We start from the raw sequence: 63,909 nt of genomic DNA, 5'->3' as shown, positions 1-63,909 counted from the left end.
TTGCGCGACGCACAACACAGTTTGTCGTCGCTCAATGTTGGCAGTCCGCCAAAATTTGGGATTTAGGGTTTAGCAGGAGAGATTGAAACCTTGCGCGACGCATGACAGTTTATTTCGTCACGCAATGTTGCCAATCCGCCAGAATTTGGGACTTATAGTTTAGCGGGAGAGATTGAAAACTTGCGCGACGCATGACATTGTATTTCATCGCGCAATGTTGCCAAACCGCCAGAATTTGGGACGTAGGGTTTAGCGGGAGAGATTGAAAACTTGCGCGACGCATGACATTGTATTTCGTCGCTCAATGTTGCCAATCCGCCAGAATTTGGGACTTAGGGTTTAGCGGGAGAGATTGAAAACTTGCGCGACGCATGACATTGTATTTCGTCGAGCAATGTTGCCAACGCCAGAATTTGGGACTTAGGGTTTAGCGGGAGAGATTGAAACTTTGCGCGACGCATGTACTATGTATTTCGTCTCGCAAAGTTGCCAGTCCACCAGAATTTGGGGCTTAGTGTTTAGCGGGCGAGAACTTGCGCGACGCATACGTGGAGCGTCGCGCAAAAACTCACAAAAAATTATCACTAAGTGTCCAAGGAGGAAGAGGGTGAAAGGTGAAAGGTCTGGCTGATATTGCGCGACAAAGAGAATTGATTTTGTCGCGCAAGACTGTTCCCTGCAGGCTATGTGCGACCAAATAAACTTTGTCGCGCACTGTTGTAATAACGGCAACATTTTCGATTTTATTGTGGAGAGATTGCGCGACAAATATGAGAAACGTCGCTCAAGTCAGCTTTCTGTAAACGTGAAAAAATTTGTGACTAAGTGTTGAAGGAGGAAGGGGGTGAAAGGGCTTGCTGTGATTGCGCGACGACGAATCCTTTGTTCATCGCGCAAGACCGTTCTCTGCAGGCTTTGTGCGACCAAAGACACCTATTCGTCGCGCAAGCCCTATACACTAAACCCTAAACCCTAAACCGCCGAAACTAGTTTTCATGATCCAACCGGCAAACTTGTTTTTTTATACTTCGAGATCGTATATGCCGAAAATCGAAAAAAACAAACATTAAGAGATCAAGTAACGGGACGAAACTTGTCGACGGTTCTAAATGAAAAGTCATGATTTAACGGTTATTTTAGCTCTGATTTGTATGATTTTTTACAGCTACTTTTCTTTACCCTATATGAATACAATTACTGAATTTGATCTTCAATTTCAGATGTTTACACTAGGGTGATACGACATAATCTTATGTTATATTTAACGAAAGTATAAGTAAACTATTCATTGTTGGTGAATATATGGTTTTGATGGCAAACGCATTCTACGAAAGTAGTTTCAGCAATCCAGCCATCAAACTTGTTTGTTTGTACTTCGAGATCTTAGACCCCAAAAAGCGGAAAAATAAAACATTCAGAGATCAAGTAACGGGACAAAACTTTTGAACGGTTATAAATGAAAACTCATGATTTAACGGTTATTTTAACTCCGATTTTGATGAATTTTTACACCTACACTCCATGACCCTATATGAATACAATGAACTAACTCGATCGTCAATTTCAAATATATATGTGTATATATAATATATTATAAAATAATATATATTTGCGCGACGAAAGTATGCTTTTCGTGGCGCAAACTTTCATCGCGTGACGGATGACACTTTGTCGCGCAATGTTTTAACTTTACGCGACTAGTGTATTATGGGTCGCGCAAACTTTGCACGACGAGGTTTACTTTGTCGCGCAAGGGTTTTCAGTTTTGAAAAATGTTTGTTGTCAATAATTTTCAAACTTTGTATAAAAATGTTTGGATATATTTATTTATCAATGTTTTATAACAAATTTTGTATCATTTTCATTTTGTAAATGTGTTTTGTCAAAAAAAAATTAAAATTTATTATTAAAAGGGTTTGGATATATTGATTTACCAATGTTTTATAACTAAATTTATTTGAATAATGTTTTAGTTGTCCACATATATAAGGTTTGGATATAACAACTACATATATTCAAACATTTGTATTACACAAAGTCTGTACACTAGCATAATAAAATTACAAAAAATTTAATTATTCATCATCTGAACTATAATAACTTTCGTTATCGTCGCTATCATCACTTTCGGTCTCCCAATCCTCCTCCTCCTCGTCTACTATAACTACATCATCTTCGCTGCTCATGCCCACTGCAACATCGAATCTTGGAAGATCCCCAAGGTCAATTGTAATTGACTGAATCGGTATTTCAATTGAAGACACTCCTTGGATTTGAAACGGTTCTTGTATAACATGTGTATCTCGAAGTGTTTCCGCATCATTTTCCATTGATGATTCTAAACATTGGTCAGCCACATTGTCGACGTCGTTGTCAGTTGGGTCTAGTTCTGGTATAGCATACACGTTCCTATGATCCATCTTCTGAACAACTTTCCAACTGCTCCCGGCTTTATGGTCATCTAGATACACAATTTAGAAGCATACCCATCAGGAAACTTTACAGACGATACAAACTTTAGAAACTCTTTTTTGTCATTCGGTTTCATAGAGAAGAATGCAAGATCCCTTCTAGCTTTATCACTGTCCCTGTTCATCCATAAACCCCTTCGTATGCCCATTCTTTCCAAATCAAGACGGGCTTTGATTGTGTCCTTTGTCTTGCCCTCGATATCTAGAATCGTGCCCACCAATATGTCAAATACATTTTTCTCAACATGCATCACATCTAGATTGTGCCTCAATTTGAGTTTCGACCAATATGGGAGCTCAAAAAGCATAGGCTTGTGAGTCCAGTTCATATGTGTAGAAGGTCTGGTCCGACTAACTGTTTTTCCGAACAGAGCAAAATCCAAACGGTTAAGCTGTTCCAAGATCTCATCACCGGACCATTCTCTAGGTCTGAGGCGACGCTCTGTGTTCCCGTCGAACTCTTTATCTTTTTTCCGCCACTCGTGGTCCCATGGCAACCATCTCCGATGACCAAGGTAACAAACTTTTCCCGCGTGGCAACCAGAAGTTACATCTTCCTTGCATACAGGACATGCCATATAACCCTTTGTGCTCCACCCAGAAACCATTGCATATGCTGGAAAATCATTCACAGTCCACATAACTGCTGCCCGCAAAGTGAACATCTTCCCATTTGATTTATCGTACGTGCGAACACCGTTTGTCCATAAATCCTTCAGATCATCAACCAGCGGCCTTAAGTAAACATCGATTGAACTCCCAGGATCCTCAGTTATCAAAACAGTCATCATCATGTATTCTTTTTTCATGTATTTCCAAGGCGGCAAATTATATGGGAATACGAAAATCGGCCAAGTGCTGTGGTGTTGGTTTAGAACCCCATACGGATTGAATCCGTCAGTGGCAAGTCTCAATCTAACATTTCGGGGATCAGCAGCAAACTCGGGGAACGTTCGGTCGAACTCTTTCCATGCCTCCCCATCTGCAGGATGCCGCATCACATCATCGTCTACCCGTTTTTCCTTATGCCATCTCATGTCTGTGGCAGTATGCATCGACATATACAATCGCTGTAACCTAGGTTTCAGGGGCAGATAACACATGACTTTTGTGGGATCTTAGTCGTTCTATTCTGAGATGTCATTTTGAACCTCGACTCATTGCATATATGGCATGTATCCAACGTTTCATGCTCCTTGTAGAATAACATGCAATTATTTTTGCAAGCATGAATTTTTTCATAACCCAATCCAAGACCATTCAACACCTTCTGCGCGTGTTTATGATCTTTCGGCAAACAATTGTTCGTCGGAAGCATTCTCTTGAAAACCCCCAAAAAGTAATCGAAACACAGGTTCGACATACGATACTTTATTTTTTCGTGCATTAGCTCTACAATGGCCGTGAGAACGGAAAAGCTCTCGCACCCCAGGTATAACTCTTGGTTTGCATTTTTTAACAGTTTTTCATATTGTTCGAGCTCCGTGCTGTCTATTGGTGTTGGCATGTCATCTTCCCTTTCGTGATTGATGTTGGTCGATGCAAATGGAAAAACATCCTCTATAATATCCATGACTTGATCATTATGATCCACAATAGGTTCAACACTGTACATTCTTGTGGCATTTGAAGACGAAGCATGGTCTAATTGTTCCCCATGAGGGTTCCAAATGCTATATGTCTAAATCATTCCATTCCTTACTAAATAAAATCCAATATTTTCAATTGTCTCCTACAACGTGTTATTACACCTCCTACAAGGACATCGGATTCTAGTTGCACCCGGGTTGTGTCTACGTGCAAACTCAATAAAATCCTCGATTCCATCCAAGTATTCGTCTGAGCATCTATTCGGGTTATGTATCCACCTTCTGCTCATAATTCCTGAAACCATAATCACAACATAACAATCACAACAACTTCATACGAAGTTATAATGTCACCTTATGCCTCTGGTAAGGGCCCTATCCCATTCGGGAATGCATAGTCCTCTCACGTAACCTACGACTACATGAGATTAGATTTCGACATGGATGAATTTCGGCAGCATCTCGATACAGTTCTTGAGGTGGGCATAGGTATTAATACCTACGTACCACCTGAAGAACGTACCGAGATGACACCGAAATCTCCACAATCGAAACCTAATCCTGTAGCCGTGGATTACATGACAACACTATGCATTACCAAACTGTCCAAATAGTGGGACAATTCAAGAATTAATTGGACCACTGTCATGCTTTACGCATCCATGTACGAAATCCAACTTATCTCGAACGGGAAACTAAATGTTACTAAACATACAAATAAAAGTGTGAGATCCCACATCGACCAAACGGAGAGGGGGTGATGTGCCTTATATGGCACACCTCGCATCCTCATAGCGCGAGGCCTCTTGGGTGCGCATGAGAATGTAGTGCGGCCCAAGAACAAACCCGTGAGGGCCCAGTCGTGGGTGCCAAAGCGGACAATATCGTAGTAGGTGGAGTTGGGCCCGGTCCGCTGCGCCACTCTGAACCTATGCGAGGCCTTTTGGGAGCTCACTGGCTTTGGAGTTGTAAGAACTCCAAAGTTAAGCGAGTTGGAGGCTAGAGCAATCCCAGGATGGGTGACCACTCTGGGAAGTTGCTCTGTGAGCTCCCAGGAACAAAACCGTGCGGGCTGGTGAGAATGTAGCCAGGCCCAAAGCGGACAATATCGCGCTACGGCGGAGCCGGTCCGGGGTGTGACAGTTTGGTATCAGAGCTCTAGGTTCAATTTCCTGTGGACCCTGCACATTATGTGCATCCTTAAGTTGTGGGGATCAAAATGGGTTCCATCTCGGAATGACACTATTGCGACGTTGATGACGTCACAAAGTTCAAATTATTTCACAAGAAGAAAGACGCATAGGCCGCCAGAGCGTAAGAAGGGCTGGAACTTTACCACAGACAGTGGTTCTTCCATAAGTTCTGGAGGACTGCGAATAGAAGCCGAAGGTTTTGCATAGGGTAACACCTGTACCTATGGTACAGTTGGATGTTCCTATGACAAAGTTGTTCGTTAAGTCCGCATGGGCGGGAGGATAGGGAGTTGATCAACCTGCTTCTAGGGATCCTCCATTGCCTGAACATGTTGCTAATTTTCGACTGTGTGCCTAGCGCACCGAGTCGAAGATTCTAAGAGCACAACCTTTCTCTAGGACGAGCAACTCCCCGACATTGGATCAGGGGGTCCAAGGTCTGAGAGGTGGCGTTAGTATAATCGAAATCACAAGTGTGGGAGAGATTATGATAGCCTTAATTCTCTTTCAGAAAGAGGCTCGTGTGTGGTAGGAATACGGTGGTCAAATCCAAGGAGAAGACCCAGATGGATTGAGTAATCCTACCTATGGAGGTGGAGAGTACTTGGGGGTCTCCTCTCTTGTGAGCACGTCTGAGTAGTGATCTTTCATCAGAATCAGAAATGGATCGTGGTCGAGAGAGATCGATGATGATTACAATTCGGTAAAAGTGATCCTTTCTGACCTTTCTTTCAAAGCATCGTGTTGGCAATGCTGCCGATCGGTTCTGAAGAAAGAAGGAAAATATCAACAAGTCAAAGAACGCAGTTCCTCTTTTAGTGGGAGAGCTAAAAGAGAATCAAATCACAAGTGGAAGCGTTTAGCTTTTAGGGAAAAGCAAGGAAACCCGAGTTGTAGATGCGGGCCCAATGCTCATAAGCCTTTGAGTGACAGGTAGGAAATTTCGGGGACGAAATTTTTATAAGGGGGGTAGTCTGTAACACCCCGACCCCAAATTTAACCCTTATTTAATTATTTAATTATTTAAGGGTATTTTAGTCATATTTTTAACCGGAGAGAGTTTGGGACCGTGACTTATATTTTTGGATAGGTCGTACTGAGACGAGTCCGTAGACACGTAGTGGGCCAGTCCGCTGCGCCACTCTGACTTAGGTGAGGCCTCTTGGGAGCTCACTGGTTTTGGGTTCGTAGGAACTCCAAAGTTAAGCGAGTTGGAGGCTAGAGCAATCCCAGGATGGGTGACCACCCTGGGAAGTTGCTCTGTGAGCTCCCATGAACAAATCCGTGAGGGGGGGCGTCGGCCCAGCCCAGAGCGGACAATATCATGCTTGGTAGAGTTTGGGTAGTCCGCTGCGCCACTCTGACCTTGGTGAGGCCTTTTGGGAGCTCACTGGCGTCGGGTTCGTAGGAACTCCGAAGTTAAGCGAGTTGGAGGCTGGAGCAATCCCAGGATGGGTGACCACCCAGGGAAGTTGCTTCGTGAGCTCCCAGAAACAAAACCGTGCGGGCTGGTGAGAATGTAGCCAGGCCCAAAGCGGACAATATCGCGCTACGGCGGAGCCGGTCCGGGGTGTGACAAAAAGTACGAAATTAATTTCCATTAACTTCGTACATCACAACACATTGTGCTACGTCACACACAATTTAACAACATAATATAAATATAACTTCCCAAAAAAAATGTACACATAACAAACTAACTTTAACATTTTTAATATATAAAACGAATAAAATACCGTGTCAATCGTTCTTCACCAATCGCTAATTACAAATATCCCTAACGAGAACAAAATTAATAGCGTTAGTACGAATTTACATTAATACTTATAAAGTAATGACAAAAAATACTTACCCACTGAACGTACTGAATTTCCAGTAGAGACAGCGGCAGAGAGGTTGAGAGAGAGGCAGAAACGAAATTTTTTTCCTTTCTGCCTCTGCAATGGCAGAGTTCTAATATGAAGAAGAGGACTTTGCGCGAGGAATTTACTAATCGTCGCGAAAAACCATTTTTTCGTCTCACAAAACGAGTTTTTTTCGTCGCGTAAAAACTTGTCGACAAAAAAACTTTTGCGCGACGTAAGATGTTTGCGTCGCACAAGATTTCGTCGCGCAAATTCTTGTCCTCGTCGCCCAAAAACAAAATTCCGTCGCGTAACAATTCTTTTTCGTCGCGCAATAATGTACCGACATCTGCTTTACGCGACGAAATATGTTTTGTCGCGCAAAATAAAATATCCCCCCTCAATTATTTTGGCGCCAAATTAAAAATATCCTTCGTTTTCTTACACGACGATAAATGGTTTCGTCGAACTAAGTTGTCTTTTGCGACGAAACCTGTCGTCGCAAGAGTTTTCGCAGCCAAATCACCTCGCTTTTACGCGACGAAGTATTCCATCGTCACGCTATGTTTTCTTACGCGACGATTGCTCTCGCCGCGCAAGTATTTGGCGCCAACAGAATACCCGGGTTTTTTTCCCCCCTTTGCGTGACAAAGGTGTTTATATGTCGCGCTAAGATGTTTTGCGCTTCGAAAACTTTGGTCGCGCAAGTTTTAAATTTTTTGTGCGACGATAGGTTTTTTGCGTCGCTTTATTGCATTTTGTGCGACGAACATGTATTCGTCGCGCAAACGTTTGTCACGCAAATTGTAAGACGTAGTAGTGATTCTTGCTCATAACAATAACAGATATGTTGTCACAAGGAATCATAGTAGCCAATTCTTGTTTCTCACCGAAATCCGCTATAATTCTCATCCATACTGCTTGAGAGTTGCAATTGAAGCTGATATCATAGTTAGCTTCTGCAGTTGATAGTGCAAACTGATCTTAGCTTGTTAGAAGTCCAAGAAAATACACCAATTCCTAGTGTAAATGTATAACCAAATATGCTCTTCAAGTCATCCACACTTCTTCCCCAATAACTATCACAGAACCCTATCAATAATTTGGCTCACCATTCCTTTCATACATTATACCAAAGTCAAGTGTATCTTGAATGTATCTTAGGATGCTTTTTGGAGCTCCATAGTGAAACCAGTTGGCTTGTGCATAAATCTGGACAACAGGCTTGTAGCATACATTATATCTAGCCTAGTTGCTGTCAAATATAGGGATGGCAATGGGATGGTTCAGGGCCGGGTATGGCAATACAAAAGTCTATTATTTTCTTATTATTATTTTTTCGGCCAACTATCTAATAACATGTCATTCCACTATATGGCATGCTTACTAATCAAGAGTCTGGTTAAGCAAGAATTGGGTTAAGCATGAATCAAAGTCATGCATTCTAATTAAGTTGTTTACTAACTGTTACAAATGGGAATGAAAAAAAGAAAAAGATTTCCATTAAAATCGTTTACTATTGTCAAGAATCGGAATCATAACTAATTTCATTACCAAAATGCCCTTGTTCTAATTTTTCAAATGAATTTTTTTAATTAATAATAATGAATTTAATTTAAGATTTGTAAAAGATAATCAAATTTATAGGGTTAGATTTGTGAGGGGTATTTTTGGGTTATCAGAAAAAAATATGAGGGTAGTTTTGGTAAGAAAAATTTGATACCCTATCCCTCTTCTCCAATCCTACCTCTTCCTTCAGTAATCAAATTAATTTTATGTGGGTCCCATCTTACTATTCATTCCTAAAGTACTTTTAGTACATTGGAGTATGGTGGAATTGGAAACACTCTCATTCCTTATATTCCCATTCCCCTTTAGGGCATGTTTACGTATCAGTAATGAGTCTGGGAAGAAAGGGAATGATTTCCATTCCTGATTTCTCCTGTGTTTACTTGCAATCATGAATGAAAAAATGCTTGGGTTTTACCTCAAAATCTGTAATCACATCCCCTCAAAATTAGGAATCAGATAAACTAGGGAGAGGTAGTTGATCCAACTCCAATTTTTATTTTTCCCCTTTCTACCTTCCAAAAATACCCTTACCACTTTAAGATAATTCCAAAACATCCCAAACCATAGAAAAATAAAAACTCATACAACTTTAATATTATCAATACTATGCTTAGGTTATTATTATTTGATTTTATTCAAATATTATTTGAAATTGGTTAGTTTAGCACCACAATATGGAGGAACATGGACATAAAACAAAAACTATCGACACTTGTTATGTTCTTTCATCCAAAATGAAGAAATGAAACTTTGAAGCGTTTTGTGTTTTTTAAAAAATTCAATGGCCGTTTATTAATCACCATTGGAAAAAACAAATTTTTTCCCTTTTCACCTTGGTTGCTAGCTTCTACTTGTCTTATTATGCTTCGTATCATTCAGTCATATATGTGTTTTTCTTTCTATTACATTCCTTATATTATATACTAGTTTTTTCATCACTCGTTATATAGTATCTTATATTATTCAATTTGGGTTTCCACAAGTTATTTAAGTGAAAAATATATATTTATATGTGCAGGGAATTTAAGTAATCAAATTAATTTAGGTTCTTATCCATGAGAATTAGTAAACAATAACAATGGAATCAACTCCATCCCTATGCTGATTCTATACTATATGGTTAGTAAACAGCTTAATTAGAATGATTCTTCCCATACTAATGCCTAAATTCCTTGATTCCTTACTTCCTCCATGCTTGATAAGTAAACGACCCCTTAGTGTAAAATTGGGACTTTGATATGGTTTTATTCCGTTCTTCGTATTGGAGGTTACGTTCTCTTTTTTCTTTTTTCTTTTTTTTTCTTTTTTCTTTTTTTGGGCTTCTTCTCATTCTTCTTTGGCACCTACATACGGTAGAGATCAGAGGCATTTGGCTATTACTGAGTCTAATTAGATTCCGGGATTTAAGTGGGTGGATTTGGTGGTGGATTTGAATTTAACCCAAACCTAACCCCAATGTCATAAGCCCAAAATAAGAATGTCAAATGACTTCTAACACTAGGTATTTGAGAATATTAATCCTTTCTCTCCTAAATTTCTCTTCTCCTCTAATTTCTGTTTTTGGTTACTGAGAAAGGGAATGAAAGTTTAGGAATTGTCGAGCCAGCTAATTAAGTTGTTCTCACTTTTCTTATTTCATGTACCAATTGAAACATATTACATAACTATAATGTGATAATGTTTAGTTTTTGCTGATTGAATATAATTAACTTTATAAAAAAAAAATTTCAATTGAAATTCTTCCAAGTGTCTCCTTCAGCGGAAGTCCATGGCTATATATATAGAGTTTCCATTGAAGGATCCCTCAAATTAGCTTATTTGAGGGACAACCTTGTAGGGCCCACTCTGTACTGTATTTCACTAATCCAAACCGTCTACTTTGTAGATACTCATCAAATATCATCTCTACAAAAAATCACTTGAATCCGATATCGTTTGACCACTCAATTGAGTTATTGGAATTTTAGTACTTTCTTGAAGCACTGTATTCATTGATTTTGTAGGACATAATTGGATGTCGAAACGGTTTCCATTTTGATTTTTTTTTGTAAGGATGATCTATGAATGTGGACTTAAAAAAAGAGATATTTAGTGATATACCCATTTCTAGCACTAATATTATAAATAAACCCTACACAATTGAATTCCTATAAACAAACCCAAAAAAACCCCAAAAAATGATAGCTAGCCTTATTGAATTTAATATTGATTATTAAATTACTTTGATGCCCTATTGAGTGCTTTGGGTATTTTTATGAGATTTTGGGGTTGGGCTTGTTTTAAGAAATTGATGGCAGTTTTGTAATTTATAAGAAGTTAAAAGGTTTTTTGTTATGTTGTAAATGGGCTTTGGGTGTGTTTCTAAAGTCCATTTTATATAGGGTATTTTTATAATTTGGGCCCCCATATTGGGTATAATAGTGAATCTCCCTTAAAAAAATAGATAGTTTGGATCGTTGAAAAATAGACTATATATATCAAATAGCCACTTGAAATAATAATTAGTGATTTTAATTATTTGAAGTCTCGAAGGGTAAAACTTAAATATAGTTTTATTTTGTATTTGTATTGCATGATTATTTATTTATTTATTTATTTTTTACTAGTTTCTATCTTATATATTACATGCATTTTGAGAGGTACAAATCGTTACGTCCCCCTGACTAGGTGTATCATATTTTTTTATCATTGAAATTCACTTGTATCATCGAATTTCTTTGTAAAGTAAATTCAGTCCAGTCCATTTTGAAATCCTCATTCCATTCTCGGTTTAATTTAATAATTATTTTTCATGATATTTAAATTAAGGACCTCAAGTACAAGTCTTTCTACAAAGTACTCATGGGATTTTACATTTTTATTTACTATATCATTGTCCACAAAGTCAAACAAAATATGGTAAATATTTAGTTATGCTCATATATGCTCATATATTTATTGTTCTCCTATATAGAGGTATTTATAAAAAGAAGCACAACCCTAAATAAAATAGAAAATAAATCTAAATTACAATAGAAAATAAATCTAAATTACAATAAGAAATAAATCTCAATTATAATAGGACTAGATCAATAGGTAAGTAATCAAAATCCTAACATAGTAAGGAATCAAAATCCTAACTAAGTAAGGACTCGCCAACACTCCCCCTCAAGTTGGGGCAAAGATATTTCGCATGCCCAACTTGACAAGCGAGTCAGTAAACACCATATTCGACATTGACCAATTAATAAAGAAGACCTTGTCATAAACCATGAGTGAAACAACTAACAAACCCTAACAAATAAGGCACATAGAAGAACACATAAAAGCAAAATACATAAACCCCGTGATTCACGAGCAGTAGGTAAGGCAAAAAACAGAACTGTGTGGACATGACAATAGGTAAGCTGCAGAACACGTAACCCCCCAAGCGCACGACAATAGATAACATAGAATACAAAAAATCCTGTGAGACGACAAAGATAAGGCAGAACACGAAACCCCTTGAGCACGACGTAGTAGATAAGGCAGAACACAGCAATATCATTGGCAATTAGGCTTGGACACGATCCGGTTCGGCCCGATTTTCAAGCAAAAAATTGGAACCAAAACCGGTGCTGTTTACTGGTCTGGTCTTGTTCAATTTTAACAAAAATGCCAAAAAAAACCAAACCAACTTCGGACCAGTTTAGGTCCGGTTTGGTTTCGGTTTTTTCATGCTTTGAACTGGCTCTTTTAGCCTAACTGACATTTTGACACAAAAGCAAAGTGAATCGCCGAATCCATACAAGAAAAACCATATCTGAAAATTAAAAGATACAAAAAAAAAAAAAAAAAAAAAAACTATCTATCAAACAGATCCAATCGATGCACCAAAAGGAGAGTAAGAAACAAAAAGAGATATCAGACAAAGAGGAGAGGAGAAGAAGAGAAGAAGAAATAAAGATCTGGTGAGAAATAAAACAAAGAAATAAAAAAAAAAGGAAAAAAATAAGAGAAAGAGAGAAAGAAATAATCAATGAGAAAGAATAGAGGAAAGAAAGAATAAATGAGATGAGAGGAGATAAAAGAAAGAATCGGAGAAAGGAAGAAAGAATCGGTGAGCAAGAAGAGAGGAAAGAAATAACGAGAGAGAAAGAAGAAGCCAGAGAAAAGTGAGAGAATACAGAGAACTTAGAGAAGAGAGAGGAATAAACAAAAATGTTTTGTTTATGGGTATTGACTATTGAGACCTTAAAAAGTCTAAAAGATTTCTTAAAAAATAAAAAAGAGCTGTTGTCTTCTCTCAGCCCAAGACATCAACATCATGAATGCCCACCCAACTTGCTTTTTAATCACGTCTCTTTGCTCATGGTTTCCAAGTTGGGCATTAAAATAGTATATAAATATATAAAAATTAATTTTATTGGACCGGTTCCTCATGGTGGAAAATCGAAATCGGAACAATCTGAATCAGTTCGGTTCGAATGTGTCTCGATTTTTGAATTTTTTGGTCAACACGGTTTTTTTTGGATTTTTTGGATTTTGTTTGGTTCGGTTTTGCAGTTTTGTTGTTCCAATGCCCACCCCTATTGGCAATTACCATAGCAACGGAAAGCGAAGCAAACAAAGGCAACATCAACAGTGGGCAACATCGACCACAATAATGACTATGATAACAGCAGCCAAAGTGAAGGAGAATTCCTCAATATCTACTTTACATAATTCACACAGACACAACTTCTCTTCACTCCCCTTCTCCCTTTGAAGAGAAGGGGTCGTCGGAGTCGAGAAATACGCAATATCTTCTTGGGAAAGAAAAATAGATCTTTTTCACTCCTCCTCCTCCCCTTGAAGAGGAGGGGAGGAGAAAACTTAAATTGGAAGGAGAACGCAAACACAGGTCACAAGATAACCTAAGCTCTTATACCATGTCAAACAAAGTAGGGCAAATATTCAGTTATGCTTATATATGCTCATATATTTATTCTTCTCCAATATGAAGGTATTTATAAAGAAGTACAACCCTAAATAAAATAGGAAATAAATCCAAATTACAATAGAAAATAAATATAAATTATAATAAGAAATAAATCTCAATTATAATAGGACTAGATAAATGGGTAAGTAATCAAAATCCTAAAATAGTAAGGAATCAAAATCCTAACTAAATAAGAACTCGCCAACACACAATACACAATCCACAAGAAGCTAGATATGCCCACAAGAAAACAACGGTAAATATTGGCTGTTAAACCTTTTTTTCATTTCATTGGTTTACCTCTTCAACTAGTCTCTCTTTGGTTCCACTTCAAGAATTTAGCCAAACAATCATAGCCATTTTAAAAACAACAATCATTGTCATCCAAATGCACCGCTGCGGAATTTATAACGATAACAATTAGTATTGATAACATTCATAAATATTATTATGAAGAAGAAGAATTCATATTAATTAATTATCAATAGATACAACCTTTGGGATTCATAATATACTCGAAATTATATTAATCCTCTTGTACCCACATTTATCTTAGTATTTTTGGGCCAAAAGTCACTTTTGTTTCCTGTAATATGACACTTCAATCACTTTTGACCCTATAGTTTCAATTCCGTTAATTTTGCCATTATAGTTTCATATTTGTAGCAATTTAAGGACAATCATAATTTCTGTCAAATTATTCTTAACTTCTGTTATCTATTCAAGAGTATTTTGGTCCAAACTTGCATCCCCTCCCTAACAAGCCAACACTCAAGAATAGTACTACCTAACCCCAGCTAGCCACCATACCTCTGTAACTAACTGACACCACAGCCTCCCAAGGCTGCCCCAACCTCATGATATCATGGACTCATAGATCTATCCGTATTTAACAATTTGTGCAAGAAAAGTAGTGAATGTTAAAATAAATAAATAAAGTAACAATAACACAATCAACAATTGAACAAAAAATAAGGAACCCAAAACATAATTGGGCTAAAATCAGAGGGGCAATGGGTCTCCACAACCTCCACCAAAAGTCCCACTTCCAATCTCTCCTCAATTTGCCTTCTCTCTCCCAACTCGATCTCGTACGTATTGCTTGGAGACGTCAGTCGGTCTTAGGGCAACTATTGGAACATAACTCTTGGCTTTCTAGCTTATGCCTTGTGCATTTGTTGGGGTTGGGGCAGCCTTGGGAGACTGTGTGGGCGTTCAATTACAAGGTGTGGTGGCTAGCTGGGTTTGGGTAGGGACTGCTCGTGACTGTTGGTGGGTTGGGGGAAAGGATGCAAGTTTGAACCAAAATACCCCTAAATAGATAACAAAAGTTTGAATAATTTGATGGAAATTAGAATGATCCTTAAATTGCTACAATTATGAAACTACAATGACAAAATTGACGGAATTGAAACTACAAGGTCAAAAATGGTTAAAGTGCTAAACTACAGGGACCAAAAGTGACTTTTGACCGAGTTTTTTTTCCCCTTATTAATACTAATAATAATTTAATATAGGTAAGAAGAGGTGAAGCTTTTGGTGACAAAGAAGTAGTAAAGGTAGTTTCAAGGAGCATAACCACCGCTCTCACCACCACCTTGTCCCCAATATGCAGCTCCATAAGCTCCTTCATAGCCGCTGCCACTACCGAAAACTCCTCCCGCTGCACCACCTGCATAGCCACCACTAGCTCCACCTCCAACCCCACCACCACTTGCTCCTCCAGCAGCATAACTTCCAACGGCACCACCACCATGTCCGTCGCCTCCTCCGGCTACACCACCATGTTCGCCGCCTTTAATGGCACCATCACCAAGTTTGCCATCGGCACCACCACCATGTTTGTTGCCTCCAATGGTACCAGCACCATGTCCGCCGCTTCCTCCAGCACCACCACCATGTCCGCTGCCTCCTCCATAGCCTTTGCCATGTTTACTACCAGCACCATAGCCTCCGCTCTCACCACCACCTCGTCCTCCATATGCACCTCCATGAGCTCCTCTATAGCTGCTGCCACCACCGGAACCTCCTCCTCCCCCTGCACCACCTGAATAGCCACCACTAGCTCCACCTCCAACTCCTCCACCACTTGCTCCTCCAACAGCATAACCTCTTCTGGCACTACCACCATGTCCTCTACCTCCATCATAGCCTTCGCCATGTTTTCCACCAGCACCATGTTTGCCACCAGCACCATATTTGCCACTAGCACCATGTTTACCATCAGCACCACCACTATGTTCGTCGCCTCCAATGGCACTAGCACCATGTTTGCCACCAACACCATGTTTGCCACTAGCGCCATGTTTACCATCAGCACCACCACCATGTTCGTTGCCTCCAATGGCACTAGCATCATGTTTGCCACCACCACCATGTTTGCCACTAGCGCCATGTTTACCATCAGCACCACCACCATGTTCGTTGCCTCCAATGGCACTAGCATCATGTTTGCCACCAGCACCATGTTTGCCACTAGCACTATGTTTGCCATCGGGCAATCACCTCACCATAAGCTCGGCTACTAGTAACTTACAGCAGCCTTTGCTACCCGGCACTACCATGTCTGGCTGGCCTCCACGTGAGATTAGTAAGGCACCAAGCTTTCTTGCTACTTAGCAATTATAAGCAATCAGCTTATTCTTTCTTACACCGCCTTCTTCGTATAGCTACCACTAGTTCCACCCTCCAGCTCCTCCAGCACTTGTTTCCTAGTAAAGAAGATAACCTCCTCCCAATTGACCACCACCATGTCCAAGCTAATTTTCTCCATAGCTCTTATGTATAGCTACCATCTGTTCCCACTCTGTTTTTTCCAAAGATTTTTTCTTGACTTCTATAGTGATAACTTTCGTTTGTCCATACCTATGTTCACCTTGTCCTTTATGGTTTTCAGTGCAACATAAGATTATACAGCTTCTTCGTCGGGCACACTACATAGTTGAGCATATCACCTTTCATCCCTAAGAATATAGGTCCTCTCAACATTATAGAGAAGCAATTTCCCTTCCGGCAGCATCTTCACTCCACCTCAGAGGCCTTCCACCTAATTTCTCCAAATTTACTTGTTTCCCTTCCAAGAAGATAGCCTGACTTACTCACTACCATGTCCGTCTTCCTATACTTTTGTGATATATAGCTTTTTCATTTTGGGGCACTATGATCGCCATCATATCGACCTTCACTAATTTTCCACCTCGAATTCATTATCACATAAGTTATATTCAGAGCCGCTATCGCGAATAATATATCGCTGCCAGAGAAACATGTTCATCAATTAACACCAGAATCACTAACTACCTTCCTTTTCATCAATTTACTTTCCATATGCCTTTTCAAAGTTCTTGCACCACCATCATCAAGTACTTTCACTACCACCGGGCCGCCACCAGTACCTCCATAGGCAAACACCAACTTTCTTTTTCCACCATCACATCACTACCAATTGAGTACCACATGTTTCTCTTATCGCATTCCATAACTTTCACCACTTCCTGCACCTCCTACGCCGCCATATCCCCAAACGCCACCATAACTTGCAGCACCACCAAATCTATACTCCGATCCACCACCACCACCGACGACATGGCCTGCACCATAGCTGACAACAGGAGCATGGGCAGGCTCTTTATAATGTAGGATTGTTCTGGCTGCAGAACATATCCCTATACCTAATAACATAAAGAAGACAAAACTATGAGTATTTTGAGTAGTCATTGAAATAATGTAGTTGAATCCACAACAATGGAGTAGAATGCAAGAGAGGTGAAGGTATATATAGGAGTGGGAAAGGGTGGTTGAAGCACATATGCAGAAGAGAATTTGAGGTGTTTCAAAAAAAGTGGCTGAATGTTAGAACAAATCATAAATAGAAATAGAGGAGAGCTTGTGTTTGGTAGTCTTGCTGCTACGTGTTGGTTTCAGACTATTTTTAGGGTTCTTTCAAATTATTAGTGGGTACGAATTTGCATGAAATAATTAATAGATAATAAGAAGCTGCATGCTAATTTAATTTTTAAATAATCACCGTCATCCATAATCCGAATCATTGACTTAATTAGCATTATATGTATATAAGTGGAGTGGGTTAAATTAAGTATAATCTTAATTAGCAGTTGATTAATTATTATGTATAGTCATGTTTAAGAATGAGAATGCCATAATGCCAACTTCACAAGTGCCTGTTATGATTCGTCTTTCCTCCTCTCCTCACATATATTGGTCTTTTGGTTTAGAAAATTCTTTAGATGTAACGTTCAATTTTAGCAATCCAAAGAATAACCAAAAAAAAAAAAACCTCAACAGCTTGCTTTCTATTGTTAAAAAAATCACTGTAGTGGCATTGACATGGTTTTGGCATCGGTATAATTGTTCTGCTTAAAAAAAAAAATTTAAAAAAAAAAAATTTCAAAAGCATTTTATGCATCAGTAAATTATATCATCGATTCTAAAGTATAATCAACGGCATCAGTAGAAAACCCTTAAAATTTGTGCTGATGCCTTCATACCTCTTTAGTCTTATTAATTATAAAATCGATGCCTAAAATACTAACAGCATTGGTTTTTAGATTTGTCGATGCTTATGTGATGTAGTGTAGAGTAAAATTTGGCATAGTGTCTCATCAATTAGTATAATATGTGGGTCTATACTTTTATTGATTAAATTGTATTGTATGTATTAGGTAAATGTTCACAAGGAAAGAATTCAAATTTTAAATTATGAAATTCAATTACAATGAAAGAATGCATTAAATTTGAATTTTCAATGTGTTTCCTTATTTACCTCGAATGGTAAAATCGACATAACTAAAAAAAGTAATTAAATTCAAGGACATGCATCTAAAACTAAAACGACGAGGACTTAGCCTAATGACAATTAATTATTTTGGACCTAAATTGAAGAAGCGCAAAAAAAAAAAAAAAAAAAAAAAAAAGACCACCCAAGACGGAAAACAAGAAACAAGTCACAGTAAGGCCAAGACAAAGCAAAGTCAAGGAGCCATGCGCGCCAAACGAAGAAATAAAGAAACATCAATCTACATTAGGGTGTCTCCACTCCAAAAAAAGGTTTAGAAGGAGAGAAGGCTTGGGATTTGCGGCTACTAATTTGCATTTGATAGTTTAATTGGAGAGGGTTGCTGTCAACCCAAAAACACTATCATTTCTTTTTCTCCACGAAGAACAGATAGCCAGCAAAAGGCCAATTTTGTGGGTGACAGTAGAAAGATAATTGTTAGGCTCACTGACTCAATTCAAAGTCATTACTAGCATTAGCACGGATCACCTCTCTCAACCCACAAAATCCACAAGAAAATAATGGTAAATACTGAACTGTTACGCTTTGGTATTATGATCATTTCAATGGTTTACCAAGCTTTCTTTTCTTTCTTTTTTCCTCTCTTGTTTTGTTTTTTGTTTTCGTTTTTTGGCTTTCTCTCTTTGGTTGCCCTTCTAGAATTCAACCAAACAATTATTTATGTTTACTAGTTATTTGAGAAACAACAATCATTGTTATTCAAATGTCCGCAGCACAATGTTACGTAACATTCATAAATATATCATGAAGAACAAGAATCCATATTAATCATCAATAGATACAATCTTTCGGAGCATACAATAGGGATTCTTCATATACTCAAAGTTATAATAATCCTCTTATACCCACATTTATCTTCTTTTTTTTTCCTTTTTAATACTATTAATAATTTAATATAGGTAAGAAGAGGTAAAGTTTTTAGTGACAAACAAGTAGTAAGGGGAATCTCAAGGAACATAACCCCCATGGCCACCACCCTCACCGGCCCCACCACCTCCTCCGTATGCACCTCCATGTGCTCCTCCATAGCCGCTGCCACCACCAGAACCTCCTCCTCCACCGGCACCACCCGCATAGCCACCACTAGCTCCACCTCCAGCTCCACCGCCAGCCCCTCCCCCACTACCATATCCTCCTCCACTTGCTCCTCCAGCAGCATAACCTCCTCCGGCACCCCCACCATGTCCGCCACCTCCTCCGTAGCCTCCGCCATGTTCACCACCAGCACCATAGCCGCCGCCAGCTCCACCACCAGCTCCACCTCCATAACCACTGCTATGCTCTCCAGCATATCCAGAGCCAGAGCCACCTCCACCACCAGCTCCACCTCCATAACCACTGCCATGCTCTCCAGCATATCCAGAGCCAGAGCCACCTCCACCACCAGTACCGCCACCTCCACCACCGCCCACTCCATGTTCCCCACCAGCACCATAGCCGGCACCACCTCCTTCACCACCCCCACTTCCATATCCTCCAGCACCCCCTGCACCATAAGCACCTCCACCACCATAAGCACCACCGCCACCACTACCGCTGCCGCCACCACCACCACCACCATGTCCACCAGCACCTCCATAGGCAACGCCACCGCCTTCTCCACCACCACTACCACCGCCGCCGCCACCACCATGTCCACCAGCACCTCCATAGGCAACGCCACCGCCTTCTCCACCGCCACTACCACCTCCATAGCCAGTAGCACCATGTTCTCCTACTGCTCCATAACCCCCACCACTTCCTGCACCTCCTCCGCCACCATATCCCCCAGCACCACCATAATCCGCAGCACCACCACCTCCATAACCCGATCCACCACCGCCGCCGCCGCCCCCGCCATGGCCTGCGCCATAGCCGACAGCAGGAACATGGACGGGCTCTTCATAATGTAGGAGTGTTCTGGCTGCAGAACATATCCCTATACCCAATAACACAAAGAAGACAAAACTGTGAGTGTTTTGAATAGTCATTGAAGTAATGCAGTTGAATCCACAACAATGGAGTAGAATGCAAGAGAGGTGAAGGTATATATAGGAATGGGAAAAGGTGGACTGAGCACAAGGTGGTTGAAGCACATGCAGAAGAGAATTTGAGGTGTTCCAGTAAAAACTATACACTCACTTACTACACTAGTGTACATATCCACTAGTGTGCTTTTGCTGTCTCCCACGTATACATTGATATGATATTGTTACGCAATCAAGCCATTTTGTTAAGCTAGTTATATGGCATATTAAACTCATCAAATATGGCATAAAGCTGGCTATAAGTGTCACTGAAATTTTTTATGCGTTATTTTTTATTAAAAAGAAAAAGCAAGCCATATATGTTCAAATAATGGATTGCTAATGTTCGCCAAAAAAGAGGTTGAATGCTAAAACAAATTTATCCATGGGGCATGATGATATAGAATGTAGGAGAACTTGTGTTTCATGCTGCTACGCGTTGGTTTCAGGCTATTTTTATTCTTCTTTCAAAGTATTAGTGGATACGGATTTTAAAAAGAATAATTAGTAGATATACGTTGATGGGAAAAAGACAGATCGAGCAGGTTAGAAAAGAAAACATAGAGGAAAAGGGAACTGAAAGAAAAAACATGGCAAATTGAATCTAAAGCTTTTTCTCTTCTATAACGGAAATCCTAAAACGTACTGTAATTTCTGACCAGAAAACACGATTCTATTACTAGTAAGGGAACAATATAAAATGTATGCTTCAATCAGATTACCTTGGAAACACTATAAGGTCGTAATCTTTTATGTTTTATGTTTGTTAAAACCAAACTAACTGTAATGCTATTCTGGGTTTAGAGTTAATTAATCTGTTCGTCTATTTTATTGTCCTCGTTATGAGCTTGATGTATCTTAGTTATACTTTTGACATAAATGATATTAAGAGATGAGAGATTCGAACATAGGAACTCAGGGTGCAGTACAACTATTATATTTTGTATTTGTGAAAAACTGAAGTGATTGGAATAGTAATTGCACTTAGAGTTGACCATTTAGCCTGTTATATTTATATATATATATATGGGCTTGATGTACCTTATCTATACTTTATTATATAGGATATGGTTATGGACTATAAATTATGCGACAGGATTTACATTAAAATGGACCTGCACGTATAAATATATAATTGTAGTTAATTGGGAGGTCCCTACTCCCATTGTGACCTATCACTTATTTAAACCTTCCAATTACACTTTATATATATATATATATATATATATATATATATAGAGAGAGAGAGAGAGAGAGAGAGAGAACATAAGACTTCTATAGCTTTGTAGCGAGGTATTCAAATAATTCGATGCTTATGGTTCTACATGCTTATTTAATGACCATAATTATTTTATAAATTACTTACGTCTGGCCTCTACATTTGCGCATATGTATTTAGAAAAATAAAGCCAATGTACTTAATCCATAAAAACACTCCCCCTGTTAACTCACTCTCAATTTCCATCACAATCGCTTCATTGGAAGGACCCCAAAATAACTTTATTAATAATGAGCACGCATATGTAGGTTAGGTAAGTTGGCATGGGCCGAGAGCCCGCCGGATTGCATCCAAGTTTGACTCTCTCTCTCTGTAGATTAGAGTAATTTAAACTATCGATTGTATTAAAAAAAATAATGAGGGGAGGTATTTCGAGTAACACTCTACATTCTAGTCCACAATCTGAACCATTTATTTAAGCCTCTACGAAACCATTATATCATAAATGTGGAGTGGGTTCAATTAAGTATTACCTTAGCAGTTGATTGATTATTATGTATAAGCTTATTTATGTACATGCCTCCTGTGCTTTCAAACTTGTCTCATATTACCATCTGTATTTGAAAACGTCTCAAAGTACCCTCTAACCTTTTAAAAACAGTCTCACGTTACCCCTTCCGTCAGTTTTTTTGACGTTCCGTTACGAACGTTGGGCCCCACTTCCTTTTTTTTCCTCCGTCCCTCCCCCCCTCCCCAAACTCCAGAACAACTTTGTTACTATTCATCCGACCAGTTTTTGGGCCACCATCTCCTCCTCTGGCCACCCCAAGCAACGACGTGGGTTACAAAAGAACCAGCACGTTGTCCTCTACTAGCCTCACATCTCAGCCGCTGCCAACCGCCGTTTGGATCGCCAGAAAAAGCAAGAAATTGGCCGGTTTTTACCGAAATTCTCCATTGCTCATTCGGGCGATTCCGAGCACCATTTGCTTCGATCTATGTATGATTTTTCAACCTCTTGAGCTGTTCTTGCTGCTAGTTGTGTTGGTTAGAAGAAATTTCTGAGTTTTGGAGGGTAAATAAGCGATGTACAGCAACAAAGGGGAGGGTTTGCTGTTCTGGAATGGGGGGAGGGGAAAGGAGGAGAAAAAAAGAAGAAAAAAGGAAGTGGAATCCAACATTCGTAACGGAATGTCAAAAAAACTGACGAAAGCAGTAACGTGAGACGGTTTTTAAAAGGTTAGAGGGTACTTTGAGACGTTTTCAAACACAGTTGGTAATCTGAGACAAGTTTGAAAGCACAGGGGCCATGTACATAAAAAAAAACCTTATGTATGCATGTTAATCATTCAAACACTGGGAACCTTGAAATGGCCTCCTAGCTAGTTTTATTCTAGAAGTTCCAAAAGGTGATCAATTGTAGAGAGCTGAAGCTAAAAGTGATGAAAGATTCAGATTTATATGAATGCCATTATGTCAGTGCACAAGCTGGCTATAGCCACCACCTTCCCAAGTGCCTGTTATGATTTCGTCCTCCTCCCTCACATGTCTTCATCGTTTGGTCACCGTTCAACCAAGCAATGAGAAGCATGAAGCGATTGTTATTACTTTTACATGATGACCATGTACATGACATTTTTCGATGTGACGTCCAATCGTAGCATACCATAGAAAGAAACAAAGAAAGCATTCTTTTGGGAAGTTAGAAAACCCTACCAGCACTGACTAGCATACGACTTCCATTGAGGGAAAAGCGAAGAAAAAAAAAATCTCAACAGCTTGCATTTTATCGTTGTGGGGATTACTGTAGATAAAAAAAATAGTACGAGTCGACTATGTGTTCTAGGTTTTGAGCTGGGGCCACGTTCCCATTCGTTTAATTTTCAGACTACCAATATTTCGTGCAATACTAACATCATCAAATCCATTCTCTGGATATGCGTTTTTTTTCAAAAACACGCAATTGTGTAAACTATATGGAGAGGGAGATTTCTCACACACACTATCAAGGTGCCATGACCATAGGAGTTCGAACCTTACACCACTAGTCTTCAAATCAAGGCCATTATTCACTGGGCTAGAATCTGTTGGCAAAATTAATTAATTAGAAATTCGCTAGATAATGTGAAGTGGATTCAAACATTGCCTCGTTTTTTGGTGAAAAGATTTGGTGTTCCTAACCTTACTCTACTCCTATAGATTATTCCATGAAATTTTGTTTGACAATTTTTGTCGGTGTATGTACTTTGATGTGATTTTAAAGCTAAAGTATAATGTGCATTAGCTGAGTGCTGGCAGATTAAAACCACCAACAATGATGAAAAATAGTGACCCAATATGTAATGGTTTACAATGCATATGAGGATCATTGCCGTCCCATGTTCTTCAGATCGAAGACCTCATTGAGAGAAGCTCCAATTTCTATCTAATTAAAGCTTCAATGACACAAGCTGTGCCGCATATGTTAGTAGGTATATAGTGGGCGATCACATGCTATGACGCTAGGGCAACCTTCTCTACCTAAGCCTCTTACTGTAGATGGGACCAATCCATCTCACTTTGCTTCCCCTAGTGGAGAGAGTCTTTTATTCTTCACGCTTGTTGCTCTTGTGGTTTGGTTGGCTGGTTGCAACCTTCATCTGTGTACAACATCATTCTGACGCATCAAAATCTTCTATATATCTTCTATAATTAATTAATATATGAAAAAAAAAAAAAGTTTGTTTTAATAGGGGCCTATGTTGGGATCCTCCCTCTAGTTAGATTTTTGTACAATCGATAGTCTAAATTACTCTAAATTACTAATTTATAGAGATGGGATTTGAACTTGAATGCAAAGGAGACGAACTCACTGTCCTGATCAACTAACCTAACCCATATATGCTTCTAGACGCCTATGCTAGTTGCAACCTTCTTCAACATCATTCTGACGCATCAAAATCTTCTATATATCTTCTATAAGTAATTAATATATGAAAGAAAAAGAGTTTGTTTTATTAGGCTCCTATGCTGGGATCCTCCCTCTTAGTCAGCTTTTTGTATAATCGATAGTATAAATCCAAATTAGATACACCCGTTTTTTTTTTTTATAAAAATTTAAATGCTCTAGAATCCTAATTGAGTACACCTACCTAAATTACTCTAAATTAATCTAACTTAGAGAGTTAGGATTCGAACTTAAGTGCAAATGGCCAAATTCTCTGCCTTGATCAACTAGACTAACCGACGCCTATGCTCGTTGCAACCTTCTTCCACATCATTTTGACGTATGAAAAATAAGTTTTTATTTTATTATTTTTTGAGGAAAAATAATAAGTTTGTTACGTTGGGCGCCTATGCTGGGATCCTCCCTCCTAGTTAGCTTCTACGTAACAGAGTCAACAACAGCATCAACTTTTGGATGACGATGATAATCAAATTAATTTGAAATCTTAGAAAGAGCCCACATCCTCTGATTGAAAAAACGACCTTCCGAAGGCCCAAAATCCGCAATTTCAATTTCAATAGAATCCAAAGAAAAGAGTCCTCTGACATCAAAACTTGGATTTATGTTTCTGCAGTTTAAGGTCGTTTGTAAGAGCTATTATCTTAGTTTGGAAGAAAAGATATACATTGGGCAACCACAAAACTGAAAGGCCGTGCCAAAAATCTCATGTCATATATATCATGGAGGAGACCATGAGACTCCAACCAAATCATTTTCCAACAACAATCGTACATGTTATAGATATATTATATGTATTTTACTATGAGAGTTTGTTTCTTTGTGAGAGATTGTAATTGGAAGAAGACCTTTTTTATTATTTTTTATACGGAAGAAAACCTTGTTTTCTATATAGTTTTGATAAGCTCCTCATGAATTAAGTATTTTTATATAAGATGAATTATGTATTAAGCCTTGGTTAAAAACTATGATTTGATACCTTGCACATTTGTGCTTACTGGGATTGGGCCTGGAAACAAATTTGATCATCGAAATTCTCAATTTCGTCATCACACTTTAAGTCATTAGCAAATCTTAGCAAATCAAGTCCAATTGGATGTTGCGTGCGTGCAAGGTCATGACCGTCCTTTCACCACAGCCCAATCAAAACTGCTCAATAGATCGATATGGGTTAAGTTTGTAGGAGTAAGAAATTAGGGATGCAAAATTGGGAAATTAGAGGGCTGCAATTTTTTTTGAAGGAGAAGGTATTCAAGCTCTCCCATAACCAAAAGGACAAGCCAGGCCAGCTCGTTGCTTCTCCATGGTGGGTTTGACCAAAAAAACCAGACCCTTGTGCTTCCATTCTCTCAATGACATCTTTTGGGACGCCATGGTTCACCACCTTAGAGCACATCCATCCCAAAGGGAAAGGGCAAGGCAAAGGCAAGGCAAAGTTTGATACTATTCGCGTGAATAGTGTCAGCCTTATTTTTTTTGGTTCCACCCCAAATGGCAAGGGCAATTACTATTTATTTTAATTTATTTTATATTTTTTATACTTAAACCATTAATCTTGCCATGAGAAGTGAAAAATAGGACTAGGTATTTATATATAAAAAAAAAATCTGAAAAATTTGGTATTTTTTTCGGTTTTTTTTTAAAAAAATTTAGTTGCTGATGTCATCAATGACGTCAGCAACCCCAGGCAAGAGCCCAGGCAAGATTTGTCTTTGGGCCTGCCCAGGCTTGTGGCCTCCATCAACTGCCTGGTCTTGCTTTTGTGTGCTGGAGCCAAAAGCTGGGCCTAGGCCACCTTCTGCCCGGGCAAACCAGCAACGCTGGAGGTGCTCTTAGAGCATGTCCAGCGCAGGGCCTTTTGCCAGGGCAAGAGGCCCCTGTGCTGGGTTTTGGACCTCCAGCGTAGAAGAAGCAGCCCGGGCAAGCCCAAGGGCAGATCTTGCCTGGGCTTTAGTCCGAAGGCGCTGATGTCAGCGAGCAAAAAAAGAAAATTCAAAAAAAATTCAAAAAAATCAAAAAAAATTCATTTTTTTTAATAAAAGAAAATACCAAGAAATTATGGATGTTTTCCCTATAAGTACATAACAATTTTATTCACTTTCCCTATAAATACATAACAAGTTAATATTTTATTGCATATTCTTTTTTTTTTCTTGCCCTTGCCCTAGTCTTTTGGGGTGGAACCAAAAAAAGCAAGGCTGACACTATTCACGTGAATAGTAGCAGCCCTTGCCTTGCCTTCATCTTCTTGATTCGTATTGGTGAAGGATTGGGAAATTTTTGCAGCCCTAATTTTTTTCTCTCCAAGTTTTGATAGCTGCACTAGACTAGGGCGAAAGGGGATTGGGAAATTAATGGAACAGTACGGATGGTTAAAAGTGGTGAACAGATTTGCATCCTTTTTAAAAGTCTCTATCTCCTTATCTCTATCTACATTAAAAAATATATATATATATATATATATATATATATATCAATTATGAGCCACACAAATTGGGGACTCGATTATTGTAGGAAGATGACAATTTCATGTGTATCAACAGTTGTATCCTTATAAACAAAATTGTTTTGTCTTTACAATCAATGGTTTCTTGACATTTCAACTGGCCTTACATAGATAGAAAGGTCCATAGCTCATCAAGACGAACAAGAAGATCAAAGAAGTCCAACAAATTCAGGAAAATGGAGACTCAGAACAGTGGCGAGCAATCAGTCAGGTTTCATTCCTGTCACTACATGAATAATAAGAGAAGAAGATGCTAAAGTTGTGTTTATGTTGTACTGACAATTCAATGGTTGTTTTAGATGCACTGTGCCGTTCAATTCCAATGATCATACTTAAAATTAACTGCCTCAAATTTATGCAGGTCTGTTGCAGCAGCCGGAGGCAACTCTAGCATCAGCAAGGCATTTTGTAGGTGTGGCGAAGGGTGGAAATGTGTCATCACTAGGACTGAAGGACCAGATGCCGGCAAGGCCTTCTTCAACTGCGGTGACAATTGCACTTGTGTTATGTACGTCAATCAACACACAAATAAACCAGTCTAAGTTATTAATAACAATAAGCATCGCTTTCACCAATTGCTTGTTTGCTGAGTTTCGCTTGTACAAACTACAAAGTGAATTGAGACTAATGCCCAGTTCTTTCTACAGATATGCAGATGGGACAGTGACTAATGACGTTGTGCCGCAGGAGGTAGACAAAGTTGGTGCACGCGAAGCATACTGCGAGTGCGGTGAAGGCTGGAAATGTGTCATCTCCAAGGTTGAAGGGCCTGATGCTGGCAAGGGCTTCTCTGAATGTTCTAATGCTTGCACCTGTGTGACTGATGCCTGAAGGCTGTTGAGAAAGTGCAGATGTAACTACTAGGTGCTATTGTTGGTAGAAAGTTGGCCCCTAGAGGATGGTGTGTAACCACAAAAGGTGGATGTAGTTTGCTTTGGCAACTCATTTAATATGGTTCTGTAAAATATGGGATGCATGAATTATAGATAAAAATAAAGGGCCGGTAGAAGCTTGCTTCCTCATGTACTCAGATTAGCAATTGCTGCATTATGAAATGCATGTTGTACTCTGCTGTGCGTTTTTAGCCCTTAATGGTATTGGTATTGTTTGTTTTACTCATCCAAAAATAAAAATTGTGTGTTTTATTCTGCTTTGTGCGTTTTTAGCCTTTCAGGCACAGTTCTTACTCCACGACAACTACTGCTACTTGATGCAACAAAAACACTAATCTCTACTAAGGACTGATGAGGCACTGAAGAATAGCCATCATCATCGGTGATGCTCGATTAAAATCTTCTTTTTCTGATGAAACTAAATAAAAATCTATTAAGAGGTGTCAAAGATAGCTCCAGCAAAGCAAAATGTACAAAGGGTGCAAATTTAACTACAAAAAAACAGGAGGAAATATAAGACTCGTACAAGGGGAACAAAGGAGAGAGTGCAAAGCATTGAGCCTTCTTCTGCACTCTCAAAAGCCACTGTCTAAAACACTAGAAACTGTATACAGGAAAAGACAAAAAACCTTCCGAGCCTCTTCTCCAAGAGACATCTTCACCAAATTAGCCCGCAACACTACAAGCAACTCACATACCGATCTCGGCAACACAAAACTAGGTATCTAGAAAGTTGAAGACTCAAATGAGGTATATCTGACCTATCTTTCCCTCAATGCGGTGGGCTTGTTATGTTGCTTTGGTGAAAGATAACTTATTTACAGGCAATTGCTTCTGCAACCTAGAACCCTAACGAAAATGAAGATTGGTGAAAATTCTAACACATTGCTATTGGCTTCAGAACTGCCATATCCTCTATGGAAATTTGATTCACAAAAGTGGACACCTAGTTTATGAGTGCAATTGGCCTAATGCAAGTTCTTATTATTTGGTTCAGATTCAGATTGGTCGCCTAGCTAGGCCCACTTATGCAGATTAACAAAATATAATTTGAGTGGTTTTTTGCACTTCAACACACTTGAATTCTCTAATTCAAACTAATACAAATAAAAATTGAAACCTGAATTGATTAAAAAAAAAATAGATAAATGAGTAATTCAACTAACACAGAGCCTCTCTTGCTAAACAATAAGAATTCATAATCACCAAGTTTAAAATTAATCAAAGATTACGCACTTAATGTAACAGAGCAAGAAAACATTGACCTTTCCGAAACTGCCTTTTTCCTCACATTCCGGACACAAAATGCCGGACGTCCTCAAGAATGGCGCGACCCTGGCAAGGCCTATCTTGTCTTTTCACGTACCCTTTGGCCTCCTTCTCCGTGAACTCACTCAAACCCGCCTTCCCAATTCTCTCCCACATCGCAGGCCCAAAGCTTCTGTGCGCGTAATACGCCTGAGCCTCCACCGAAACGATGTCGTCGTCGGCATTCATCACATCAACAGGTAGCCGCTCGTAGTGCCCGATGCTCGTGCCCTCCAATTCGTCGAGTCGAGCGAGTCCTCGGGTCGACACGGAGTAGAGCTCGCCCTTGACCCGGTGACCGGACCCGGGGAGGTTGATCAGGTAGGGGATTCCGTAGGGTCCACAGACGAGCGGGTAAGAATGGCGGGTGATGTAGGGGCCTAACAAAACGGCGTCGTCGTGATTGATAAGGTCCTGCGTTAGCTTGTGGTTGTGGAAGCCTTGTTTGAGTGTGCCGTAGGTGAAGATTAGATGGGGTTTGCCGTCGTCCTTCAAACCTTCAGCCATTGGTGCGCAGAGAGCGGAAAAACTTTTATGGGAACGGTTTTTGTCCTATTTTGTTTGTTTTATTAGAATTCAGAATTGTTCGAGCAAGAAAAAGGATTTCAGAGTAAGGCCCAGTTCAAATCCAAAATCACAAAAACCCCACCAGACTGGGCCTCCTCGTCTAACTTGTAAGCCCTGGCAAAAGAGATGGTCCAAATCCAACATTATTGAGATTTTTTTTTATAGAAAATTTAGATTCAATATTAACTTGGGGTTTTTTTTCGGCTTAAATGCAAAAATGGTCTCTGTGTTTTACCACGTTTGTCAATGTAGTCCATGTATTTTTAATTTAGCCAATTTGATCCTTGTGTTTAGAAGCGTTAGCCAATATTACCCATTCCGTTAATTTTCTGTTAGAATAACTCAAAAACTATTTAAATATTAACTTTAAAAAAACATAACTGTTTCGATACAGTTTAAAAATAAAAACGTAAGATAAGAACTATTAAAATAATAAATAAATAAATAAATAAATAAAGGGCAAAGATACCACCATGCAGCCGCTGCCACCCTTCTCTCTTTCTTCCTAACAACCACCCACCACCCGTTTGGCAACCCCATGTCTAATCTACCCCACTCTTAGGCCATGTTTGGTAGACTTGACTGAATTGGATATATACAATTAAAGTGGATATGATTCCAGTCCATTGTTTGGTGGGTTTAAGTGGATCATGAACTTGTTAAGATTCAATTTTTTTGTTCAGGATAACAGTCTAGTATACGTTGGCTTTCAAGTAATGGGTTTCGAAGACTAATGTGGAAACCAACTATCATCTTCTCCTCTCTCATGTCGTCTTCCTCAACAAGTTCCGCATCGTGTCCCCATAATGCTTCGATTCATTTACCTAAACCTGCTTTGAAGTGCTTTGCTCTCTTATGTCCACTCCCCTCTCTCATCTCTCCTTTCTCTTCTTCTTTCCTCTTTTCTCTCTTCTGGTTGTTTTATATATACAAACTGATTTCTCTATTCTGGATTACTTGGCTCTCTCTGAAAATAAAATATTCAATTTTTTTTGCTAAATATTGAGATGTTTAGATGATGGTTATCCATATTTTTTATGGGTTAGATGTCACTGTGGTTTTTTGGGTTTGATTTCTTTTGTTAAAAAGAATGACTAACTGGAGATTTGTTTTATGAACTTGTACCTAACTTTCGATTCACCTCATATCCTTTTTTTTTTTTTTTTTAATATATATTTTAAATAGAAATTAAGGATATAATCTACTTTTTTTCGCCAATTTCTCCCCTACCATCTAAATCCTCAATATTTTGTCCAAGTTTTGGTTAAATCATTTAAAAATTTATATTTTTGAAAAAAATTGAAGAAAAAGAGTAAATCTAGCGCCAACCCTCCCTCCCCCCAACCCGAAGAACCCAATCCTCCTTCCCCCTTCTGTCTCCTCCCTTCCTCCCCTCCTCTTCTTCCCCTTCCATCTCCCCCATTCTCCCCCTCTAATCTCTCTATCACCAGTCTCTGATCTCTCTATCTCTCTCTCTCTCTCTCTCTCTCTCTCTCTCTCTCTCTCTCTGAGGGTATTATTTCAATTTTCATTATTTTATTTTATTTTTCAATCTTCAATTATTTTTAATGTACGAAATGACCAGTTAAACCTAACAAAAATCATTCATCCTTTTGTTTCCCTTCCAGTATTAAAGCACTATTCATCTAAGTTTTTTCAGATCTGGTTTCCGTTCCAGAATTTGCATCATCCTTTTAAAAAAAAATTATTTCATGTTGTTTTCAGTTTGTATTTTCTTGGATCTGGGAAAACTATTGATTTTTTTCTTTTGTTTCAAATTACCATTTTCTTTAGATAACAACAATCTTTTTTCTCTTGCATAATAAAAAAGAGAGATTTTCTTCTTATAGGAAGAGAATGACCTTTTTTTTCTTTTTTTCTGCAAAAAAAAAAAAGTAGATAATTTTTATATGATGAAGACGGATATTGAAAAATAGAAAGATACTGAACAAAAAAACAAAACAAAAAACTGAAAGAATAGAATTTTTTTAAATATAAAAATTTTCACCCCACTGCAGTCCCAAAAAGGATGACATCCGTACAGATATACTTTAAAAATAAAAAATAAATAAAAACCGGTGATACTCATTTGACAAGTGGAGCATAAGTGTTGGGCGGGTTTGTACTATACTAGATTCTTTTTCAAATTTTTTTCAAAATAGTATAGCCGTGTGACTATACCTATTTTCTACTTTTTTCAAAAATAGTATAGCCGCCCGGCTTACGCATTTGACACGTGGCACATAGGCCCTAGTGTAAAAACCCAAACCAAAATATCTAAAAATTAAGATTTCTTTATTCTAGTCAAAAGACGATTTTGCCCTCGTATATTTTAAAAGGGAAAATTTTGACTTTTTGATCGGAAAAGAATTCGAGAATTTCACTTATGCCATTGCGTAGAGCACGGCGAAACGAGTCCATAGACACGGAGTTTGCGTACAATAACAGCTACCAGGCGAGTATTAAAATGTCCCCATTCGATGCTTTGTATGGAAAACAGTGCAGAACTCCATTTTATTGGGATGAATTCGGTGAGAACCGACTGGAGGTGGCAGATGATGTTGAGCGGACGAAAGAACAGGTGAAGATAATCCGAGAAAGGCTGAAAACAGCCCAGGATAGACAGAAGAGTTATGCAGATAACAGGAGGAAAGACCTCCAGTTTGAAGTTGGAGATTGGGTATTTCTGAAGCATTCGCCTTGGAAAGGCGTCGTAAGGTTCGGGAAACGAGGAAAGCTAAGCCCTCGTTATATTGGCCCGTACGAGGTTGTGGAGCGGGTAGGCCCAGTAGCTTACAGACTAGTTTTACCTCCAGATTTATCTCGGCTGCATGATGTGTTTCATGTTTCGATGCTCCAGAAGTACATTCCAGACCCATCTCACGTACTGGAGGAACAATCGATAGAGCTGCAAGAAGATCTGACTTATGTGGAGCAGCCAGTGCAAATTTTGGATCGGAAGATGCAAGTTTTGCGTTCGAGGGAGATCCCCCTGGTGAAAGTGTTATGGAGAAGTCATACAGTAGAAGAGGCTACCTGGGAGCCCGAGGACCAGATGCGGGAACAGTACCCGTATCTCTTCGAGTAACAGGTACGTAAATTTCGAGGACGAAATTTTCTTAAGGGGGGTAGATTGTAAGAACCCAAACCAAAATATCTAAAAATTAAGATTTCTTTATTCAAGCCAAAAGACGATTTTGCCCTCGCATATTTTAATGGGGGAAAATTTGACTTTTTGATCGGAAAAGAATTTGAGAATTCCGGTTGAACGAGTCCATAGACACGGAGTAGACCCAAATTGGAGTTCTAACGAAGAAAATACGATCAAAAAACAGTGAAGGGCAAAACGGTAATTTGGAAAAGTTAGATTTTTTATCTCTTCTTCTCCCTTCTCTCTCCTCATTTCTCTCTCCTCTCTCTCTCTCTCCCCGCGTGCGACCCGCAGTCGTCCCTCCACCTTCGTCTTCAGCCAGCCGCGCCACAGGGCACGGCTACCCTCGCCATCGGTGCCGTTCGACTCAGCACGTCGCCGCCTTCCTCGCCTGGGCCGTCGCCGACATCAGCTCGCCGGATTTTGGCCGGAATCAGCCATTTTTGCCGACTGTGGTGATCAAACTTCCATTCGATCGTTCTCCCTCATTTCGCCTCCAATTCTTTCGAGTGAGGTATGGTTTTCCACCTATTTTGTGTGCTCTAACTGATGGTTGGCTGGGTTTAGATCAATTCAATCTCTAGATCACTCGATTTTCGATTTGAAAATCGACCGAACTTCGGCCGCCGTGAACGGCCACTTCCGGCCACTTTTTGGGGGTGGTCCAAGAACAAAAGTGACTCCAAATGGGGTGTTTTACCTAGGGTAGGAGTCTGGAGTCTCGGTTCCACAATTTTTCGGCACACCCGAATCGCTTTGGACACCCAATCTGCCCGCGCGTGTGGCGGCGCGTGGGCCAGGGTGGTGGCATGGCTCTGGCCAGTTTTGAGGTCCTCGTGTCGTCACGAGCGCATGGGATTTCGCGGATCTCGATTCGGAGTCCGTTTGAGCCCCGAACGGATTTTCCATATCGCGCGATCCGTGAGTGCAGTGTTGTTTAACCGTTCGACCGCGCTGAATTTTGGATATGTCGGTCCACGTGATTTCAGGATTATGTAGGATTCGACGGATCGCGAATCGGAGTCCCGGATACTCCGGAATCGCGAACCCTGGGGCTAGGGTTAGGGTTTTAAGCGATAACGCTATTTTGGCCAATCCGACCGTCCGATTCGGACCAAATTCGCAGAACATGGTTCCCGCTCTATAAGAAACCTTCAAGGATGATCAGATTGGCCAACGGACACCGTGGACCCCAAGGGTCCCGGGTCGGCCGATCTAGCAGTTTATCGCTTAGCCGAGTGTCGGACCTTTCGGAACTAGTCCGAGTGTCTGTAAGAGATTATGTGGGCATAGGAGTAACTCGGGTTGAAATGCACTCATTTTAGGAGCCGGGGGCAGGGTGTTTAATTTAAATTCCTTTTTATACAGCAGTTTATTAATTTATTATTCTTGAATAAGCAGGCACCAGAAGTCCGGCTAATCCACAAGAGGGACCCTCGAGAGGTCCAGCTAGCTCGGACCAGCGGTGAGTGGACTTTTCTTTCTTAAAAAGATTTTTTTTAATTATATTTTATATTTGATCTTGAATAAGTGATTTAGCATGAATTTTATTATGCAAATACTTTTATTTTTATAAAAATTAGCTAAGCAACAGATTTGAGATTTTTGAGCTAAAACAGTAGCTTAGCTCAGAGTCAGCAAAATTCAGAGGATAGCAGATTTTATCAGAAACAGTGATTTTAGACCACCATGTACCCACCTTACAGTTGGTGATTACCCATAGTTGGACCGATGTCGACGGACATCCGGTCCGATTTCAGTTAGTCAGTGCACTTGACTTGCCTCACGAGTTCCGGGGACGCTCGGACCGTGAGTGCCAGGATTTGCGGCTCGGCAGACTTGGTGTCCCGAGACCGGCCAGGATTGCGGCTCGGCTGACTCTGTGTCCCCGAGACCTGCCAGGATTGCGGATCAGGCTGACTACGGTCCCCTGTATCCTGCCTGAGCGACTCGAGTGACTTGGTGTCATTGAGGACCTGCCAGCGGATCAGGCTGATCATAGTCCCCTGATTTCGCCAATTTGCGGCTCGGGTAGCCTGTGTGACGCCCGAGACCTGCCAGGGAATTGACGGCTATCAGGGGTACAATTAGGTGGCAGTTTTAAAGGATTTTAAGTTTTTAATGCAGTTATTATTTCATGCATTTCTATCAGTATCTTTGATACTCCGCATATGTTACTCGAATAGATTGTGCATATTATGTGAACATTTATATAATTATGTTTATTTACGTTTATTGGAATATCTCGAGTTGATTATGAGCAGATTATGTTTTATACCCTTATGTTTTTCAAACGGGGGTTATTATATTCTAAATGGTTTTCTCAAACATTATTTTTGTCCACTCACAATTTTAACTTGTTTTTCGCCCCCAGGCCGTAGAAGAACGAAGGAAACCACTCGGGCCATCACCCTAGCTCCCGACCCACCACCAAAGCGTAGGAACTTGTTGTACTTCTTTGTAAATTCTGTAAACTTGTTTAGAAATTGCTCTGGTATCTTGTTGAACATAAGGAATTGTGGTTGAATTTTGTTTGTTGAACTAGTCTGGCCGTTGGTAGGATTTTTGAGACTGTTTGACAGGTGGAAGACTTTGGGTATGGTCAAATTACAGAGCAGACTCTGCCGAATTTTCGGCAGAAGTCGGGAGAAAATTTTAAAAAGCAATTGACAAAGGAAAGGGTAAAAAGGTCATTCGTGCCCGACATTCGCCAGATGTCGGACACGCACAGGAGTCGGCTCGGACACGCACAGGAGTCGGCTCGGTCACCTAGGATATAAATAGTATAGCCGTGTGGCTATACTTTTTAAAATGAAAAAAAATGTTAAAAAAATAAAATTAGTTTCTTAACTTTTGCTTTTTTGGCCTACTTCTTTAATTTAATATATGTAATTAAGTAATACGTTAGCCTTTTTTAAATACTTTAATTAGTATGTATATTTTAAACAACAAATAGAATAATGAAATTAAATATGGTGTTTGCTCCACTAGGATACAACTTTCTAAATCAAAGTCCTAGCACTAGAGCTTTCATTTCTAGCGAAATTTTTGGGTTTATCTATTCGGCTTTACAAGAATGAAGATATGAATGTTCTCTGCGAATTTATAGGACAAACCCAAAACATTATTTAAAAATAAATCAAATAATTAATTAACTAATCGAGTTTAATTTAAATCTTAGAGCCCGAGAGCCCTAAGGCCCAATTCTAACCTTTTGATTAATTTTATATATATATATATATATTAATTAACCATTGAACACATAATTCTCGCATATTATTGAAGAAAATGATATATACTAAAATAAAATAATATAGCTGCTCGGCTATACCCAGTTTTCCCCTTAATTGGTTTTATAAATAGTATAGCCGTGCGGCTATACCTACTCGTTTGACGCGTGATGGATAAGAGCTGGGCGGGTCTATAGAATAGTCGCCCGGCTATATTAGATTCTTTTTCAAATTTTTTTCAGAATAGTATAGCCGTGCTGCTATACTCATCTCCATACTTTTTTTTCAAAAATAGTATAGCCGCCCGGCTCTACGCATCCGACACGTGGCAACTAGACCTTGGCCCTTTTTATATATATAAATAGTATAGCCGTGCGGCTATACTCTTTAAAATGAAAAAAATTATAAAATTAGTTTCTTAACTTTTGTTTTTTGGCCTACTTCTTTAATTTAATATATGTAATTATGTAAGAACCCAAAATAAAATATCTAAAAAGAAAGAAAATATCTAAAAAGTAAGGAAAATATCTTTTAGTAAAAAGACCATTTTGCCCTTGCATTATTAATGGGGAAAATTTGACTTTTTGATCGAGAAAGAATTTGGGAATTCCGCTTGCGCCATTGCGTAGAGCACGGCTAAAGGAGTCCGTAGACACGGAGTGGGCCCGAATCGGAGTTGTAACGAAAAAGTTATGGTCAAAAGAGTCTCAGTGGCATAACCGTAAATATTTCGAAGTTGCATCTATATAAACCCAGACTCTGCACGAAACGGGCCACCGACTTCCAGAAGGTGCTGGCGCCGCCTCCAAGCTCCAATGGCCACGGGACCGGTGGCGTTGGAACCGCCATCGAGTCCCCTACCTTCTCCAACCAACCTCAACCCTGGGGCCGCCCTGAGCTGGTCGGAAAATCGTGTTTTCCGACGGAGGTTCGTTCGAAGCTACCTAAACTTCCAGCTCGAAGTTCTCCTTCGTTTCTCCACCAAATCGATCGAGGAAGGTATGGTTTCTCAGCTATTTTTCGTGTTCTAGCTAATGGGTATATGGGTCTCGATCGATTTTAGCTCTAAGGGGTTCGATTTTGAACTTGAAAATTCGGCCGAACTTCGGCCCTTCGAAACTACTGTTTCCGGTCACTTTTTGGGGGTGGTCCAAGAACAAAAGTGACTCCAAATGGGGTGTTTTACCTAGGGTAGGAGTTTGGAGTCTTCGTTCCGAGATTCTTCGGCCACCCGAAATCGCTTTGGACACCCGATCTGTCCCGCGCGTGTGGCGGCGCGTGGCTCAGGATGGTGGCACGGCTCTGGCCAGTTTTGAGGTCCTCGTCTCTTCACGAGCGCGTGGGATTTCGCGGATCTCGATTCGGAGTCCGTTTGAGCCCCGAACGGATTTTCCATATCGCGCGATCCGTGGGTGCAGTGTCGTGTAATCGTTGGATCGCTCTGAATTTTGGATATGTCGGCCTACGTGATTTCAGGATCGCGTAGGATTCGACGGATTGCGAATCGGAGTCCCGGATACTCCGAAATCGCGAACCCTGGGGCTAGGGTTTGGATTTCAAGCGATAACGCGATTTTGGCTAATCCGACCGTCCGTTTCGGACCAAAATCGCAGAACATGGTTCCTTCTCTGTAAGGAACCTTCAGAGGAGCCCAGATCGGCCATCGGAGATCGTGGACCAACGGGGTCCCGGATCGGCCGAACTGGCAGCTTACCGCTTATTGAGGGTTCGGGTCTATTAAAGCCGGTTTAACTGTCCAAAAGCTAAGGTGGGCATAGGAGTAACCTGAAACGAGTGCGCGTATTTCTAGGAGTCGGGGGCAGGGTGTTTAGTTGAAATTCTTTTTATTCAGCAGTTTACTAACTTAATCTTTCGGGATAATCAGGCACCAGGAGCCCGACAAAATTATAAAAGAGATCTTCGAGGGATCGAAGTAGCTCGGACCATCTGTGAGTGGACCTTCTTTCATAAAACAGATTTCATGAATGATTGATGTGCTTTTATATAAATAAATTTTATAAATGAGTTTATATTGATTTTATATAAATAAGTTTTTAGAAATGAATTTATTTGAATAAGTTTCTTTATTTGATCTTGAGGAAGTTTTATTACGGTTCTGAACTTGATCAGTACAGTAACAGTTTTATAAATATGTGCTGCTTATTTAAAAGTCATAGAAACAGAGTTTGAGGTTGAAATCAGATGAGACAGTAGCACAATTTGAGATTTCAGTTTTAATCGGATTTTCTAAAGGAATCTATTTTAAACCCACCTTGTACCCATTTTCTTTATGGTGATTACCCATAGTCGGACCGATGTCTACGGACATCCAGTCTGATTATAGTTCAGTCAGTGCACTTGACTTTGCCTCACGAATTTCGGGGACGCTCGGACCGTGAGTGCCAGGATTTGCGGCTCGGCAGACTTGGTGTCCCGAGACCTGCCAGGATTGCGGCTCGGCTGACTCTGTGTCCTCGAGACCTGTCAGGATTGCGAATCAGGCTGACGACGGTCCCCTGCATCCTGCCAGAGCGACTCGAGCTGACTTGGTGTCACCGAGGAATCTGCCGGCGGGACAGGCTGATCATAGTCCCCTGATTTCGCCAGTTTGCGGCTCGGGTGGACTGTGTGGCGCCCGAGACCCGCCAGGGAATTGACGGATATAACAGGGGTACAATTAGGTGGCAGTCTTAAAGGATTTTAAAGCTTTTACTGCAGATATTGTTTACTCATTTTTTTTAGTAAATTCAGTCGAACGAAGTTTTAAAGGATTTTGAGCTTTTTTTTATTCAAGGATGATTTTCAGCCATTTTATATTGGTCTCTCAGTAATTGCACATGTGTATTTTTGGTATTTTTATTCAGTATACCAGTTCTTTGATTCTTCCAGGCAGTAATATCTTTATATCAGATCGATTATGTAAGTTTCTTCATTAGTATACAAATTCATGCTTATAGAATTTTTTATATGGAGATATAGTTAAATTTTCGATGTATATATATCCCTAGTTATTTCAAAATGGGGGAATTATATTTTAGCTGGATTTTAAGAATCTCACTTTTTGTCCATTCACAGTTTAAAACTTGTTTTTCGCCCCCAGGTTGTAGAAGTGCATAGGATCCACCACCGGGCCACTCTTAACCTCCACGCTTCAAAGTCAGGTAAAGTTGTAGAAATTTTTACTGAAAACCCGTGAACTTTAGAAAATTGCTCTGATATCGAGTTTATTGGAAAATTTGAATCTGGCAAATTTTGGTTTATCCTATTCTGGCAGTTGGGTGGAAATATTTGAGATTGTTTACATGTGGAATTTTGGGACTGGTCAAAATACAGGGGAGACTCTGCCGAATTTTCGGCAGAAGTCTAAGGAAATTTTAAAGAGAAATTGAAGTAAGAGGGCAAAAAGGTCATTTGTGCCCGACATTCGCCAGGTGTCGGACACGCACAGGACTTGGCTCGAATTTCAAAGTGGAAATTGGGTCGGGTCCTGTCAAATTAAGTAATACGTTAGCCTTTTTTAATTACTTTAATTAGTAATTATATTTTAAGCAACAAATAGAATAATAAAATTAAATATGGCGTTTGCTCCATTAGGATACAACTTTCGAAATCAAAGTCCTAGCACTAGAGCTTTCATTTCTAGCGAAATTTTTGGGTTTATCGATTCGGCTATACAAGAATGATGATATGAATGTTCTTAGAGTATTTATAGGACAAACTCAAAATATTATTTAAAAATAATTCAAATAATTAATTAACTAATCGGGTTTAATTTAAATCACAGAGCCTAAGAGCCCTAAGGCCCAAGGCCAATCTTTTGATTAATTAAATATATATTAATTAACCATTGACCTAAAGGTCATACCCACAAGCCACTCAATTGGGCTACTTGCGTGGCCAATCCAAACTACTATATTTGCAAGAGTAAGTCTTATGAAGACCTCAACTAGACCTCAACTATATTTGCAATGGTCTCTAAACTAGTACACCTGAGTTGTATTTTTGTCCATGACGTCCAAACCATAGACATAGACAAAACGTATACAATCAACAGAAATATATATTTCATCAGTCATTAGTTATTAGTTAATCTATTGATCATGAACAGGGAGATTTTGCACTCACCTATGTAGTGTATAATTAAGTGATGTTGGACCAGTGTCATACCGCACGGCAGGTGCTATATCAGTCGGCATTTGTGTTCCACAAGAAGCATTAGGCAAAGGCCTGAGTTCTATCGCTGATATAAATGGAACTCTGGAGGTTGTGTTCACCAGACAAACATGTATATATAGTTCGCAGTGTGACATGAATTAGCTCTTTGATCATTGTTGCTTCTGAGGCATTGCTTCTAGGGTTATTTGTAGCAATGGTCCCTTAACTATACTTGGAGTTACATTTTGGTCACTTAACTCCAAAAATAGTTACAGATAGTCCACTCATTTAAGTGTTGTGATCCATACTTACAGGCTAGCCATCAATGGAAAGGATGCAAATCTCTACATTAATTGACCGATCTAGATTAATCTTAGGGCCAGTTTGGCATTGCTGTGCTGTGAAAATAATCGCTGTCAGATTTGCTGTGAGAAAAATCAGCTGTGAGAGAAAGCAGTTTGGTGTTTGGTAAAATTTTTGTTAAAAGTGTTGTTGGTATTGATTTTATGCATAATCAGAAAATGATTGCTGCATAATCATTAAACCCAGCGCCTCTTCGAAACTGATTCCTGCATAATTAGAAAATGAAAGCACCTCATTAGCTGCTTTCTTTTATAGCTTTCTCTCACAGCAATTTTTAACAATAAGTGATTTTCTTACAGTTTACCAAATGGGTTGAGCTTCTCAAAATTTTTAAAAAATCACTTATTACCCCAAATAAGCAATGCCAAACCGGCACTTAGTCCACGACAGGGCTGATTCTACTAAAATATTTTATTTTTGTCTGACAACTCAAATGTATGTGGAAGTGGCTGACTTTAGTGGTTCAACGGGCTTGAGTTAGAGATCCATTATTAGTAGATTCCATGACTTGAGTAGGTCAATAGGCAATTATATATAAAATAGGAATAATAAATGGGCAATTTGAAATAGTTAAGTTATGCCCTAGTGCAGATACTCCAATCCTGCATTTCCATATTCAGACATCAGTGAATTCTCATCACACAAAAAATTTCAAAAAAAAAAGAAAAGAAAAAAGAGAGGAGATGTTAGTTTCACACCCTGTGCAGCATCTGTAGCTATTTGAAGTCTACCTTTCCAAGTGAAGACAACTGGAGTGCTGTCTGCATCCACAGAAAATAAAAAAATAATGTGGAGATCAAGGAATGTTTCTGCAGAACTTAGATTTCTAGTGCTAAAAACAAGAGATATTTAGTGATATACCCATTTCTAGCACTAATATTATAAATAAACCCTACACAATTGAATTCCTATAAACAAACCCAAAAAAAACCCAAAAAATGATAGTTAGCCTTATTGAATTTAATATTGATTATTAAATTACTTTGATGCCCTATTGAGTGCTTTGGGTATTTTTATGAGATTTTTGGGTTGGGCTTGTTTTAAGAAATTGATGGCAGTTTTGTAATTTATAAGAAGTTAAAAGCTTTTTTGTTATGTTGTAAATGAGCTTTGGGTGTGTTTTTAAAGTCCATTTTATATAGGGTATTTTTATAATTTGGGCCCCCATATTGGGTATAATAGTGAATCTCCCTAAAAACAATCAAAGCCTCCGGCAATTTATTGGTCTTTTTCCAACAAATTAGAAGTTACTAAACAATGGTAAATTTTGGTATGAAATAGTTTCAATTGCAGCCAAACCTGATAGATATGCTTGTAAGTTTCCATTTTCCATGTACTCGTACACAAGCCCTTCAACTGAAGACGGTGGTTCATAATATAAAGCCCAATCCAGTCTGATCCTATCTGGCCCACCAAACAAGGCCTCTCTCTCTCTCTCTCTCTCTCTCTCAAGAACAACCCCTACCGTCACTATTCCCTAGCCATTTGCCCCATCCCCAGCCACTCCCCAGATATTCTGCCTGATCTCCACCCCATATTTGTCTCTAACGGGCCCCCTTCCCTCGTACCCCTCCACTCAACACCCCCTTCCCACTTCTCCACTCGTTGGGCAGACCCTCCCATCCCCGACAACCCAAATCCCTTTTTTTCAAGTTTTTTCTTCTAATGTTATATTTTACTTTTTAATGATATTTAATATTCTTAGATTAATTCAATTCTTTTTATTAATTTCAAAAAGGTTTCTAGGTTTTTAAAAGACACAAAAACAAGTTTATCATGTTTATTTAATAGCAAATTTAACAGAATAGATAACTTTAGCTAACGGTCCTAAACACATGGACGAAATTGGCCAAATTAAAAACAAGAGAATTAAATTGGCCAACTTGGTAAAATATAGAGACCATTGTTCTAACAAAATAATAAAGTTTTTTTTTTTTTTTTTTCCAATTGTGGATTCAAGTCTCTACTTTCATTCAAGTCACAAACACTTTGGATTAGGTCACAACTTCATTTTGATTTTTACATATGTTGCATTTAGTATTTAATCTAAATTTTCACCATTTTTTAATTTTTTTTAAAAAATAATATTAGTGCGAGAGTGTAAAAGAAATTTACTTATTAGTTTTGTCCCTCTAACTATTGTTAATGTTAGTGAGAAACACTTGTGTGAAGGGGATTCAAACTTACATGCAAATGGGTAGACTCATCGTCCTGACCAATTTATCTAATTCACGTCTATTCTATGCCTTTTTATATCAATTAAGCCTAATAGTAAATTCAAAACTTAAGAGTATTTTAATAATTAAACTCCACTTCTAGTCACCCATGGATTTGCATCCAAATGATTTCGGGGTTTCTCACCCTTAAATTTGCATCCAAATAATTTCAAAATTGCCATCCATTTGTTTGATTTGCGGTTTTAAAACCAAGCATGAGGGACTTCCAGAGAGGAGCCTTGATTGCCTCCGTCATTTTTCTTCAGCATGGCTCCATGTTGTGCTACTTCAATAAAGAAACAGAAATTCTTGGCCCAACAAGTCAACCATGCCTCTATCATTTTCTTCAGCAGGGATGTGCTCCATTCTCCCCCAAGCCTTGCATCTTCCTTTTATTATTTGAGTGCTGCTATTTCCACCACCCTATCCTATTTTCTCACCCATCTTATTTTCCCACCCACCATGTAAATTTGAATAAATACAATCTTATTTTTTCACCCCCTATTATTCCTAAAATAGCCTTTACAAAATTAAATGAAAAAAAAGTTAATCAAACTCTCTTCTCCAAGTCACCTCCAACCTCTTCCTCTCCTCTGCCATCACCACCATCCCACCAACCGCTATGTAAAACCCATAAATTTGTTTTCTCCTAATCAAATTTTGCTTTAACATTATCTGCCCAAATTAATTCCCTATTTATTTACATAAATTTCAAATGAAGCGTGCATAAGGATAACTCACCCAACATCCCTACTTTGCGATATTCCAATTTTTACTTCTTCTGTAGTTTCGAAAGAGCTCTTCCTTTTTTTTCTGATACTGCAACAGCATAAAAATTCCAATACCACATGTTTGGCAAACTCGTGCAGCTGGAAAAAAAAGAAAAAAAAAACCAATGTTTCAGAGAACGAACCTTATTTTACTTGCCTAGATAAAACTGACCAAGTTTGAATTACAGACAAACAGCAAACGGCGTCGATTAAGCAAACAGAAGATGAAGAGTCTAAGGAAATGATAAAAGAAGCATCACAAACAGAAGAATTTATTTCAGTCCTTAGAAGTCATTTTACATAAGGATAAATTTGCCTTTAAAATTTTGAGAATAAGGTGGGTAAGAAAATAGGTCAGGGGGATGGAAATAACAGCACTCTTTTATTTTTGTATTTGTCCACACTGGCGAACCTAATACATGCCTACTGTGGGCAGCTGCCCACACTTAGGTGGTTTCTTCACCCATCTAGCTAAACACTTTGCCAATAAAAATTAGACAATTGGCTAATATTTTGCATGCAAAATCCCCACTCAGCACCTTAAATAAGTAAAGTCTTTAAGGTTTTAGCCCAAAACCTCTTCTATATTGAAAATATCAAGGCCCGAGACTTAATAAACATATGGTCTAATATATAAAGCATTAGATTTTGGCCCAAAATCATATATTAAAAATTTATTGAAATAGATTATGTGTTATAATATATATCATATTGCTATGAAAACCTAGACTTTGTAGGAGTTAGTTATGAAATTGTTTTTTATGCACCCAGATGGGAAAAAGTCTGGGTCTGCCACTGTTTGTCCACCACCTCCCCTTTTGTATCCTCCTCATTGCTTTTTATAGGCTTAGTTTGGATCAGAACCAATTAGAGGACTTTCAATTCTTTTTGCCCCAAAGATCGGTTGAGCCCCATAAAAATCGGAACCACCAACCTCTCTTGAGATTGGCTGGTCAAACTCCCATTTGTTCTGAACTCCTTTCTTGCACTTGGATTACCAAGCTTCAAGGAAAATGAGGGGACTTGCACGTGGGATCAACGCACTATTGCTTTATCCTTTGGTTTTGAAATTTGAAAAGCATATGGGATGATTGGATTTACATGTTTTTTCTTTTGTTTCTTTGAAACACTTATCATCTATATTAGATAAGGGTTGCTGAATGTGGGCTTAGACAAACACAACCCAAGTGATATATATATATATATATATATATATATATTGGTTCAACAACTCTATCATATCAAAAGTGCACTAGAAAATATTTCCTCCAAAGATTTCTTTAATGAGATGCTAGGGTGTGGTCTTATCGTCATTTCAAATTGGGAATTCCACTTCCCATGTAAGAAGTGAACAGAGAGATTATAGTCACACACACACAAAATGTTAAAATTGATAACATTTTAAAATTGTAGTTGATAATGTAAAAAAAAAAAAAAAAAAGGTCGTCTTCATTTTCAAAGCTCACCCCAAATTTCATGTTGCACTTATTTTTTCATCTGAGGGTCACATCACAATACGGTGTTACTAATCTACTAATATTATGCACACATGTATTTATGTATAAATACAATTCTTTAACCATGTCGTCCACGATTATACGAGTATGAAGGTGGTCATACCTTAGAATTTCTCATAATAATAAAACAATTTCAAACTCACGTTGTTATTCGATTTAAAGTACTATACTAATGCAATTCGATTTAATTATCATCATCATTAGTCCCATAAAGAAAATGTGTCTAAATGCAGCACCCGCAATTTCCTCCCAAGAAACTGGTGGAATTGGACAGAGTCCAGCCAATTAGCCTAAGACGTTGTCGTTTTTCTTGAATTAACCTCGCTTTCTGTTTTAGAATTTAGACCAGGATTAATCAAAAGTCGTCTCTCTTTCTTCTTGAAAAGGCAAGAAGGAATAACAGCCTCGGAACTCGAAGATTATAGTGCCATTGCCGGCTCAACGTCATTGGTCGAATCAAATTCCTTTTCCCTACCGTTGCACCAGATCATCAGCCCCCCCACCACCTCCCCGATTTCGATGAGAAAAAAAAAAAAAAGTGTTGCAACCGTGTGCGTATGTCTGTCTCGATCTTCAGGGCACAGAATCGCAGGTCCCATAAACGAGTTTCGAAAAATAAAGTTGACCCAGACGTCGCGACAGCCAATCAAATAACTTTGTGTAAAACGCGAGACCAAATCAGAAAGCGACGTTGTCACGTGTAGGGTGGGGGCAACAACCACATGAGTTGTTCCTCTCCCAGGCCTGGGGTCCCGCGCAAGACGTGTGGGGCCACGGACGCACGGAGATGAATTAGAACGGAAGCTTTGTTCTCACGTAATGGCCGTACACGTGGATTGATCATGACATGATGGTTAGTTGCGAGTGGACTTGTGGGGCGCATTGGACAAAGTAACGTTTCGAATAGGGTGAGGGTACACTGTGTCAGATGCATGCAAAAAGCTGTGTTCTTTTTTTCTCTTCTCTGTGCATTGCACCCAAGGTTTAAAATATCGGTGATATCGGAAATATCGGTAGTCCAAAAACACGGAAATTTCGATGGAAATATCGGGATATTATCGATATCGATAAAAATTGAATAAAAACCACGGAAATTGTAAGAAAAACTTGGAAATTTTTATTGGAACTTTTGAGGATGCTTATTTAATCAATTATATATTAGTTTATCACAAAAAATTGGAAGGAAATGCATTGCATGATGGATTTAACTAATTTAAGTTGATTATATAGCGAACAAACACTGTGAGTGTAGAAAATATGTAGTAATTAATGAAAGAAGATTAAACACACCACAATCATTTATATATAATAATTTACTACAATATTTTACATTTTAAAACCAGCTCGCCATTAGTTATTATATATATTAGATTACATAGACAATAAACACAAACTGACGACCAGTTCAATGGTTAAGAGGCTGCCAACTTCGCAAGGGGGCTGGGTTCGAGCCCCAGCATGCGCAGGTGAGGGAGTTTTACATGTTTAATTTTTGAATATTATCGATATTATCGATAATATCGCGATATATTGACCATTTGAAAGAGAATATTGAACGAAAATATCGCAGCCGAAATATCCTCGAAAATATCGTCGAAATTATCGATATATTGACGATAAATAGAAGGTTATGTGCCAAAATATCGTCTGCCCAAAAAAACGATATTTTCGCCGAAATATCGGCGAAAATATCGGCATTTAATACTATGATTGCACCCGACAAACAACTCATCCTAAATGCTCCCCTTTTTTAACAAAAAAAGGTTAAATTGGATAATTAAAAATATATATATATATAATAAAAAATATGTTTATTTAACGGAAAATGTATTTATTTTATTTTCTTATCCTAATATACTTTGGAGTTTAATAAATATATTGTTATGGACAAAGAAAAAAACAAAATCTTATGAATTGTTTATATCATGACCACACTAAGGGATGAGAATATGACAAGTGTTGGAAAGGAAGAAAACATGTGTGTGGATAGGAAAAGAGGTTTTCACCAAACTTTTTTCGTGATAAATATAAGTTTATAAATGTTTTGTTTTTAGCATAATATCTTTGTTGTAATTTACTTTATATAGTAAATTTAGCTTAATTTCTTGAAAGTTATTTTTCATCAACCCGGCAAGTTATTTAATCAAGCACAAAATCAAATTTATTGTACTTTTTTTATTTCTAAAATACTCCCAACTAAGCCATGATTGCATTTTGTATATTAATGTAGGAACCAATATAGAAACAATTTCTAATTGGATTGTAATTAATGACACAAATTGAATTTGGAAAGATCTCCAAATGGAGGTAGGAATTCATTTGGAAACGTTTTTAATTTAAAAATAAATTCATATTTAACATACCTTATCGGATTATTTGATAAACAAATTTATTTATTTATGAAGTATACGTGATTAATTATCTATTATGTTATTGTTTTATAAATATAATAGTGTACATACAACTTGTACTTTACCTATTATTGGTATATTTTAGGTGAGTACTGTTACTCTTACTACATTTGTATACCACATTCTCATACACATCAATTAAAAAGTGTCAATAAATTATAAAAGAAAAGAAAATATTAAATTAATTTTAATTGATGTAAATATTCACCTCATTTGCCATATAAGTTGGTATGAGAATTTGGTATACAAATGTGGTAAGAGTAGCATTATTCATGATAGGCATCTTAAAGCCAACACATTTATGGGTATATTGTGAAAATAATTTACCTACCCATATTGGATATACAAAATATATAGGTAAATTTGCTTGTACATTATATTATATTGATAATAATTTGCAGGTACAAAATATATAGGTAAATTTGCACTCCTTTTAAGAAACTTTTTTGAACAATTGGATTAATATCCAACGGTGGGTGACAAGAATTTCTTGGACTACTGTGGTCCAAGAAATCGGGGTTGTTATATTTTACAGTCCTGATCTCTTGGACTACAGGGGTCCAAGAGATTTGTGGTCACTCACCGTTAGATGTAAATTCAACGGTTCACTCACTCTTTCACTCATTTTAAGAAACTTTTTTGAACCATTTGATTAATATCCAACGGTGGGTGACCACAATTTCTTGGACTCCTGTGGTTCAAGAGATCGGGCTGTTATATTTTACAGTCCTAATATCTTGGACTATAGGGGTCCAAGAGATTTGTGGTCACTCACCGTTGGATATAAATTCAACGGTTCACTCACTCTTGCACTCCTTTTAAGAAACTTTTTTTGAACCATTGGATTAATATCCAACGGTGGGTGACCACAATTTCTTGGACTCCTTTGGTCCAAGAGATCGGGGATGTTATATTTTACAATCCTAATCTCTTGGACTACAGGGGTCCAAGAGATTTGTAGTCGCTCACCGTTGGATATAAATTAAACGGTTCACTCACTCTTGTACTCCTTTTAAGAAACTTTTTTGAACTATTAGATTAATATCTAACGGTGAGTGACCACAATTTCTTGAAGTTGTTGGATATACATATGCTGATTAGGTTGGTTCCATTACAGATAAACGCTCTACTTCTGGTTACTTTACATTTATGGGAGGTAACCTAGTCACTTGGCGAAGTAAAAAACAAAATGTGGTTTCTCGGTCTAGTGCAGAAGCAGAGTATCGAGGAATGGCTCACGGAGTTTGTGAATTATTGTGGATCAGAAGACTCTTGACAGAATTGGGCTTCAAGCCAGAAAAGCCAATGGAGTTGCATTATGACAACAAGTCAGTTATTGATATTGCCCATAATCCAGTTCCATATGATCGAACCAAACATGTTGAGGTGGATAGACATTTCATCAAAGAAAAAATTGAGAATAAGATCATACGCCTACCATTCATAAAATCAGAAGATCAACTGGTAGATGTCTTAACAAAAGCTATTTGTGAAAGAGTATTTCATGACTCACTTACCAAGTTGGGCATTGTTGACATATATGCACCAACTTGAGAATGAGTGTTGACGTGAGTCTCCTAATTAATCAATGAGATTTATTTCCTTGATTAATTAAGGGATTTACTTTCTTATTTTATATAGTTGACAACTGATTGTATAATTAGGAGATACCATCCTAATTGATTACTGTATCTATTTCCTTGTAAAACACTTATGTAAATTCCTATATATACCTCCTTATAGAGAAGAATAAAACACTGATACTATGCTAAAATATGAATATAGTTTGAATACTTTAGGTTAAGTTTTATTCTTCTCCATAAGTAGGTATATATAGGAATTTACATCAATATTTTATAAGGAAATATATCAACATTGTAAACCCTCCTAGAAGCTATGCACCTACAATTTCTTTTCTTTTATTAGGAACAAACATGGTAGCTTATGTACTTTGCATTAGAATGTTATGTGGCAACCACAATTACTATAGCTTCCCTAAATCTATACTTAAAAGTCCACACAAATTACCCCAACAAAAAAAGAAGAAGAAAGAAACTCCCCAAATTATAAAAGCCAACTTTTTGATGCATTAGGACGTTGCTTTAAGTGTAAGAGGAATGTCATTTGGCAAGAGGAGAAACAAAAAGGTCTAAATTAGAAAAGTTGAAGGGTATGTACATTAATTGCTGCTACCTAAATATTATACCTAACAATTTGACAATAAATATAACATGTTTGTCTTGCTTCCACACTCTAAATGTGGACCATGGATTATATTAATTCTTAATTAGGGTAACTTTCATTTTAGTACTATAAAGTTGTCTGAGTTTCAGCCTTCGATATATCAAGTTTTGTATTTTATTTTATTTTATTTATCTCAATTGCATACATAATTCATTAATCAATCCGTCAGGACCTCTGTTAAAAGTTGACGTGGAACTACCAATTTCGCATTATGTGTCCCAAGTGAGCCCGTACTAAATGAAATCCCGCCAAAAAGCTGACGTGGCCACTTACCCCCAACCTCTCAACTACGACGTGGCCTGACATCTTTATTATAAAAATTTTAAAATTTAAAGAGCCAACCCCCACTTAAACTTTTGTCCAAACCTATCGTCTTCCCTAGAAATTTTTTAAAACCCAGCTTAAACTCAAGAAGAAACCATAGTTTAGACCAAAAACAAACTTCCCAAGAAGAAACCCACCTTAATTGAACCACTCTCACTTCCGCTCACTATACCAACGTAAAATTGCGAAAATACTAAAGAACAGAGGAGCGAAAGAAGGATGGCAACAATGTGAGTGCATATGGTTTAGGTTAAGCATAATATCTCATCCATGTGTCGGGGTCATTAGTCGGGAAGTTATAATCTGTGCATCGGAAGATGCATAGGATACAGGTTTAGTAAGAATCCGGATCAGGATCTAAGCTTGAGTCGGGGCTGGAATCGGAGTCAAAGTCGAGATCTGGGTCTGAATCATAGACAAATTTAGGGTCGGGGTCGTCATCGAAGTCGGGTTCAAGCTCGTCAAAATAGGATCCTAATTCAGGATCGAGTTCAGGGTCATCAAAATAGGATCCTGATTCAGGATCAAAGTCTGCATCTGTAGGATCTGAGCCACATGGGCACTCAACTCAGCTATGGTTGGTTGAGAATGAGAGAATGAGTAGGTGGTGCTACCTCCATGAGGGTTGAAAAAAATCATCAACCCCCATAGCAGCAGCGGGGGTTTGAAATTAGAGGCAGCAATTCCAAGATCGCCGCTCTGATACCATGCTAAAATATGAAACCTAATATGAGAATATTTGTTTGTGGGAATTTTTTGTGTATTCTTCTTCTTATAGGAGGTCATATTTATAATATAGTAAATAATAAATTCATATTTATATTTACAGTAGGAAATAATGAATTAAAGTAAATCAATTACAATTATAATAGGAATTCTTGATGTGAAAGGAAAGTAAGTCAATGGTCTACAATTCACGCCAACATATACCTTGATGCTTGTGAGAACATTAATAACGTACCTTTATTTAATTTTTTTACCTGTGCATAAATATTCATATTAATGTGCCTAAAAGACTTGTAGCCCCCAGATCAGAGCCGGCCCTAGCCCAGGGCTACCAGGGCCACAGCCCAGGGCCCAAAACTGTGGGGGTACAAAAATATGATTTTTTTAGCCTATATATTTACATTTTTTTAAATTAAAAAAACCCAAAACCGTTAGTGTCTCAGAAGGAAGTAGATGTAATCATTAATCATAGCAGCACCAAACCTCTTTGAGATTCTCTAGGAAACTAAATATAAATTATATAATATAATATTTCAAAGAACAAAAATTAATGAAACTAAACATATGGAAACAAAGAGTTCTCAAAAAAAAACAAAAACAAACCAAACAAACGTTCTTATCTTAGACAAAAAAGAGACCTGATAGTGGCAGCAACCCACATTGGAAAGCTTTAGCAATTTGAAGGCCTTTTCTTTGTGTCATTCTTTTTTATAAATAGATGTATAATTGGAATTTTGTAAGAGACATCTTTGTTAACTTATTTTTCTTTTTATTTGATTTGGCAAAAAACTCAACAGAGATTCTTGTACTTCACAATTGGAAATTTGAAGTTTTGAGTTGAAGAAACAAAATGCTCAAAATCCAAATTTTATTATTCTTTGTTCATTAGTTTTATTGTTATTGTTCGTGTTTTTATAAAAATTAAAAATTGTTACCTAATAAAATTAATTAGTTGATTAAAAAAATTTATAATTTTAGTTTTTAATTTGTCTAAAAGAGCACTCTCTAGAAATTTGCCCTGGGCCTTAGAAAACCCAAGACCGACTCTGCCCCAGATAATGCATGACGTTGAGGAATGAGGACATACACATGGAGACTAAGACTTGTACCTGCCATCAGCGGACCGCAGCAAAAGCTAAAGTTGTGGCTGCCTTACATGGCGTCTGCTAGGTATATATATTATCTACAATTAATCCCATGCACTGGTTTGGTTTGGCTGTTTCTTCACAAGCTAGCTATAATAGTCACTGCACAAATGATCCGTATGTGATCGAATTTTGTCAAACTCTTTTTATGACTTTTTCTGGATTTTGAATTGTAGCCACTAACTGACTCACTCATGTCGGAACCCAAGATTCTCTTCCAAAACCATACAAGTTTTCCTCTCCACTTACATATATCATCATGTGCCCTAAATAAACCACCCCCCCAAAAAAAAGAAAAAAATAACCAAGAGAAAGTGCCATTTATCTCCTAGAGTGCACGTAACTTCCATGTGGGGGACCCTATTGGAATCCAAATCGTCTTTATTATGCTTCTCTGAGACCATTAGCCAATGTAGGTACATGATATCTCACTATCATCAAACAGTTAAAAATAGCTGTATGGTATTGTTTTAAAAGACGAGACACGCTATTGTTATGTGAGTTAGGTTAATTAATTAAAGATAGGATTTTCGCCGCCTTACACTCAAGGTTCCTCTTATATAGTTTTGTAATGAAACTGTGAATGTAATTGTGTACGTATTGCAATCTTAGATATTAATAAAGTTTCAGAAGTTTCACCAAAATTCATAAATAAAAATAACATTAGTGGCCTACATCAAGGTGACGACTGATATAATTTGATGTAACAATTAGGACATAGAATCTCCCACAATATCTTTTGGTGGGGTTTTTGCCACAATTTCTTGTTTGTAGCCATAGAAATCTGGCACTCTATTTTATTTTTGTAGTTCATTGAATTTTGTATATGTAGGACAGAGAGACACAACTTTATAGATTTTCTATACATGTCACACTCGCTAAAGTAACACAATTTCCAGAAGCCTTTTGAATATATGTATTATATTCTAATTAGCTGCAAAGGATTTGTCAAAAAATTCTGTTCAAATCTTTTCTTTATTTATAGACTTGACGTTTAAAATATCCACTCTTTTAGACTTTTACTTGGTCCAAAAACACTGGCAGCGTGATGGCTAGGACCACAATCACAAGCACTTTACTGCTGAGCGCCGAACAGCGGCGTATTAAAAAAATATTAAGCAATGCTTTAAGTTCATGGGAAGAAGATTTAACAGTTGTTCTAACCATTTCAGAATCTTTGATTCTTAATTTCTTAATGATTTAATTAGCAAAAGGATCAAGTCAAGCTTGGCCAAGTCCAACTCACCAACAACACCACAACTCACTTAGTCAAAATCAAAACGCTAATCTTCCTCTTAAACCAGAATTAGAATGGTAGAGAGGAATTTTTTAATTTGTAATATTTTATTACATTTGTTTTGTCCCGCGTGTTTGATTGGTTTATATTGCTAGTTTGCTAGTCGGAAAAATGCCGTTTTATTCTTATTTGAATGTGTGGTACATATTTATAATACGGCAAATAACTTATGAATATTTATTTATGTTGAGAGACATTATGTAGTATTCACAACTCTAATTGGAAATACTTTGTTTGCCCTTTATTAAATTTGATCAACTACTATACATGTGATAAGGTTCGCAGGGCTCAATAGAAAATTGGTGCTGTTTTTGTCGATCCAATGGTTCGAATGTGCTTGCAGATTCTCAAATCCAAATTAATATTGCAAACACGTGGTTAAGGTTACTTAGAAGGATTTATGTATTTGCCTTGGAGACTTGCCGTAAAATCTTGGGTTCTTCCAGATGAAAACATCTGGTTACACTAATCGAGAAGCAATGATTAACATTTCAAGATACACGAAACTTGTAGTGAATATGACATGTTGGTCTCAAGTCATTAGTTATTATTGCTCGAGACCATTTGGTCTTAATTGTTGTGGAATATTAGATGGCTGAAAGGATCGAAGAGCAATTTGACAATCGCAAGTCCAAAAACATAAAAAATCAACCTTTGCAGATTTGGGTTCAGAGCTCCAATTTGGATTCATGATAAGTAATTTTTCAGAAAACAATGACGAGAGAAGTGCAACTTGTCGCTTTTCTATAACATATGGGCTTATTATGCCGAATTCTATCATTTACTAGGTCAAAACTCAAAACTATGTTTTAAGTTTGATGGTATTTTTGAAATGTTGTTAATTTCATTTCATTGTTGGACAATCAGTTCGAAAGAAGAGAGAAAGAGGGGGGAGGAAGGGAGAGAGATGTGGGAAGTTGATTGTTTTAAAAAATTTAATTTATTTAATGTTAACATTGTTATATTGAGAGTTAAGTGGTTGGACATGTGTCAAGAAATGAAATGAGAGATATGGAGAAAATATGGGAAATGAAGACAATAGTTCCGAACTCATTTTGGGAATAGCCTTCGAAAAACCCTAATTCTATATAAAATATCACAAAAAGAAAAATATACACTATAAATTATTTTAATTTATGTATTGTTCTTTGTACTTTACAATATACGTGAATAACTTAAACTATTTGTAATTAATTGTAACTTGTTGCTCATCATTTGCTTCAAAATTGTCTTACCCCTTGAAGGAATCTAAAGAAATAATTAGAAATGGTTCCAAAAATTAATCAAATGTCACATTGGCTATTTGTATGGACCAACCAAACTTTTCTAATAACTCACAGACAATAAGCCGCACATTCAATATCCTGCATTCACGAGAACAGATATGTCATGGACATTATTTTCAAGTTAAGATTAATTATATATGTAAGTTGCTGTTGTTGGATGTTGAATATTGTTGATGATGATTCTATTATTACTAAACTTTCACACTGCTTTCAAACGTCCCTTCACAAAATTTCTTTTGAATTATTTGAGGTCTCTTGACATGATGACCCAATGAGCCAATAATACCATGCATTACTTTATACTTTTGGTGTTTTTCTTTTTAGAATTGATACAAAGTTACTTTAAACACTTTATTTCAGTATAAGGAATTTGTAGCGTAAGTGATTAAGAGCATTTACATATGCATCAAAATCCTAGTTCTGATTCCCTCCTCCTTCAATATCGCTTGTATAAAAACACTTTATTTAAGTTGAATAAGAAAACACAACTATTTAAAAGAAAAACCCTATATTTTAGTTTTTCGTACTAAACTTTTTTCGACGATTCTTGTTTAAAAAAAATCTTGAATAATGAAGGATGTATGAGATATAGGATATTTTTATGAATCTCTCTTTATTCTCCGATTTTTTTTGGTATGATATTATTTAAATTTTGATAAAATGATACGATTTTATTCTAGGAGGTGAAATATATTTTCTTTAGAAATAATTAAGGGTTGAGGTCCTATTCTTAAGTATCTAGTTTAGAATATTATTTTCGAATTGATCCAAAAACGATATAATGAATAAATTAATACGATTTTTGGTGGGATTAGTTTCCATTCCCATGACACATTTAAATTAAACAAATCAAGTTAAGAGTTGACTTTAGTCATAAAATAAGGTTAGGATAAATTAAAATCGACGGCAAATCCATGCATGACACAAATTATGCTTCCCTCCAAATTAAGGTTTAACCATTTACTACCGTTATAAATCACATCCACAAAAACAAAACCAAAAAAAAAAAAAAAAAACCCAAAAGATACATTCTATCTTTGTTTGTTTTTTAAAGTCCTTCCAAGATCTAGGAAATTGCCAGCCTTACATTTTCACCCTCTAAAATCATAATGTGCCCTAACCCACTAAATTAAGAAGAGACATAAGTCACATAACACCTATATATGCCGGCCCTACCTTCATCCAAATCTTACCTTCCGGCCCCTTACCCAAATTATTATTTTTGCTGAAATTCCCTAACTAGACATATCAACTAACAAAGTACACAACTATTATCGTTTTGGAAAGAAAGTACACTACAGATGCAAATATTCTTTTTGGACACCTTTATTTTTAGTAATTAAAATTTGGTACTCTTTTTAATTAGTGGCGGTAACCGACCAACTATCATTGATCGATACTGATACAGTCGGTAATCGATGATCGGCTGTTCGGTTACGGTTCCAATGGGACTTGCAATTCGGTGATGATTCCAATTTATCCCATACCGAAGCCTCTCAGTCAGTTATCGGTTATGTGAGTTCAGTTCGGTTCGATTCCTCTAATTTTAATTACCTGTAGTTAACTAAAGATACCCATGTTGATATTTATTTTCCAATATCCACATACCTGCCACGTGTACCAAAGTAGCTCCAATTTTGATTGTTCCCATAATTCAGTCAAGGCTTGCAACGAGGCTGGAAGTTGTCAACAAAATCCAACCCAGCCAGCAGCCTTATCATGCGCCAAAACCGCTTCCCACGTTTTTCTTCAGTTAGTTAAATTTACCCGCAACTAAATGTAACGCCGAAAAAACATTGCATGAGATAATTTATGGTAAAAAATAAAGATCATAAATAAATGTAGGCTAGGGCAGCCCTTTTGCATCCGAGCTTGATATTTCTATATGTACATAAATAAATAAATAAACAAACCCAGAAATTTAGCATACAAATTTAACGGATGCACAGATTGATTACAAATCACTGAATTTGCCAACTTTGCAATACATAATCCCAAGTTACATTCGAATTATTACCATTGCAAGATCAAAATTCCTCATCGGGTCTTTCAAATTTCAAAAATTAAAATTATTAGTTTTTTTTTTTCAGTGTTAATTAAAATATTTTTTGTTTTACAAGAGAAATATAATTAACCTCTGTACACAGGCGACTGCTCGGAAACAATCTTCGAAATTTTGGAATGCCGGAAGGCCTTGATTGGACTCGGAAAATACCAGCCCCTACCCTTCGCCGGCGGTCTCTCTCCTGTGGCAGCGCCGGAATTCGACGACATCATCGGTACGGCCACCGACCTCGATTTCCTCATCATATTCCTCCTCATCGCAGCATCTGCGTTTTCTACTTCCTCTATTTCTCCCACTACTTTCTTCTCCGGTGTCGTTTCGTGTTCTCCATTTGCCTCGCTTCTCTTGCTCCTCTGAGATGACCGAAACATCGACGACCAAAACGACGGCGTTTTCGCCCGACCGCCGCCGCTATGCGGCTCGCTCCGGTCGAAATCCACATGGCCGAAGCCGCCGCCGCCGACGAACCTCGACCGCGAACGCAGAAAGGGGATCGCCACCGATCGGGACCGCCGGAATGACGGCTCGCTCTCGAGAAGCTTCGCGACGCGGACGCCGTCGCCGCGGGTAAACCGGGAAGAGGACGACGACGAGGAAGAAGACGACGTCGTCGTAGCGCAGCATCCGCAGGGGCGCACGTTAGCGCATTCGGGGCAGAGGATGACGAGGCGCTCGCGGAGGCAGACGGGGCAGATTCCGCTCTTGCGGCGCTTGGAGGGGTGTTTTGGACATTTCCACACCTCCTCTTCGTCCACGTAAGCCGCCGCCATTTCTGGTTGTGAGATTCTTGCTTTGCTCTCTCTCTACTTTCTCTCTCTCCGGTTGGCGTGGTTTTGCTTCTTCTTCTGTGTGCCTCTCTCTGTGGCTTCCTTTTGGCTGAGGTTTATAAAAGGTGGGGTTTGATTGGGGGAGACAACTTAACCGCGGTTAATATTTTAACCCGGGTTAAGGTAATACCGTGTTATGGCGTCGATTAGTAAACCTTGGTGGACGGAACGCCCGCGTTTTGGGCTTTAAATAGAACCGGTAGATAGAGGTAGAGGTCCTGAATGGGAGTCTCTCTATGTTGTCAAAGCTGCCCTCCACTCTTGACTTATTTACGGAAACGCCATGTGGCAGTTCACACGTGCAATATGGGGAGAGAAATGTAAAATGGGACTGGTCGTAGGCCGACAACTGCGTTGTGGGTCCCATTGGGTAGAAAAGACGACTTGATTATTTGTAAAGTAAGTATCTTTGTAGGTGCGTATTGACCTTTTGAGTTGAGCAATTCTTTTCCTCATAAAGTATGTGTTACTAAATTTTTGGGGATCTCGCTAATTGACTTTGGAAAACAACTAAGTCAAAATTATCCCATCATTTCTACTTTAATCTATGAATATCATCGTGTGGAGAGTAGAAGGGCTTTAGCAAAAAGATCATGGAGGTACAAGTTACCATGTTAATTTAGAGATATTAGTGAACTATATCAAAAAGATCACTATCTTGTGATTTTAATTGAGGTGAGAATTGATAAACAAAGACGTATGTCTAACAAAATTTCAAAAGAGATGTCAAATTCAACGTTGAGGTTAAATCAACTGAAAACAAACGATAAAATACTCCAATCGAACAGTCTAAAGCCTATATAAAATGTCGTCCACCTCTGCAACGTCAAAATTGATGCCATAAAGTTGAGGCGTTATTTTTTACATTATCACTTTTTAAACCAAATGACCCACCAAACAATCTTTGGGCTTTGCTATTGTCACTGCTTTTTATTTTTAATTGTTGAAATGTCACTTTCAATAACTTATTATTATTTTATTATGATTTGCTCTTTCTTCAGTTACTATTACTTTATTTAATGCTTATTTTATTAAATACAAAAGACATATGGGTTGTAAAAAAGCATCTTCAAGAGAAGAGGTAAAAGAGTACGTAAACTTTAGTTGCCTTGCTACGTCATCATTTTCATGCTCCAAGGGAAAATGCAAATGGATAGGCGAAATATACATACTCTCCCCAATAAGGCAATATTGCATACTTCAAAGTGAAGAGGTATATTGAGTCCCACTTGTTTTTTATAATAAAATATCATCCCCACTCTCTCACCTATTTTCTATAAAATAAAATAAAATAAAATAATAAATGTAAAAGATAAAAATAAATAATATAATAATAATTTGTACACTTGCATTGCCTAGACCCTTAGAGTGACCAACTTTTTTCATTAGGCAAATGGGTAGGCAACATGCCACCTAGGTTGTTATAGTACAATTTTCCCTATTTCATTTGCATACTACGTTGGAGATGATCATGTCAAATTGCCACATAAGCCATCAAATTTCAATTTGATATTTTACATTTGACATATCCTTGGAGATGCTCAAAAAGGCAGATTTCAAATATCAAACATTAAACTTGAATTTAATGGCTTATGTGGCAATTTAACATATAATTGAATTTACATTCCACAGGCATATCAAATTAAAATATTATTTTATTATATAGTGTTTATTGGTTTATTACTTTATAGGCACAATAATTGAAAAATAATAATAAAATACTAAAATAATCACAAAGTTAAACAACCAAAAATAACAGGAGTAGAAAGAAATTTTATTCCACACATTCAACATTTTAGGTTGGAGTGAGTCTCAACTATTTTTTTTTTTTTTTCTACAAGCTAAAATTGCCACGTTGCATTTAACATCTCCCTTGGAGATGCTATTAGTTCTTATAAAGTTCTTGCCATATATTTAAGCATAAAAGAAATTATTTCTTATAATGTTTTTATATATTTAAGAACTAATAACTACTTTTGCAAACTATGAGTCTCTGCTAGGGTTGCGACAGAAACCCTCCCTCTTTCTCTTGCCGACAACCAACCTTTCCTAAACTGAGGGAGGTGGCCACTGCCTCTCCTCCCCTATACCCATCTTCTCCCTCCCTATCCTCTTCTCCAATCTATTTCCCTCCCTCTCATCCTCTCTACCCTCTCTTTCCACTTTCTTGGGGGCTTTTGCTGCCCCATCTCTCCCATTTCTCTTATCCTCTCCAGATCTACTTAGATCTTGGGTTTTTAGCGTCAATCTATTTGGATCTAGGTCTGTTTGTGTGTTTGTTTTGTTTGGTTATTTTTGCAGTGTTCTAGGTGGCTGATGTTGTCTCTGTCTTGGTGTCGGCGAAAATAGTGACGCTGGATTGGGTCTCTCTTTAGGAGAGTTGTGATACCTGGTGGCTGATGATTTGTCTCTATTTCAACGGCAAAGGCAGCAGCGACATTGGTGGTAGTTGCTAGGATGTGGTGGTGTGCCCTGAGGGTTTTATCTTTGGTTTTAGCGTCTATTTTGTTGTCCTTTTCCATTGTTATGTTGCTCCTTTGTAGCTCATCTCTGCTATACGCCACCCGAAGACCTATGTTTTGGCCATATGAGTTTTCTTTGTCTGGTTCTAAGTTGAGTTAGGGTGCTTTTCAAGGGCCATTCTTGTTATTAGTTTTGTGCTCTTCCTCCATGTGGTCTCCTAGGTTTTTGTCCTTAGTGTGTTTTTGTAGTTCATGGGCTATCAAAAGACTGAGTTTTTCTCATAGAAGGCTTTTTTCGATAGTTGGGATGCGATGCAGTTCTCTTTATGGGTCTATTGTGTTGGTGCTTAGGTGGTTTATTTTTTATTTTTTTTATGTTCTTGTAACGGTCTTTTGTGGCTTGGGTTGGACTCTCTTGTTGGTCCTTGACATGTGTGGTACTCTTTCCTACCCTGGGGTTTGTCCTAAGTGGTTTTCCTAGGAATGTTTTAATGAGGCTACTGTATTCATGCCAGTCTTTGTATCCCATTTCGGCTTATAAATGAAATCTTCTTCTAAAAAAAAAAAACTAATAACTTCTTAGTTCTTATAATGTTCTTGCAATATATGTAAGCATAAAAAAATGGGTTAAATACTCTTTTGATAACTAGGTTTTATACGAAAATTCAATTTGGTCACTGATAAATTTTTTTAGCTAAATTGGTCACTATGTTTCCCAAAGTTTACAATTTATAGACATTATGTTATCTCCGTTAAGTGCAGTTTTGATTTTTATTTTTTTAGGAAGCACCTTTAATCTTCTTCCTCTAACTCAACGAGTTAAGGTATATTGCGACATTAGGGTGTAAACATGAAAATCCTACGACAAATGAGACTAGAACACATGTACAAAGTACTATTTATATTAATGAAATTTAGGGTTACAATCTTTGTATGAAATCCTTTGATTCGATCTTCAAAGTGTTTAGAGAAAATTTGTGACTGATACAAGGGTCGTAAAGACTTGATCTTGATCAAACGGGTAGCACAAGGCTTGTTTAGTGATTGGATTTTCTAGGGTGGAGAAACCAACACCTATTTGTTGTGCTTAGTGGCTCTTCCAAAGTGGGGTGAAGAATGCAAAGAATTTTTTGATTCTTCTGAGCGCTTTGTCTGTCTAAGCCCCTTTCCTTTGTCTTGAGGCCTCCTATATATAGGCTCTTATAAGATTCTTGATCTAAATGGCTTTCCTTCTTTAGGACCTTACTTTGTGGGATTTTAATTTTATTTAAAATCAATTCTAATAATTTGAATTTAACCAAATTATCTTCAATTGATTGACTTGATTAATATTTGATTTAAATCAAAGTCAATCACAGAAGATTCTTCCTTTTAATTTTGTCTTCAATTTGAACCGTTTAATGCACTCCGCTGGATGTCGGCACGTGTCACCTTTGACAACTAATCCAATTTTGATGAGTCATATGCCAAGTGGGTGAATCATGAGGCCCACAATTTAATGCACAAAACCTTATTTATTTTCTTATTTAGTGGAATTTTAATTCGCCAAAATTTCTTTGTCTACAAACTAGCCCCACTTCATGACGCATTGTAGATATGTGCTTGTCACATGTAGGAGGTGTAGCTTAAACCATGTATCCTTCAAGATAATCTTTTGAGTATGTAGATGTTCACCCGTTTTCGCGTTTAGCTCCTGTGATGGAAGGGCGAAGTTCCCCACTGGCTTGGAGACCATGTACTGGTCAAACAAGTCAGCTTTCTTTGGTGTGCGAGCGTGCCACTGCTAGCAACGTGAATTCTAACAGATTTCTTTTAGAAAAGATAACTTGCGCCCCAAGTTACTGACTTCTAAAACAAACGATTGTGAATTTGGGTGAGGAATATCTCCCAAGTAAGTTCTTTTCTTGCCTTAGACTGGTAAGGACTTTCACAATTTATCTCAGTATCAAACGGCTGTTCTGGCCAGAAGTGTTTGATAGAAGTGGACTGTTCAGGCAGAACTGCCTTTTACAAGATAATAAATACACATATTTAACTCTAGACAAGTTAAGAGACTGTCGGAACTTCGTTTCCGCTTGAATGGAAGGTTCCGCTGTAGGCTGGACTGGACATATCTGGGTTGGTCCGTACTGCTTTGTGACTTCAAATGCTAGGCTGACCTGCAAATCGATACCAAAGTTGGATTTTGGCAGAGCTTTACGTCTTCTTCACGTTTTGTGAGGCCTTTTGAATAGGCAGAACTGCAACTTCTCCTGCTTGGAAGGGACAGAAGTGGCTATTCTCGATGGTCTGATGAGCTAGGGATTATACTACGAGAGTTGTTCTGCTTGAACAGGGCTCTTCCTGAGTTTTCTGGGGTCTCCACGTTTGTGAAAACTCAAACTCTGCTTGTCTTGGCTTTTGCTGAACCAAATTTGTAACGAGGTGTCTTGTTCTAGAAGACTTGTTTTCTAAGTCTTGAACCTTGGAATTCAAGTGAGCTCTTGGCTTTTCTTGGTGTTGTGTTTTTTGATTGATGAATTGAGTGTCCTTCTTGCCTACTTCTGTTTTTTTTTATAAGAGATTCTCTCTTGAAGGTGATTTTAAACTTTAATAATGGGCGGCAACAGATCTCTCAAAACGTAAAGCAGGAAAGATTTTATCAATTATGGCAGATAGGTTCCCAGTAGTCTTTTCCATAGCAATCCCTTCCCTGGTTTCTTGGGCGGCTGTTTCTTTGTTTTAACCAACGCCACCGCCTATGCTTCTTATGGCGGTTTGGTTTCTTTTGTGTCTCCTGAGTAATTCCTTGTTTCCCGTTCTAACTGAGAAGGCGTGACCTGTAATCCTTTGGAAGATGGCGTCTCGTTTTGGAGAGAAAATCTCTGAATATAGATGGGTTTTTTTGATTTTCTGTTTTGGCAGTTTTTCAGAGACGTCCCTTCCCATATAAAGAATTTTTAGTTGGAAATGCTGACTTTCAAAGCTGAGGTAGCCACGTGAATGTGTTTTTAGTCTTTTGGGCTTGAGTTTTAAACAAATATCTTCGTGGGCTGATCTTCAAAGGCCCAATATGGCAGTTTTCTATGCTTTTGGGCTTTCTGGGACTGGGTAAGTGATTTCATCACGGGCCTGTTTCTGGATCTTTTGGTATGTTTAAATTTAGGCCCAAACAATGCCCCCATTAAGTCTGAATTTGTTTTTTTTTTTTGGAACGGTTTTTCAGACTTAATGTTTTGCCATGAATTTGCGCGCCAGTCTTTTCCGCTTCGTGCGTCTGTCACGTCCGCCCATAATGATCTGGAGTTCGTGGGGGAAGAAAAACGGCTATTTATTTAGCTAGTTACTAGCCAATAATCACCAGGTCCCGTCTCTTCTTCTTCCTCCTACGTTTCGAGCTTTTCCCCCTTTTAAAAGGAAATTTCAAACCCTCGCTTGTAACCCTCCCGATTAAGAGTTTCTCTCTCTCAGTTTTTTATCGTCTCCTTCGAATCCTCCTTTCCTTTTATCCTCTCTGTGGTTCTCTTTTTAGAGATGTCTTCTCCAAGGTCTCGTGCTCAGTCCTCTTCAGCTTTGATTCCTCCTGATTACGTTACTTGGAGCGGGATTGATGCTCACGCAATAGAGGTTAGGAGCAAACTTCATCCCTTTGCTCAAAAGATTCTGGATGAAAATGTCCTTCACTTGTTCGAGAACACTCTGGTGCTTGGGCCTCACTGGTTTGGCCCTGTTCCTGCTGAGGTGGCAGAACTGCTAAGAAAAGATGCTGAAGGTCTTGCTTTTGAGAGCTTCGATTCCTCCTGATTACATTAGTGGGAGCGGGATTGATGCTCACGCGATAGAAGTTAGGAGCAAGCTTCATCCTTTTGCCCAG

General features: G+C 38.2%; 5 protein-coding genes across 7 annotated transcripts; 1 reads left to right on the top strand and 4 right to left on the bottom strand.

Moving 5' to 3' along the window:
* Window positions 1–15,173: 15,173 nt before the first annotated feature.
* On the bottom strand, window positions 15,174–16,381 carry LOC117627586 (glycine-rich cell wall structural protein 1.8-like). Its single transcript, XM_034359742.1, has 2 exons — window positions 16,260–16,381; window positions 15,174–16,089 (listed from the first exon to the last, which is right to left on the bottom strand). The coding sequence occupies exons 1-2, from the start codon at window positions 16,379–16,381 to the stop codon at window positions 15,174–15,176; spliced, it is 1,038 nt and encodes a 345-aa protein (XP_034215633.1).
* Window positions 16,382–19,119: 2,738 nt separating this feature from the next.
* LOC117627873 (glycine-rich cell wall structural protein 1.8) lies at window positions 19,120–20,417 on the bottom strand. 3 transcript variants are annotated; one of them, XM_034360145.1, is made up of 2 exons: window positions 19,734–20,417; window positions 19,120–19,667 (listed from the first exon to the last, which is right to left on the bottom strand). In XM_034360145.1, exons 1-2 carry the CDS (start codon window positions 20,392–20,394, stop codon window positions 19,372–19,374), a joined length of 957 nt encoding a protein of 318 aa, XP_034216036.1. In that variant the 5' UTR covers window positions 20,395–20,417; the 3' UTR covers window positions 19,120–19,371. The 3 variants fall into 3 exon arrangements, with proteins under 3 accessions (XP_034216036.1, XP_034216035.1, XP_034216034.1); XM_034360144.1 differs by having other exon boundaries at window positions 19,120–19,685; window positions 19,752–20,417; XM_034360143.1 differs by having other exon boundaries at window positions 19,120–20,417.
* Window positions 20,418–27,125: 6,708 nt separating this feature from the next.
* Window positions 27,126–29,825, bottom strand: LOC117629232 (putative gamma-glutamylcyclotransferase At3g02910). The gene is made up of 2 exons (XM_034361759.1): window positions 29,258–29,825; window positions 27,126–27,580 (listed from the first exon to the last, which is right to left on the bottom strand). Exon 1 carries the CDS (start codon window positions 29,805–29,807, stop codon window positions 29,280–29,282), a length of 528 nt encoding a protein of 175 aa, XP_034217650.1. The 5' UTR covers window positions 29,808–29,825; the 3' UTR covers window positions 27,126–27,580; window positions 29,258–29,279.
* Window positions 27,179–28,218, top strand: LOC117629233. Its single transcript, XM_034361760.1, has 3 exons — window positions 27,179–27,310; window positions 27,461–27,607; window positions 27,747–28,218. The coding sequence occupies exons 1-3, from the start codon at window positions 27,276–27,278 to the stop codon at window positions 27,928–27,930; spliced, it is 366 nt and encodes a 121-aa protein (XP_034217651.1). The 5' UTR covers window positions 27,179–27,275; the 3' UTR covers window positions 27,931–28,218.
* A 26,777-nt stretch (window positions 29,826–56,602) lies between the features above and the next one.
* Window positions 56,603–57,703, bottom strand: LOC117627952. Its single transcript, XM_034360275.1, has one exon. The coding sequence runs from the start codon at window positions 57,535–57,537 to the stop codon at window positions 56,833–56,835; it is 705 nt and encodes a 234-aa protein (XP_034216166.1). The 5' UTR covers window positions 57,538–57,703; the 3' UTR covers window positions 56,603–56,832.
* Window positions 57,704–63,909: the final 6,206 nt, after the last annotated feature.

This window comes from Prunus dulcis, chromosome 5 (genome assembly GCF_902201215.1).
Source record: "Prunus dulcis chromosome 5, ALMONDv2, whole genome shotgun sequence".
Classification (NCBI taxonomy): domain Eukaryota; kingdom Viridiplantae; phylum Streptophyta; class Magnoliopsida; order Rosales; family Rosaceae; genus Prunus; species Prunus dulcis.
Note: the sequence above shows the minus strand (reverse complement) of the source record. Positions and strands in the feature narration are given on the sequence as shown.

Coding starts and splice junctions, on each gene's coding strand:
- LOC117627586 (XM_034359742.1), bottom strand. CDS start 16,381: ATGGAGAAAATTAGCTTGGACATGGTGGTGGTCAATTGGGAGGAGGTT. Junction 16,090..16,259: donor AGCTATACGAAGAAGGCGGT/GTAAGAAAGAAT, acceptor TGGCAAACATAG/TGCTAGTGGCAAACATGGTG.
- LOC117627873 (XM_034360143.1), bottom strand. CDS start 20,394: ATGACTATTCAAAACACTCACAGTTTTGTCTTCTTTGTGTTATTGGGT.
- LOC117629233 (XM_034361760.1), top strand. CDS start 27,276: ATGGAGACTCAGAACAGTGGCGAGCAATCAGTCAG. Junction 27,311..27,460: donor AGTGGCGAGCAATCAGTCAG/GTTTCATTCCTG, acceptor AAATTTATGCAG/GTCTGTTGCAGCAGCCGGAG. Junction 27,608..27,746: donor GACAATTGCACTTGTGTTAT/GTACGTCAATCA, acceptor TTCTTTCTACAG/ATATGCAGATGGGACAGTGA.
- LOC117629232 (XM_034361759.1), bottom strand. CDS start 29,807: ATGGCTGAAGGTTTGAAGGACGACGGCAAACCCCATCTAATCTTCACC.
- LOC117627952 (XM_034360275.1), bottom strand. CDS start 57,537: ATGGCGGCGGCTTACGTGGACGAAGAGGAGGTGTGGAAATGTCCAAAA.